General features: G+C 34.8%; 2 protein-coding genes across 4 annotated transcripts; both read right to left on the bottom strand.

Annotated features, from left to right (window-relative positions):
* Positions 1-49796: 49796 nt before the first annotated feature.
* On the bottom strand, positions 49797-53170 carry LOC133039743 (uncharacterized). Its single transcript, XM_061118679.1, has 4 exons — positions 52082-53170; positions 51669-51994; positions 51523-51589; positions 49797-49811 (listed from the first exon to the last, which is right to left on the bottom strand). Exons 1-4 carry the CDS (start codon positions 52277-52279, stop codon positions 49797-49799), a joined length of 606 nt encoding a protein of 201 aa, XP_060974662.1. The 5' UTR covers positions 52280-53170.
* Positions 53171-60360: 7190 nt separating this feature from the next.
* LOC115697359 (uncharacterized) lies at positions 60361-67725 on the bottom strand. 3 transcript variants are annotated; one of them, XM_030624332.2, is made up of 14 exons: positions 67615-67725; positions 66663-66929; positions 65558-65732; positions 65216-65299; positions 64660-64901; positions 64043-64277; positions 62633-62712; positions 62471-62555; positions 62155-62286; positions 61946-62059; positions 61781-61828; positions 61396-61480; positions 61092-61148; positions 60361-60999 (listed from the first exon to the last, which is right to left on the bottom strand). In XM_030624332.2, exons 2-14 carry the CDS (start codon positions 66875-66877, stop codon positions 60848-60850), a joined length of 1704 nt encoding a protein of 567 aa, XP_030480192.1. In that variant the 5' UTR covers positions 66878-66929; positions 67615-67725; the 3' UTR covers positions 60361-60847. The 3 variants fall into 3 exon arrangements, with proteins under 3 accessions (XP_030480192.1, XP_030480194.1, XP_030480193.1); XM_030624334.2 differs by having other exon boundaries at positions 66663-66893; positions 67615-67718; XM_030624333.2 differs by having other exon boundaries at positions 66663-66925; positions 67615-67679.
* Between the last annotated feature and the right edge of the window lie 4364 nt (positions 67726-72089).

Below are 72089 nucleotides of genomic sequence, written 5' to 3'. Positions count from 1 at the left end.
GGAGAAGAACATTGGAAGACAATCAAGTAAATATTAAGATAAAGAAGAGGAACTATATGTTAGTCTATAAGGGTGTGTTTAAAACTCTTAGACTACGCCACATCAGATTTCGAAATTTGCCTTTGTGCTAGAAAATCTTTCTGATAAGATGGTGATTACTCTAGGGGTGGAATAGTGATTTTGGAGAAGTGTAAAAACCTATCTGAAATCTCTAGGTCTACCAGAAAGGGACTGAATGTTAAAGTTGCAGGAAAGGTACTTATTCAGTCAAAGGAAAGTTCTATACATTTTTGGCACCATTCCAAATTGCCTAAACTACTAGTGTTAATTTTCGGATTAACCAAAAGTAGTTGCCAAAGGTATAGAATCCAGTATCACAAGAGAGTAGACATATAGAGAGGAATTTCACATTATCAATAATTTTGTGATTAAGGAAGAGTAATGGTGGAGAAAAGATTGTGGTCAATTCAATCTTTCAGATCCTATTACGAGGAGTTTACTACTACTACACTTGATTTGTATATCAAGGTGTTGAGATTATTTGAAACGCACTTTTTGTTTTACATTAGTGCAAGTGGGAGTTTGTTGGGTTTTATGCCCTAAATAAAACTCATTTCAATATAATCAGATTTACTTATTAATATAGATCAGAAATAACATTTAATGTTGCATGGTTCACATGATTTATTTCATGATTATATGTACATAATGTATAAATTCATCTGAAACCCTTTTCACATACTTGATCCTGTTTATTGTGTCGTCAACACATTGGAAAGTAAACATGACTATGTGAATAAAGTTTCCTAGATTTATCAGACATAGGGTTTTACTGATATGATAATCTACAACAGAGTTTACTTGCATTTGGAGAAGTGCTATGTTCTTTCCAGAGCATTGGTTAAAGTAAAGCTCAGGTTGGATGCATGGAGTATGCATCGGAAGGGACCGATATTGAACTTTGACTTAGATTTATTAAACTTACCGTAATATCTATTCAAGTGAATATCGCCTAGTTGATCCTAGATCAAATGTTCTTCATCCTGTTATGATTAGGCTCAATCTTGAAAGGTTATTCGTGTTCTTTGATTTGTTAGTTAAGCCTACTTTTAGGTCAGGGTGATACGTACATTTTGGGAACACGGTAGTGCAATTGAGTGGGAGCGCTAGCATAAACATGGAATCTATAGCTTCTATCTGGCGAATAGTAAGCAAAGGATGATCTCCTTCGAGCTTGACCAAACGAACATAAATGGTGGAGTACTCATTTCACATAAGCTGAAATATCATTTATACGGGGTCAAGTGTTTTAAGGATAAAATACATAGTAGGGTGTTACGGTAATCTAATCCCTTTACAGTGTAGATCATTCATATAGAGGATCATTGATCACATTAGGATTATAACAATGGATAACTAATGATGCGTCTATATGGTGGAACATATAGAGCATTCTATATACTGAGAGTGAAATTCTAAGTTCTATGCGTGGATTCAACGAAGAATTAATAAGTTAGTGAATTTTAGTGCTAAATTCTTGATCTACTCATTGGAAGCTCGGTTATATAGACCCATGGTCCCCGCACTAGTTGAGATAATATTGCTTGTAAGACTCATATAATTGGTTTTGATTAATCAATTGTAATTCTCAAATTAGACTATGTCTATTTGTGAAATTTTCACTAAGTAAGGGCGAAATTGTAAAGAAAGAGTTTTAGGGGCATATTTGTTAATTATGATACTTTGTATGGTTCAATTAATAAATATGATAAATGACAATATTATTTAATAATTATTTATAGTTATTAAATGGTTAGAATTGGCATTTAAATAGTTGAATTTGAAAATTGGCATTTTTGAGAAAATCAGATGCAGAACTGATAAAACTGCAAAATTGCAAAAAGTGAGGCCCAAATCCACTAGTATAGGGCCGACCACTTTTGTAGGCATTTTAAACTGATATTTTCATTATTTTAATGCCAAATAATTCAAACCTAACCCTAGTGGAATGCTATAAATAGATAGTGAAGGCTTCAGGAAAATTACACTTAAATTTTCTATTTTTCCTTCAGAGAAAAACCTGAGCCTTCTCTCTCCCTATCTTTGGCCGAACCCACTCTCTCTCTCTTCCTCATTGAGATTTCGAAATTCTTAGTGTATGAGTAGTGCCCACACACAGCAAGTGATACCTCAATCATAGTGAGGAAGATCGTGAAGAAAGACTTTCAGCAAGAAGGAGGTTTCAGCATCAAAGATTCAGAGAAAGAGATCCAGGTTCAGATATTGATAATGCTCTGCTACAGAAAGGAATCAAGGGCTAGATATCTGAACGGAAGGAGTCATTATATTCCGCTGCACCCAATGTAAGGTTTCCTAAACTTTATATATGTTTATTTCATCATTTTAGAAAGTTCATATTTAGGGTGTTAATCAACATACTTGTGAGTAGATCTAAGATCCTGGTAAAACAATTTCCAACAACAATCTCAAAATTTATACACAATCGCCACCTTCAATTCACTTAGGATTTTAGACAGTACTCATAAATTGTCCCACCTTTGCTAACGCTGGATCACTTTTAAACAAAAGATTTTGTTATTTGAATTAATTAGATCGATGCCTCCATTAACTACTCATGTCCTATATTCTACTTGGGATTACTAGGAAATTTAACTCATATTATCATTTTTTCTACCATGTCAGATGAACTACCACTAAATAACATATATGCACAGTCCATTAGATCTTCGATGTCCTCCCATTGAGAGTACAATATTTAATACCAATATAAATTGCAATTATAATGTTGCCAATAAATTCTAACTTGAGTCAGCCGAAAGACCGATACCCGAGTCCCCTTGATTCATAACTGACACTTGGACAAGACCCGTATACTTTTCTTCTTTAACATCAGTCTTTCTTAACTGTGAGAAGGTTCTTTTCAGGTAACTCACTACCCTATAGTAAAATAGGATCTGGATCTACATGGGTTCAAATGGCACCTTTTTGCATCTTAAACACTCACGATAAGGCCACCATTTCTTATTCTCACCTTGACTGCTATCCTGACCACCCTAGAACCTTTTTGTCCTATCCCATAATTGGTGGTTCATTTTAGTTTTCACTTCCTGATCTACTATTAAGTTGGCTTCATATATTCCACCACATCTAGTGGTACAACAAGAAGTGTCGGTAATACAAGGATAGACACAAGATGAGCCTATTGTTCTTTCAAATCTCGGATCTGTTTTCCCTTGTTGTCTAATCATATCTTGCATAGAAAAATTTACACGTTGCCAACATTATGGCAATAAAGAATTATCTTCCTTATTATTTGCCTCGAGCCCAGATAGCTCGCTAATCAGACTATTTCATTGCCCTTGATGCATAACTTACCACACATTTAGTCCACATCTTCTAGCTATTTAAAACTCAGACAAATATCAATATCAATATGCATATACCATACACATTTTCTTATCAAAATTATCACTATGCTACTTTTCTCAACATACTTTATAATAGCCTAAGCAGGTAATCTAATAGCAAATAATATAAATACTTACTATAACATGAGTTGATATGTCCTCGCAGCAAATCTATATATTCGACCTGTAAAGCCCGCTTAGTTAATTTGGAAATTAGCAGTTATTTATGTTAATCATGAAATTATTTATAGCTATTTAAATAATTTATTATGGATATTTATGGAATTCAGATATGCATGAGTATGTTATTAGTAGCTTTTATGTTTCGCATTTCCGGTGTCCGGTATTTTGGAACGCGGCGTTTGGCTCAGTAGAAATCACAACTTAGTATGTTAGTATTTTGGGGACGGGTTTTAGACATTGGGAATGTCGGGAATGGCCGGGAATTTTGAATGTCCCAAAAATACCCCTTTAGTGATTTTTATGTGATTTTAGATTGGAGGGGCAAAATGGTCTTTTTGCCCCAATGACTTTTTATCTTTAGTAACTTTTTATTTGAAAAAAATTAAATGTTTATGTTTATATTACTTGGCTGAAATGAGGTGTGATAAATGAAATAAAATATGATTTAAATTCTTTTTCTTTTCAAGCATTTCACACTTAGAAAAAATTCCAAAAAAAAAAACTTCAAACTCTCTCTTTCTTTCCCTTCCATTTTCGGCCAGCTTTGAGCAGCTAGGAGGGGGTGTGTTTCCTTTGATTTTGGCTGGTTTTCATCATCCTTTAAGGTCTATTGCAAGCTAGGTTGGTTCATGTCTCTTTCCTTCTTTAATTTCTTGAAAAATATGTGATTTTTGGATGAAAATGCATGTGATTTTTGAGAGATGTTACTGCTGTGTTTTGTTGTTGATTTAGGTTGTTTTAAAGCATGATTATTGTTGTTGAATGAGCTGTGTTGAAAGCATGTTAGATTGATTGTTTAAAGTTTGAGTTTTATATGCAAAAATGTGATTTTTTGAGAGAAAATGCTATGATATGTTTCTGTGTTATTGCTGGATGTTCTTGTTAGTTTGCAGAGGTATTTTTATGCTTAGTTAAGTAGAATTAACTAGGCTAGGGTGCATGTTAGTGGATTTAACCAAGTTTGAGTTCTTGAACTCAAAGCTTGGTCTTTAATGGTGAATTTTGCTTATGTGTTTTCTGGGTGAATTTGATGCCTTGGAATTGTTATTTGGGGCATATAGAACAGGTCTGGAAAGTTTGGGACCAATTGGGTTTGAATTGGTCAAGTTAGGAGATTTTTAGTTTGCTGCCTGCGAGGAACCGGAATTCGGTTGAGCATCCGGAATTCCGGATGGGGTCCTGAATTTTCCCGAGCCGGAATTCCGGTTGGGCAACCGGTCTGCCGGTTGGGGATTTTTCAGAACCCTAGTTTTCCTCGTTTTTGGGTTTTTAGGGGTATTACCATGCTTTTTATCGATAGGGAAACTTTTAGTTTCAAGTTTTAGTCCCCGGGAAGTGATTTAGCGTGTCACTTATAGCGTTGTGATTTTTATGGTTTAGGAGCCGATGTCCGTAGTTCGGCTTCGGTTCCGGTCGGGTTGGCCGGCACACACGAAATCGGAATCCGTAAGATTAGTATAACGGTATGCATATGTAGATTACATGTTTAGCGTGCATGTAGGAAGCCTGCTAGATTACATTAGATATGTATTTAGGCTTCGAACCACCCAACCCTGTCACGTCGGTACGAGTGGAGTATGACCGACGGCGGAGTATGGCCGGTTCGGCCGATCAGTGACAACCGGTTGGTGGTTCGGTGCTATTGACCTATCCCGTCGGTACGGTGGAGTATGACCGGCGGCGGAGTATGGCCGGTTCGGCCGATCGGGAGGATACTTGTCAATAGTACCGTCCCCCGAACGTTCAAAACTCGGTACCATGTTGGACATGGCGGTAGTGCTCGGTACCATGTTGGACATGGCGGATGGCGGGACTCGGTATCGTGTTGGACACGGCGATCGGTTTTATGTATGTTATTATTATGCTTTTCTTGCGAGTACGTCGACTCACGGTTTACGTTCATGTGTAGGTAAAGGCAAGGCATGGGCGATGGACCGTGACCGAGCATATGAGATTGTACATGTCGGGGCGGTTAGGCTGGAGCGTACGATCCTCGGGACAGCAGGGCTGAGATTTTGTAACTGTCGTTAGACGACTTTATTTTGATGTAAAAGTTGAATAGTTAAAACGTTTGTAAATATTTTTATAAATCGGGATCCCGAGACTTTTTGCAAAATGGTTTATAAGTTAAATGAAAAAGCAAAATTTTAATTAATCACGTTTTTCCATAAACCTCGTTGATTAGCAACGAGCTACACAGTACGTTTAAAAATCACGTAATACGCCTAAGATAGTTAGGGTGTTACAATTTGGTATCGAGCCGCGGGTTGTCTTAGAAGATCGTCACGACATGTACAATCATCATCAGCAATTAGCTCGGTTCACGGTTCAGTAAGCCTTTATTGCTTTAGTAGTTTATTTTATTCAGTTATGAAAAAGAAAAGCCTGTTAGGAAGCATGTTAGTAGCCTGATAGTAGAATAGGCGCATGTTTCATTTCTAATTTCCAAATTAAGCGGCATTAGTAAGCTCGCCTTGAATACGACCTGATATGCCAACTCTTGGTTTCGCAGGCGGTTCTAATCAGATGGACGCCAGGCGGACTACCAGGAGTCGGGGCAACTCCGTGGGGTCGAATCAGGGAGAGGGAGCTCGGTTTCCCCCACCTCCTAGGGGCCGAGGTAGAGGTCCCCGAGGGAGGGCTCGTGGTCGGGGTGTTGAGGACCCGCCACGGGCTGCCGAGCTCCCCCGGCCGATCGGGGAGCCCGGGCGGGAGTTGCGGTTTGCGGAGATGCAAGCCCGGATCGAAGAACAAGACCTCGAGATTCGAGAGGTTGAGACGGCGGGGTGCTCCTGCGGTTCCGGTGCCGGTAGTTCCGGTGGCACACCTGCTTGCCCGTGGCGAGATGGTAGTGGCGGCCCATAGATTGGAACCTTTGTATGAGCGGTTCGGAAGCAAGCACCTCCGGTATTCCTGGGAGGTCCAGATGTATCGAAAGCCGAGCGGTGGCTTACGGTGATCACGGAATTCGAACTTCATGGGTGTCACCGTGTAACGACGAGTGGTGTGCGCCACATTCCGGTTCCGGGAGGATGCCACAGTATGGTGGGACATGGTGTCTCGGATTCACGATGTCACCACCATGACACAGGAAAGGTTCCGGGAACTCTTCAACGCGAAGTACTATAATGAGGCGGTCGAAGCGCCAAGAGGAAAGAGTTCGTTCACACGACCCGGCGGGAGAACATGAGTGTCACCGAGTATACCACTCGGTTGTGGGTTGGCGAGGTTAGCCTCGGGAATTGTGCCGACCGACTTCGGCGGGGAAGGAGAAGTATACGGACGGGTTGAATCCCAAGATCGGGCATGACACGATGATGACCACGGACGACGGCACCACCTATGCTCGGATGGTGGAGAAGGCACTTTGCGAGGCGAGGGCGCGGTGGGGTGCATGTCGGAATCGGCCCGGTACTCGGTTAGTGGCGGAGCTCCTACCCCTCTGCATCGGGCTTCGGCGGGGGAGTAGTGGTTCGGCCATTGATCGGAGGAAGAGGGCACCCACTTTGCTTCCGGCGGCTCGAGCCGAACAAGAGGTTCGGGGGAACCGAACGAGAGGAGTCGTCCCGGTGGTAATGAGACCCGATTCTCCTACCCCGAGTGCCCTAGTTGCAGAGGCATCATCGGGGAGAGTGCAAGGGGCGGGGATGCTTTCATTGTGGCATGCCCGGGCACTTCAAGAGGGAATGTCCCCGGCTCGGCCGGAGGCACCGAGAGCTCCGGCGATACCCACTCCGGCCGGGGTGTTCGCTATCACGCGGGCGATGCGGATGCCGGCCCATCGGTTGTTACGGGTCGGATTTTTATTAACGACTCGCTTTATTCAGTCTTTGTTTGATTACGGGGCTACACGTTCTTATGTGGCGGCCGAGTCTTTAGTAAGTTGGGTAGACCCTTTGATAGATATGAATCGGGGTTTGGAACCACATTGTTACACAGCGGAGAATTGGTTATCTCCAATAGGTGGATTAGGTCTATGCCGATCAGGATAGATGGTAGAGAGTTAAGCGCTGATCTGATAGAGATGAGCTTAGTCGAATTTGATATTATTTTAGGAATGGATTTCCTATCTAAATATTCGGCGAGCATTGACTGCAAGAGGAAGATGGTGGTCTTCCAACCGGAAAGTGAAGAACCGTTCGTATTTGTGGGTTCGGTTCAGGGATCTCGGATCCCGGTGATCTCGGCTATGTCAGCGAGAGAATTATTGCACGGTGGATGCTTAGGGTTTCTGGCCGTGGTGGTGGACACCACTCGGCCAGACACCATTCGGCCAGAGGACATCAGAGTGGTTCGGGAATTTTTGGACGTTTTTCCCGAAGAACTTCCAGGGTTACCACCTCATCGGGAGATTGACTTCGTGATTGACTTGGCACCAGGGGTGGATCCGGTTTCTAAAGCCCCGTATAGGATGGCTCCAAATTTGAACTTAAGGAATTAAAGATTCAGCTCCAAGGGTTGCTTGACATAGGGTTCATTCGGCCCAGTGTGTCACCTTGGGGAGCCCCGGTTTTGTTCGTGAAGAAGAAGGATGGATCTATGAGGATGTGCATCGACTACAGAGAGTTGAACAAGCTGACGGTGAAGAATAAATATCCATTACCTAGGATCGATGACTTGTTCGATCAGCTTCAGGGGAAGACGGTCTTTTCTAAGATTGATCTCCGTTCGGGTTATCATCAGTTGAGGATCCGAGAGGAGGACATTCCAAAGACGGCTTTCCGCACTAGGTATGGACACTACGAGTTCCTGGTTATGTCATTCGGACTAACCAACGCTCCTGCCGCATTCATGGACCTGATGAATAGAGTATTCAAGGATTTCCTCGATATCTGTGTGATTGTGTTTATGGACGACATCCTCGTGTACTCTCAGTCAGAAGAGGAGCATGAGTTACATCTTTAGATGGTACTGCAACGACTTCGAGAACATAGACTCTACGCCAAGTTCAAGAAATGTGAGTTCTGGTTGTCTCAGGTGTCCTTCCTAGGACACATTGTGGGTAAGGACGGGATCAAGGTGGATCCCGGGAAGATCGAATCCGTCAGGGATTGGCCGAGACCGAAGACAGTGACAGAGATTAGAAGCTTCTTGGGATTAGCTGGGTACTACCGTAGGTTCGTGGAGGGGTTCTCCAAAATTTCAATGCCCCTAACCGAGCTTACAAAGAAGAATCAGCGATTTATCTGGTCAGATAAATGCGAAGCTAGTTTTCAGGAGCTGAAACAGAGGTTGATTACTGCTCCGGTGCTAGCTTTGCCTTCGGACAAGGAGAAATTCGTGGTCTATTGTGACGCATCCAAACAGGGTTTGGGGTGCGTATTGATGCAAGCCGATCGGGTTATCGCTTACGCCTCCCGTCAGTTAAAGGACTATGAACAGCGATACCCGACTCATGATTTAGAATTGGCCGCAGTGGTTTTTGCACTGAAGATTTGGCGGCATTACTTGTATGGTGAGAAGTGCGAGATCTATACCGACCATAAAAGTCTCAAGTATTTCTTTACTCAGAAAGATTTGAACATGAGACAAAGACGTTGGTTGGAATTAGTGAAGGACTATGATTGTGAGATCCTTTACCATCCCGGAAAAGCCAATGTAGTGGCCGATGCCCTGAGCAGAAAGGGTCCCGGGCAAGTGGCTAGCATGGTTCAGATCTCACCTCAGCTAGCAGAGGATATGGTTAGGTCCAGCATTGAGTTTGTGGTAGGTCAGCTTCACAACTTAACGCTGCAATACGATACGTTAGAAAGAATAAAGGTTGCTCGGACAACGGTCCGGAGTTAGTGAAGATCCGAGATGAGGTATTGGCTGGTCAAGCCAAAGACTTTTCAGTGTCAGATAGTGGGATGCTTTTGTATAAAGCCAGGGTTTGTGTCCCGAACAGTGTGGACTTGAGGAACGAGATCTTTGAGGAGGCTCATTCTACCCCGTATTCTCTGCATCCCGGCACCACCAAGATGTACCAAGATTTGAAACCGTACTTCTGGTGGAGCGGTATGAAGAAGAATTTGGTAGAATTCGTTTCGAGATGCCTCACGTGTCAGCAGATCAAGGCTGAACATCAGAGACCAGCAGGGTTGTTGCAGCCTCTAACCCTACCAGAATGGAAATGGGAGGATATTACGATGGATTTTGTGGTCGGGTTACCTAGGACCACGGGTATGTATGACTCCATCTGGGTAGTGGTGGATCGATTTACGAAATCTGCTCATTTTCTGCCGGTTAGAACAACGTTTACAGTGGATCAGTTGGCAGAGTTATATGTCAGGGAGATAGTGAGACTTCACGGGGTACCGAAATCTATAGTTTCGGACAGGGATCCGAAATTCACCTCCAAATTTTGGCAGAGTTTGCAACGGGCAATGGGTACGAAGCTAAAGTTCAGTACAGCATTCCATCCTCAGACAGATGGTCAGTCCGAAAGGACAATTCAGATATTGGAGGATATGTTGAGAGCCTGTGTTATGGACTTTGAGGGTTCATGGAGTAAATACCTACCGTTAGTGGAATTTTCATACAACAACAGTTACCAGAGTACGATAGGGATGGCACCCTACGAACTGTTGTACGGTAGGAAATGTAGATCCCCTATCCACTGGGATGAGACAGGGGAGAGGAAATACCTAGGTCCAGAATCAGTTCAACGGACCAATGAGGCAATAGAGAAGATTAAAGCTAGAATGCTTGCCTCCCAGAGCAGACAGAAGAGTTACGCAGATCCGAAACGTAGGGATGTTGAGTTCCGAGTAGGGGACCATGTGTTTTTGCGAGTATCTCCGATGAAGGGGATTAAACGTTTCGGGAAAAGAGGCAAGTTATGCCCTAGATTTACAGGACCTTTCGAGATTCTCGAGAAGATAGGTCAAGTGGCATATCGGTTAGCATTGCCTCCAGCTTTATCAGCAGTGCACAACGTATTTCATGTCTCAATGTTGAGAAAATACGTTTCAGACCCCTCTCATATTTAATACCAATATAAATTGCAATTATAATGTTGCCAATAAATTCTAACTTGAGTCAGCCGAAAGACCGATACCCGAGTCCCCTTGATTCATAACTGACACTTGGACAAGACCCGTATACTTTTCTTCTTTAACATCAGTCTTTCTTAACTGTGAGAAGGTTCTTTTCAGGTAACTCACTACCCTATAGTAAAATAGGATCTGGATCTACATGGGTTCAAATGGCACCTTTTTGCATCTTAAACACTCACGATAAGGCCACCATTTCTTATTCTCACCTTGACTGCTATCCTGACCACCCTAGAACCTTTTTGTCCTATCCCATAATTGGTGGTTCATTTTAGTTTTCACTTCCTGATCTACTATTAAGTTGGCTTCATATATTCCACCACATCTAGTGGTACAACAAGAAGTGTCGGTAATACAAGGATAGACACAAGATGAGCCTATTGTTCTTTCAAATCTCGGATCTGTTTTCCCTTGTTGTCTAATCATATCTTGCATAGAAAAATTTACACGTTGCCAACATTATGGCAATAAAGAATTATCTTCCTTATTATTTGCCTCGAGCCCAGATAGCTCGCTAATCAGACTATTTCATTGCCCTTGATGCATAACTTACCACACATTTAGTCCACATCTTCTAGCTATTTAAAACTCAGACAAATATCAATATCAATATGCATATACCATACACATTTTCTTATCAAAATTATCACTATGCTACTTTTCTCAACATACTTTATAATAGCCTAAGCAGGTAATCTAATAGCAAATAATATAAATACTTACTATAACATGAGTTGATATGTCCTCGCAGCAAATCTATATATTCGACCTGTAAAGCCCGCTTAGTTAATTTGGAAATTAGCAGTTATTTATGTTAATCATGAAATTATTTATAGCTATTTAAATAATTTATTATGGATATTTATGGAATTCAGATATGCATGAGTATGTTATTAGTAGCTTTTATGTTTCGCATTTCCGGTGTCCGGTATTTTGGAACGCGGCGTTTGGCTCAGTAGAAATCACAACTTAGTATGTTAGTATTTTGGGGACGGGTTTTAGACATTGGGAATGTCGGGAATGGCCGGGAATTTTGAATGTCCCAAAAATACCCCTTTAGTGATTTTTATGTGATTTTAGATTGGAGGGGCAAAATGGTCTTTTTGCCCCAATGACTTTTTATCTTTAGTAACTTTTTATTTGAAAAAAATTAAATGTTTATGTTTATATTACTTGGCTGAAATGAGGTGTGATAAATGAAATAAAATATGATTTAAATTCTTTTTCTTTTCAAGCATTTCACACTTAGAAAAAATTCCAAAAAAAAAAACTTCAAACTCTCTCTTTCTTTCCCTTCCATTTTCGGCCAGCTTTGAGCAGCTAGGAGGGGGTGTGTTTCCTTTGATTTTGGCTGGTTTTCATCATCCTTTAAGGTCTATTGCAAGCTAGGTTGGTTCATGTCTCTTTCCTTCTTTAATTTCTTGAAAAATATGTGATTTTTGGATGAAAATGCATGTGATTTTTGAGAGATGTTCTTCTTGTGTTTTGTTGTTGATTTAGGTTGTTTTAAAGCATGATTATTGTTGTTGAATGAGCTGTGTTGAAAGCATGTTAGATTGATTGTTTAAAGTTTGAGTTTTATATGCAAAAATGTGATTTTTTGAGAGAAAATGCTATGATATGTTTCTGTGTTATTCTTTGGATGTTCTTGTTAGTTTGCAGAGGTATTTTTATGCTTAGTTAAGTAGAATTAACTAGGCTAGGGTGCATGTTAGTGGATTTAACCAAGTTTGAGTTCTTGAACTCAAAGCTTGGTCTTTAATGGTGAATTTTGCTTATGTGTTTTCTGGGTGAATTTGATGCCTTGGAATTGTTATTTGGGGCATATAGAACAGGTCTGGAAAGTTTGGGACCAATTGGGTTTGAATTGGTCAAGTTAGGAGATTTTTAGTTTGCTGCCTGCGAGGAACCGGAATTCCAGTTGAGCATCCGGAATTCCGGATGGGGTCCTGAATTTTCCCAGAACCGGAATTCCGGTTGGGCAACCGGTCTGGGTTGGGGATTTTTCGAGAACCTAGTTTTCCTCGTTTTTGGGTTTTTAGGGGTATTACCATGCTTTTTATCGATAGGGAAACTTTTAGTTTCAAGTTTTAGTCCGGGAAGTGATTTAGCGTGTCAACTTATAGCGTTGTGATTTTTATGGTTTAGGAGCCGATGTAATCCGCCGTTCGGCTTCGGTTCCGGTCGGGTTGACGGCACACACGAAATCGGAATCCGAGTAAGATTAGTATAACAGTATGCATATGTAGATTACAGGTTTAGCGTGCCTGTAGGAAGCCTGCTAGATTACATTAGATATGTATTTAGGCTTCGAACCACCCAACCCCGTCACGTCGGTACGGTGGAGTATGACCGACGGCGGAGTATGACCGGTTCGACCGATCAGCCGACACCGGTTGGTGGTTCGGTGCTATTGACCTATCCCGTCGGTACGAGCTGGAGTATGACCGGCGGCGGAGTATGACCGGTTCGACCGATCAGGAGGATACTTGTCAATAGTACCGTCCCCTGAACGTTCAAAACTCAGTACCATGTTGGACATGGCAGTAGTGCTCAGTACCATGTTGGACATGGCAGTAGCGGGACTCAGTATCGTGTTGGACACGGCAGTCAGTTTTATGTATGTTATTATTATGCTTTTCTTGCGGGTACGTCGACTCACGGTTTACGTTCATGTGTAGGTAAAGGCAAGGTCATGGGCGATGGACCGTGACCGAGCATATGAGATTGTACATGTCGGGGCGGTTAGGCACAGGAGCGTACGATCCTCGGGACGACGGGGCGAGATTTTGTAACTGTCGTTAGACGACTTTATTTTGATGTAAAAGTTGAATAGTTAAAACGTTTGTAAATATTTTTATAAATCGGGATCCCGAGACTTTTTGCAAAATGGTTTATAAGTTTAATGAAAAAGCAAAATTTTAATTAATCACGTTTTTCCATAAACCTCGTTGATTAGCAACGAGCTGCACAGTACGTTTAAAAATCACGTAATACGCCTAAGATAGTTAGGGTGTTACACGACCAGTCTTCAGGACCTTTAAAACCATGGCTGCTCTGATACCAAGTTTTAACGCCCTAATCTATAGGGACGCCACGTGTGTGATTTTATAAACTAGTTTAATACTAATAGAATAATTAATTATTAAAAATAGTGATAATATTAAAAACCTGACTAAAATAAAACTGTAACGACCGCATACTTAAAATATAGAATTAGTAATCAATTAATATTAATTATTTGTATTATTTGATTATGTGCGTGTATCATGTCATATGGGACCTATTCTCAAGAAATAGGCATTTGATTTATAATTTATCAATTTCAGAGATTTTATTGAATTCTAGGTGTATCATAGAGGATATACATGAATTTTAGTATTTTCATGGTTTTATTTCCGATAACAGTGGAAATACGACAGACGGTCATTTTAGTCACATGGATACAATTTGTATCAATTATTTGACAAGGCATTGTTATTGAGTGTTTTAGAATATCGGGATTTATTAGGTAATGCAATTGGACTATTTTACTCTTAGAGTTTTAGAGCTTACTTAGAAAGGGCAATAGGGTAAATTTCCACCATTGATTAAGTTTGTTATTATCTTTCCTTTAGTTAGTTAATTAGAATGTTAGAGATTTGTGTTAGAAAGGGTTAAAAGAATGAGGAAGTTACTTAATTGGTGATAGGAATAGAGAGACAAACAAAAAATACAAAAAAAATCAAACTCATCTCTCTTAAACCTTCTCTCTCTCGTCTTCCATTGGAACCCAATGAACCAGACCTAATTTGTCTACCTTCTCAAGGGTTTCACAACTAGGATTTGAAAGGGATTGGATAGCAAGACAAGGTAAGCATGGTTCTTCTTCTCCTTTAGTTTAATAAAAAAAACTTAAGTTGAATATGTGAATTTGAGATGTAGGTGTTGTCTGAGTTTGAAATGATTAGGGATTAATTTTTAGGATATTTTATGGTTATTTATGACTTGTGGGATAACTTTTAGGTGGATGAGTTGAGTGTTGAGCAAGTTTGAGTTCATGAACTCGAACTTTACTTAACAATGGCAATTTGTGATTTCTTGGGTAATGCTTGTTGTTGCTTGATGAAATATGTTCATTATAGTCTATTTAGATGTTCTGGAAAGTTTTGTAGCATTTGAGTTTGATTGGAGCAAGTTGTGGGGGTTGGAAGATTGAGAATTTTCGAGCATTTCTACAGAGACAACCGGAATTCCGGTTGGTTCAGGGCTGTTCCAACCGGAATTCTGGTTGGATAGTATCGAGAAAGGCCAATTTTCATGTTTTGGCCATAACTTCTCGCTCGAATGTCCGTTTTAGACATTCTATATACCGTTTCGAAGCTTCTGACGAGCTCTACAGTATGGTATATATTTTACAGCAAAAGTATTAGTTTTTTAAAGGGTATTTCCAGTATGTAGTTTGGTAGAAAACCATAGATTCTTTTCGGGAATTAGGAAGTGTTCTGGAGAAAACACTTACCTATTTTTTTATGGAAATGTGACATAGGGCCTTCGATCAGTAGATGGTATTTCCACTCAGATTAATTGGCATTCATGAACCCAAAATTGAGGTAACATTAGCATAGAACATATTATATATGCATGTTGTGTTTGTGATTGTATATGTTTTGGGTGATATAATAGCGACACAACCATTGTGTCGGTTCGACAGTACAAGCATCATACTGGTTAAGAGTGATATTCACCCAGTGAGTATTAATTGACGCTATCATAGCGGCACAACCATTGTATCGGTTCAGCAGTACGGGCACAGTACTAGTTAAGAGTGATATCATGGCCAATTATACTCTTAGGTGCTATTGATGCTATCATGGCGGTACGAGCATAGTGTCAGTCCCGCAGTGTGATCATAGTGTTGGTAGTGGGTGATATCATGGTCAATAGCACCAACCATTAAGAATGTTCTTAATCATTTGGTAAGCCTTGTGGATAGATGTATGGGCACCTAAATACTAGTCGATATTATGTTATATGTTTCGTGCTTTTCTTACTGAGTCTGTTGACTCACAGTTGCTGCATTTTGATGTGCAGATAAAGGCTTGTCTTAAACTGATTATTAGTAGTCTGGAGCTTAGTGAAGATTGTACATATCTCAACGGTTAGACCTGGAGTGTTCTGATCTTCGGGACAACATGGGCTCATAAGCTATTATGTATTTATCTATAAAATGTAAAATAGGATCCTAGATTTTTGTAAACATGTTGTACAATTTATATTATTTTAAAAAAAAATTATTCAAATCATGATTTTTATTAAATCCTTTGATTAGCAAAGGTTGCACAGTAATTAAGAAAGCACTGTAGCAAGCCTAAATAAATAGGGTGTTACAAAAATAATAAAAACGGATATTATAACGGCATAAGAAGCGTATTCCGGGGATCCCTGTTATAAAAAGTTTTTCTAAAGAAAAATATACGATAACCATTTAAACACAAAATCAAAATACACAACAGATACAACCAGCCCAAAACAATTCCTGGCAACTCGGCACACAGGCCAGTGAGGTTAATATGTACATTGCTAGAGAAGACTGTCACCTCATGGTTGATCTAGCTTTTCTTTGCCTTTACCTGCACCACATAGCACTCGTGAGTCACAAGGACTCAGCAAGAAAAGTAATAATAACAATCATATAGCTTATTATTCTAATATTGTCATTTATACACAATAAAAACCAAACCATCACACATTGTTCATAAGATGAAATCCAAATCACTACTGGTATCTGCCATGAATAAGCATCAATGTACAGATATGTACAGATATTTGGTAATACAAAACTATTATACCAATAATAGAATTCATATTCCTTTAAACATATAAAGAATATATATATATATATGTTACCTCATAAAGTATCTTGTTAACATCACATTGCCTATTCAGGCAAGTCGATGCTTTAATCTGATAATCCTGTATTACATTGCCTAATCAGGTAAGCCCGTGCCATAGCCTGTCACACATATATCGCAAACTCCATCACCTAATCAGGTGAGCTTGTGCCAAAAACTTGTACCCATATATCATATAATTGCATCACCTAATCAAGTGAACCCATGCTATAATCTGGCACCAATATCGCATCGTCTAATCAGACGAGCCCATACCTACGCCCGGTACTTATCATATGTCACTGACGCCCGTACCTACGACAGATACACTGCCAGGAAAATTTCATCGCCTAATCAGGTGAGCTCATACCTACGCTCGGTACTCATCATATATCACTGACGCCCGTACTTACGCCTAGTACGTCGCCAGAAAAATCGCATCACCTAATCAGGCAAGCCCATATATCACATACATAATAACATCACATTATCAATATTCAACCAATCAGTCTTTTTATTATATAACAATATTAACTATATCTCAATATTAATCAATTCATAACAATACTGATTATATTACATACATCGTACTAAGCAGTACAATATACTTTTCTTACCTTTAATCCTGGTTCATACCTTTCAGCCAACCCAAGTGGAGAACATTCCCTGATGATCTCGGCTCTATGTCACAATAACGATAAACCAATAAGTGTTTATCCCAATACACTGTTTAATATTCACATAAGACAATCTAGGGTTTTCTACAGAGCCCCATGGTATAAATACAATAAAATAAATTTTATATTTTGGATCTAAAACATACAACATATCGTAGATCTCGTTGCAAGCTTTGAAACGGTATATAGAACATCCAAAATAGACACCCGCGTCAAAAGTTATGACAAAAATACGATTTCTGATCTTTTAGGAATTTCTAAAAACTAAGAAACTCGAAAATCTCAATTTTTCGCACTCACCGAAACACTACCAAAACTTATCCAAATCACTCTAAGCTTCACAGGGCGCATATATACCATAAATATTACCATCCTTGTGTAATAGAAATTAAAATCAAGCCTTTAAATGAAAAACGCTATTAACATTCAGACTAAGCTTTAAAATGTTCAAAACTCAATTTCTAACTCAAAATCACCTTAAATTCAACAAGTAAACATCGATACTAGTCCCATATGTACCAAAGAACAATTCTACGAAGTTAGAATCTCCATAACTATTCTAATTCACGAAATCTTTATATAAAACTAATTGTTTTTAGCTTAAAACGTAATTAAACCATACCTTAAGCTTTTTGTCTTCAAGGATTTGCTATCCCGCTACTACCAGAGCTTAGATCGCTAGGTTTCAGGTTGAAAATCGATGAAAATAGATATAGGGAGAGAAGGTTTTGTTGAAGGAGGGAGAATGAGGATTCGTTCGTACTGTTTCGTTTATGTTTACTATAACATATATATATTATCACTTATATATATATATTAAGTTACGTTAACTTTTTATATATAAAAAATAATATTATAATAATAATATGACAGTAATAATATAATATTAATAAAAACTTTATTATTAATAATTATCTTATTATTTCTTAGCCACTAAGAAATCTTTATTTCTAAGGTATTTGGCCAACTTCGAGTATCCTAAAATACCTCAGTATTTCTAAAATCAACTTATCCCAATAATCCCATCAATATTTCTAACTAAAACCGCCGTGACATTTTTGGCCTTCAATCGAGTCTCCAGGGTCGCCAAACATGAAAATATTTTTATTTCACAAATAACTCATATTATATCCACGTATTTCTAATAAATTTTCGTAATTTATAAATTACGCTTATTTACTCACTTATAGCAAACTTTAAATTTTATGCTGAAATAGATTAGTAGGATCATAATCCCACTTATTACCTAATTAACTCATAATGTAAGTATAAACTCTAATTATTTACCATTAGACTTATCGGGATATTACACGAAGGTTATGTGCAAAGGGAAATTTTATGGCGTCAAAGATTGAAGCAATTATGGTTGCAAGAAGGAGACAATAATAGCAAATATTTTCATGCTTCCGCAACTACAAGATGAAGAAATAATTTTGTGGCCAAACTTAAAGACCATTCTGGTGCGTGGGTTGACTGGGATAGTGGTTTGGATCAACTTATAGTTTCTTATTTCAATGAACTTTTTTTATCTTCTCAAACAGATTGGAGAGAAGTCACAAGCAGTGTGCAAACTCGTGTATCGTCACAGCAGAATGTCAAGTTATTGCTACCGGTTTCAAATGAGGAGGTTTGCAATGCTTTGTTCCAAATGCATCCGAATAAATTCCCAGGGCCCGACGGTATGACCCCTGGCTTTTTTCAGAAGTGTTGGCCGGTTGTTAAAGATGATATCATCAATACGGTCAAGACATTTTTTCATAATGGGTTTCTTCCTATAGATCTTAACAAAACCATTTTGGTCTTAATTCCTAGAAGAAGAAGCCTATGGATATGGGAGATTTAAGACCAATTACTTTATGCAATGTTGTTTACAAGATTGTGTCCAAAGTGGTTGCTAATAGACTCAAGAGTGTTATGCCGTCCATCATATCCGATACTCAAAGTGCATTTTTATAAGGCTGCTTAATTTCAGATAACATCATGATTGCCTATGATATTATGTATCATTTAAAGAGAAAACAAAGAGGGAGGGATGGTTATATGGCACTTAAACTTGATGTTAGCAAAGCGTATGATAAGCTTGAGTGGGGTTACCTCCGTGCTATGATGGTAAGGATGGGTTTTGATGGTCGTTGGATTAACTTAGTTATGCAATGTGTTTCTTCTGTTTTCTATACCATTTCACACGGGGGGAAGGAGTTGGGGCCCATTGTTGCTCAAAGAGAATTACGTCAAGGTGATCCTTTATCACCATATCTATTTATTCTTTGTGCTGAAGGTTTCTCTAGTTTGTTGCGTAGTTATGAACAAAGTGGTTTACTCACGGGATGTAAAATTGCTCGAGGTGCGCTGGTAATCTCTCATATGCTCTTTGTTGATGATAGCTATATTTACTGTAAGGCCACTGAGGAGGAAGTGTACAATGTAAAGGAGTTGTTGCGTACTTATAAGGTGGCTATGCCCACACATTTTAAGTTAATAATGAATCATAGTGTAGAAGATTGTGAAGAATTCCATCATCTGAAGGAGATCCAAGTTTAGATCTTGGCAATACTCTACGATAGAAAGGAACAAGAGTTAGAGATCTGAACGAAATGAGCCATTATATTCTGCTACCACCACTATAAGGTTTTCTACAACTTTATATGTGTTTATTTTATTGTTTTAGGAAATTCATATTTAGGATGTTAGAATCTAGTCCTATAATCAACATGATGTTAGTAAATTCTGGTAAAATAAGTTCCAACACCACATTGGTTCTTGGCCAATTGGTTAAGAGAGCACTGCCATCTTTTTGGCTAAAAAGATGGCAATGTTCACTTGTGAGGGTTATGGACCCTTGGGTGACTCTTCTCACTTGTATTTGATATATGGATGTTGGAAATACACTACACTTTGGCCAAACAAACTCCTCATTCTATGTTGTGGCCGACCACTACTACCATTTGTGCCAAAAAGGTGGCAGTGGTCGGCCAAGTGGTTTCTGCACCACTTGGTGGATTTTCTCACATGGTTTGACATGTTGTGATGAAAAAGTACTTTTGGTAAAAAATCTCACCCCCATTTGATGTGGCCGACAACTGCCACTCTTTGTGCCACAAAGATGGCAGTAGTTGGCTAGGCTTGTTCCTTGGTGAGAAATAGTCTCTTTCACTTGTGTTTCACTTCTGGGTGTTGAAGAAAAACATTTTGACAAATTTCCTTTGGTATTTAGTGAGTGGCGAGAGCTGCCATCTTCTTGTGGCAGTGCTCTCCGAAAAATTGGAGAGCACTGCCATCTTCATGTGGCAGTGGTCGCATAGGCCATGTTGCACGAGATTGTTCTACAATTTTGATTTTATGTTCAAGTCTAAGCCTTTTATGCCTAAATGAGTTAAGTCCTTATTAGTCTCCTTGTCAGATTGAGGTCTCTAGGGTGAAAATACTCGCGCAGGCCCATAAACCCTAGTTTGGGCACACTTTGGTGTGTGAGTCCCAACACCAAATAGTTGGTCAATTTTTTTGAGTCTCCTAGGGATGCCATGGGATCCTCAAGTATGATATCTTAACTCATTTGATATTTGTAAGTCTTGGTCAAAGTTGCAAGGTTGACTTTTTTATTTTTAAAAATTCGGTATAACATATATAGGTATATATACTAGGTTGATGTTATGTGCAATGCATGTATAGTTATTATTTTTCTTTTTTTTAATTAGGTTTAATTAAGTGATTTAAGTGCAATACATGTATGTTTAATTATTTTAAATTAGGTAATGTATTTTTTTTTTCATTTTTAAAATGTGGTTTGAGATTATAATCTTTGAAGATTTTTTTAGCTATTGTGGTTATATTGGTGTGCCTTTTGGATGTAATTATATATATGTATTTTATATGTAGAATAAAACCCAAGTAAGATATTGTGGTGAATCATTATGTGCCCTATTGATTATATATATATATATATATATATGTAACACCCTAACTACCTTAGGCGTATTACGTGATTTTTAAACGTACTGTGCAGCTCGTTGCTAATCAACGAGGTTTATGGAAAAACGTGATTAATTAAAATTTTGCTTTTTAATCAAACTTATAAACCATTTTACAAAAGGCTCGGGATCCCGATTTATAAAATCATTTACAAAAGTTTTCACTGTATAACTATTACATAAAATTAAAAGTCGTCTAACGACCAGTTACAAAATTCAGCCTTGCTGTCCCGAGGATCGTACGCTCCAGGCCTAACCGCCCCGACATGTACAATCTCATAAGCTCGCTCACGGTCCATCAGCTATAGCCTTGCCTTTACCTACACATGAACATAAACTGTGAGTCGACAGACTCAGTAAGAAAAGCATAATAATATCATACATAAAACTAACTGCCGTGTCCAACACGATACTGAGTCCCGCTACTGCCATGTCCAACATGGTACTGAGCCACTACTGCCATGTCCAACATGGTATTGAGTTCTGAACGTTCATAGGGACGGTACTATTGACACGTAACAACCTGATCGGTCGAACCGGTCATACTCCGCCGGGTCATACTCCGGCTGTACCGACGTGTTACTATATCCTCCCGATCGGTCGAACCGGTCATACTCATTGCTGGTCATACTCCGGCTGTACCGACGGGATACGTCAATAGCACGGAACCACCCACCAAATGTCAGCCTGATCGGTCAAACCGGTCATACTCCGGCTGCTGGTCATACTCCAGCCTGTACCGACGTGACAGGGTTGGATGGTTCGAAGCCTAAATACATAACTAATGTAATCTAGCAGGCTTCCTACATGCACGCTAAACATGTAGTCTACATATGCATACTGTTATACTAATCTTACCTGGATTCCGATTTCAGGTGTGCCGGTCAACCTGACTGGAACTGAAGCTGAGCGGCGGACATCGGCTCCTAAACCATAAAAATCACAACGCTATAAGTGACACGCTAAATCACTTCCCGGGGACTAAAACTTGGAACTAAAAGTTTCCCTATCGATAAAAAGCATGGCAATACCCCTAAAAACATAAAAACGAGGAAAACTAGGGTCCCTGAATTTTCCCCAACCGGTAGACCGGTTGCCCAACCGGAATTCCGGTTCTGGAAAATTCAGAACCCTCATCCGGAATTCCGGATGCACAACCGGAATTCCGGTTCCTCGCAGGCAGCCAACTAAAATTCTCATAACTCGACCAATTCAACCCCAATTGGTACCAAACTTTCCAGATCTGTTCTAAACACCCCAAAGAACAAATCTAAGGCCTCAAAACCACCCAGAAAACACATAGAAAATCACTAAAGGGGTATTTTTGGGAAATTCTAAATTCCCGGCCATTCCCGACATTCCCAATGTCTAAAACCCGTCCCCAAAATACTAACATACTAAGTTGTGATTTCTACTGAGCCAAACGCCGAGTTCCAAAATACCGGGCACCGGAAATGCAAAATATGAAAAACTACTGATAACATAATCATGCATTTCTGAATTCCATAAATAACAGTAATAAATTATTTAAATAGCTATAAATAATTTCATAATTAAACATAAACAACTGCTAATTTCCAAATTAACTAAGCGGGCTTTACAATATATATACACACACGTATTTTATATGTAGAATAAAACTCAAGTAAAATATCATGGTGAATTGTTATATTCTCAATTGAGTAGAATTAAACCAATAAAAGTAAAAATGTAGTTAAAAATATCTATATTATTTTAAGTATTTTAAATTTAAATTTAAATTTTCTTATTCAAATTATCTATATAATATTTTAAGTATTTTAAATTTAAATTAAAAATTATTTATATAAAATATCTACATAATTTTTATTTTTATATATATATAATAAAATCATAAAATTAATAATAATAAAAAGAATAATTAACAATTTTGCCCCCTGAACTTTTGACAATACTAATTATGCCCCCTAAAATATAAGGCTTATTAAGAATCCTCCCTGAACTTTTACATTTATAAAAATTTAATCTCTCTGTTAGGTTCCGTCTCATTAAACTGTTTAAATGCTAACGTGTCTTTGTAAATTAGTAATTTTGTCCCCTAAACTTTAACAATATCAAATCCTACCCCCTCACAATAAATGTGAGAGATTAATTTTTTCTTGTAAATCTTAAAAAAAAAAAAAATTAGATCTTAAGAAAAATCATTTTGAATGATTGAGAAAATTAAAAAAGAAATTCAATTTTTTAAACTAATTAAGCGATTTAAAAAATTATTTATGTTTTATTAAAAAATCCATTTAGATAAAAGAAATATATTAAAAATTCAATTTTTGTAAACTAAATTTTATGGGAATAAGTTTGAGTCTATTTTTTCTCTAAAAATTTAGATTTGTTTAAGTAAACATAATATTTTTTTTTAGTTTAAAATTTAGTTCAAAAAAGCTTAGCTTGATTAAATTATTTATTGGTTTTTTAATAATTTTAGTTTGATTTGTTAAGATACTTGTTCATAAATAATATAAATTTAAAAATATTTTTTAGGAATAATTTAGATTTTTTTTTATGTAAACTTAATATTTTTATAGGGTTTTTTTTAACAATTTAATAATTTTTTCAGAAATAATAGAACATTATAAATTTTAAAATTTTTTTTTTTTTTATAAAAATGAGCAAAATTTTTTATTGGTCAAAGTATAGGGAGTAAAGATACTAACTTTTAACGGTAAAAGAAATAGAATTAACAGAATGGATATAATTACGTAAATATTATATTTGATAGAGAAATTTTAATAATCCATATATTTTAGAGGGCAAGATTAAGATGGTAAAAATGTTATTTACTCAAACATTTTGTTAAATAATAGTATATTATATTAAAGTTAATATAGAAAATTAAAAAAAAAATATTTTATTATATATATTGATTGATAATAATAATAATAATAATAATAATAATAATAATAATAATAACGAAAAACACAATCCTTGGGTTTATGAGTGATTTGCATGAAAAATGGCATACTACAATACGTCTTGGGGATGGAGATTTGCAGGGATTTGGTTGCTTACAAAAACTAACCACAGTACCTAATGTCAAGCCTCAATTATGGGAATGTTCATAATTGGGTCCGGACCATATATAATATAATATAATAACATAAATGCAAAATATGTACTAACTGAATATATTTATAAGCTTCTTTTCTTTTCTAGGTAATCCAATCTTCTACTTTTCCTTTAAAAGTTTAGGGTAAAAATGAAAGTTGTCACTAAACTAAACTAACATTACAATAATAATGTTAAAACCAAATCAAAATTAAAAGATTGTTGGCCGTACCGAACGTAACGTGTAAAGATCACAACAAAAAAGGTTATCATTTAGTATAAATTTTTCTAAAAACATAATCCTTTTTTGAGTAAAGTTCATCTCTAATTACAACAACAAAAATTTACTAAATAAAAAGTAATTACTTTGAGTTTTGATTAAAAAAAAAAAAAAGTAACATATTTTAATTTTATCACTGCTATAGTTTTAGTTTACTATTACTAATACTAATAATATATCTGGTCAAATACAAAAGATATTTTTATTAAGGTACTTCCTAAATGTGCAAACAAAATATAATTTTTTTGTAGCGTCTCATTAATACTATTAGTTACAAATCTTTTTAAAAGTAATACACACAAATCTTTTTAAAAGTAATACATGCATAATTAAGTTTTTTGATAGTAAATTTTTTTTTACTAAAAAATTTTATTAGATATTTGTGTAATAGTACTGCCTGATAATTAAATTAAGATGAACACAAAATTAACTAGTAACACAGTCTAATTTGATAATTATAATAAAACCCCCCGTAAGTAAAGTAGAGATATATATATATATATATGATAAATTATGTAGACAGTATATAATTATTTAATAGCTGCAAAATTATCGCATGTTTACACATGGGCAATTAATTAGATGAAGAGAGAAGACAAGAAAAGGAAAGAGATATATATATATATTTTTGAAATGGAGGGATATATAATTAAAATGAAGGGAGTTGTATTGGGTTTTGTGCTGGGCTGAGCTTAAAATCACATGCCATATGACTTTACTTTGAATGAGAATTAAAGAAGTTGCTAAGGTTTAGGCCATCTTTATTTAGAGATCCTATGCTTGCCTGCCTTTAAGTGCATTTCAAGTTCAAGAAAACCGTAGTCTTTGCATAATTATTATTGCATTTTGCATTTGCATAGTAATACATATCCCCATTTGTATGCATATATATATATATACTAGCAAAAAGCTATCTGTATATTAAATTTATGCTAGTTTTTTTTTATGTTAGTTGAAAGTGATACAATTAAAAATTAAAGAAAAATATTATTAATTAATAAGTGAGATTATTATTATATGTATCTAAATATTATAGTTTATAATATTGTCAATTAAAAATGAATACCGAATGCAATATATTAGTATTTAAGAAAGCTTGAATATGTTCTTAAGTTAATCTAAAAGTAAATTAAAAATTGATGTTCCCATACTTAAAGAAACATTACTTAAATGAGTGTAAAATAAAAAGAAAATTAAAAATCAATCTAAATTATTGATACTTGAAGATATCATTTGTCTAAAAATTGTAAATAAGAAAACTAATGATATAGTCATTGATAGATTTCAATCTTCATTTGCTTCGATAGAGACAATAGTGTAATTTTTGTATTTTGCACTTTTCATTCTAGCCGGGTCCGTATATATCTGGATTGTCTATTTTTTCGTTGATAAATTAAATATGGTATTGTCGACAAAGCGGCGGTGTTCCTGCAAACTGTGATGTATTTTCATTTAAAATGATTAGACATGGTCTGTATAGCTTATTTAATTAAAAAAATCAACTTATGAAAGGCATGTAAAACTATTTTATTTTTTAAAAATTACACCTCTGCAGTATATTTCATTAGTTGGGCAGCAGTACACGAAAATATTTTTTCCACAATATCTGCGAACATGACAGCAGATAGGCTCATTGTATTGTCATCAAGTTCAACATATGCTATAGCACTGTAAAATGCATAATAAGATTGTTAGTATCTTTTTTTTATTTTAACTTAATTTCAATAACATCATATGTTTTTTGTAATATACCGTGGTGTAGGAAATCCTTCCTGGTCGCATGTTGACTTGTCACATATAATTTTTTCATTGCGATTGTATAAATCTATTTTTTTTATGACATGCGTCACATGACATGTAATAAAAACTTTGGACAGTATCAGTTATTTTTATTGCCGCCTCAATCCAAAAATATTTTTTCTACATCCAAATCAAATGGTATTAATAATAGTAAGATATTGAAACAAAAGTTTTATAAAGTAAATATTGTAGTAGTCTTTACCTCATTCAGTTGCAGATTTTTTGTTAACTCTGAAATTTGAATGTTAGTCACTATTTCGCTAATATATTTAATTTTGCTTCTAATTTATGAGCACGTGATCAAAAATAATGTTGTAATGTACTCTCTGATTTGTTTTTTTTTTTTTTTTTTTTGCATCTAATGCCTCAGGTTTAATTATGATAAGTTTTGGTGGGTTTTAGTAAATGTTTTTCTTTTTCTGGTTTGCATTAATAGCTAGAACATGAAGAAATTAATAAGATTGACATTCCTTTTGGTCGCAGCATGTACAAAGTAGCATAAATATAATAATGTTTCAAGTTGCTTTTATTTTTATTTAACAGAAGACGAAATTATAAATTTTATGGCTTCTTAATTATACTGTATGTGCTAAAATATAACTTTTTCTTTTAATGAGTGTTTTTATAGGAAAATGGTAATTTTAGAAGAGAAGAAGAGAAGAAGAAGAGAAAAATCGGATGTACAACAGCAAAAATCCAATCGTATTTTTTTGGATTTAATGAGATTTATTTTATTTATTTTATTATATATAAATAAAAAGTGACTCATGAATTTCTCATAAATCATTTTATTTTTAATAATAAATTATTTTATTTTTAATATAAATAAAAAATCACCCATAAATTTCTCAAAAATCAAAAATTCTGTTCTATAAGCACACTTTATATAGAATATATATATATATATATATATATATATATGAAAATTGTTTAGTGAGCTCTCACAACATTTTTTATTACTTTTTTTCATTATATAATAGATTGGTTGTATGGTAACACCAGCAAAAAAAAAAAACCTCATAAATATTTATTTCCTCCCATCTTTCACTCAATAAGATTTGGTTTTCTTTAGGTTACGTTTGGAAAACCACAATGTAATTAGATTTGTGTGTAACTGGAGGTAATTACACAATTTGGCATATTTGTCTGATCATGAAATTATACTATATATGTAATTGGAAGTCATTGAGGGGTTTTAATTACACTCTCCAATTCTCATGCCCCCATGAGAATTGAATGTAATTACACTGTGTAATTACTAAAAACTTTCCATATTAAACATTAGTCACTAAAATATTATTTTCCCATGTAATTACTAACTATTTTGCCAAATAAGATATTAGGAATTCATAGGTAATTACCACCTCATATCCAAACACACCTTGCATTTTAAATTATAGTGTAATTACTAAACTGCATAAATACCACCCTACTAATTACCCTACCTAGTAATTACACAATTACTTCTAAATAACTATCACTCTATTAGTATGTTCTTCTCTCTCCCTTCGTGAATGACTTAATAAAATAAAAGTTGCAAATTTCTACCATTGCTATTAAAATAGGGAAGAAAATATAATAGAAAAATTTGAAAATCTTGCCTATAAATCATGTACTTAGGTTGACATTTATAAGAGAAAGATAAATAAACCAATCCTAAGAAAGATTTTAAAATCTGGTGAGATAAATAAAAAATTATAAAAAAAAAAATATATTTTAAGTTAATTAGTGATGGTTATTTTGGTTTATTTTTATTGCAGATGATGATTGAGGTATGGTCAATAAAAAAAAAAAAAAAAAAAAAAAAAAAAACAGTCATAACAAAAAAAAAAATTGTGACTAAAAAAAAATTACTTGTGACTAAATATAGTATTTAGATACATACGTTACATTGTCTAATTAGGCAAGCTCAGCCTATGTCATAGCTTGGCACTATATCACCTAATCATGTGTATTTATATATCATATTGCCTAATCAGGCAAACTAATTTCACAATTTAAAATCCATTCATCATATCACCTAATCAGGTGAAGTACGTTGTATGTCACATTCATATTATTACTGTCTAATCAAACAGACGGTGATCACAAAACCTGTCATGCTATGTGGTTCATTATACTTTTCTTACCTCAAGTTCTAGTTCAGGTATGTTAGCCGACCTGCTTGGAATACGATCGATGATCCCAGGCCCTATGTCATAACAATAATAAACTAATAAGTTTTTATATCAAAGCACTACTTAACAGTTGTAAAGGACAACTTAGGGTTTTCTACCGAATCCTTAGCTCAAATATACTAAAATAAAACTTATGTTTGAGCTTTAAAACATGCAGCATATGGTAGAGCTCGTTTCAAGCTTCAAAACAGTATATAAAACGTCTAAATTGGACAACCGAGTGCAAAGTTATGGCAAGAATACGATTCCCTAGTTCTCATGACTGTCCAAAACCGGTTAACCACTTCTACCAGAACCGTTGACCGGTTGGTCAGGGGCAAAAAGTGTAATTTTTTAATTTTATGCACTCACTAAAATGCTACTGAAATCTGTTCAAACCACCCCAAACTTTATAGGGCATATATGTACTATACATACTACCATACTTACGAAATAGAATTAAAAATCGAGCCCTTAATTGGCAAACGCCACTAGTATTCGAAGTTAAGATATAAAAAGTTCCAAACTCAATTTCTAACCTAAAATCACCTTAATTTTAGCAAGAAAATATCGAAACTAGTCTCATGACTACCCGAGAACAATCCTATAAGGTTAGAACCTTCATAACTATCCTAATTCACAAAATCCCGATACAAAACCAATACTTTATAACTTAAAACGAAATTAAATCTTATCTTAAGCTTTCCCGCTCTATGAAGTTGCTGTATCGCTACTACCAGAACTTAGATTACTAGGTTTCAGGTTAAAAATTGAAGAAAATATATAAAGGGAGGGTTTCGTCGAAAGAGGTGGAAGGTTTCGTTTTGTTTTCATTTTACTACTGATAACTTATAACATATAATATATATTAAACTTATCGATTGATAAGTTTATAAAAATAATATTATGATAATAATATAATAATTAATAATATATTAATAAAAATTTCATTATTCATAATTATCTTATCATTTCTTAGCTATTAAGAAATCTTTACTTCTAGGGCGCTAAGTCAAATCTCACATACTCATAATTATCCCAATGCATATATTATCAACTTATCATAATATTCTCATCAATTCTATCAATTAAACCTCTTATGACATATCTAGCCCTCGATCGAGTCTTCAAGGTCGCTAAACCTGAAAATATTTTTAATTTATTCCACATATAGCTCATATTACTTTCACACATGCTATATAAATCTCCATAATTTATCAATTACGCTTATTTACTCACTTATAGCAAATTTAAAATTTATGTTGAACTAGATTAGTAAGATTATAATTTCACTTATTACTTAATTAACCCAAAATATAAAGATAAATCCTAATTATTTACCATTAGACTTATTAAGATATTGCACTAAATATTCACAAAATATGAAAAACTAGGGTCTTAAAACTACTAAAACTGGTAAACTAGATTCCAAAATGGTAAACCATTTTTCTAGGTTCTACTTGGGAAACCAGTTAACCATTTCTCGTAAACCCAAAGAATCTCGAATCTAGCTCAAGACTTCCCCAAATCGTACCAAGTTCTCCAAAACAGCTAATTCAACATCCATAGATATATTCCAACCAACATCAGTAATAAAAGCACATAAAAATGAAATCTACCATTAAAGAGCAAAATTTGAGCTTAAAGGCTCAAACAATGTCTAAGCTCATCAACAACCACACAACCACCTTAGAATCAGCTAAAATAATCCAAAAGTGACCACAAAATCAAGTTATAACTCAATTCAAAACTAATAGCAGCAAAAACTCAAACTTGCATGCAAACCTAGCTTTAGAACTTGGAAAGTCAATGAGAAAGAAGAAGAACAAGCTTACATTTGATCTCTAATCTTCCAAAATTCTAAGAATTCTCATCTAAAACCCCTCTATATTGCTGATAGAAATGATGAAGAAAGTTGACTTCTTTGGTTGTAGGTGGTGGCCGTACAAGGAAAGAGAAAGAGAAAGACTTAGGTTTTTCTCCAAATTTTCATTTTGAGCTTAAAGGAAATTAAACTTAAAGTAATTAACTAATATCATTAAAATCAGATATAATTATCTAAAGATAATCCCAAATAATTTCACTAAAAGAAAAAATTAAGGTAAAATTATTAATTTAACCTCTTTCTTCACCATGATGTAATCAACACACTTAGGGGTGAAAATGGTCTTAATCAATAACCTTGGATACTCCTAACATTTCAACTGTATAACTATATTGCCCTGCTATTTCTAAAGTACCAAACCATATATAAGTGACTATACAGGCCATATTGATCTGGAACTGGACCGGTTAGATGTAACACTATATTTTTACATGGAAACCTAGATAAATAGATTATGATGCACCAACTACAGGATTTTGTATAGAAAGGAGAAGAAGAAAAAAATTCCTTAGTAAAAAAGTCTCTCTATGGCTTGAAATAGTCTCCTAGAAAGTGATATTTCAAGTTTGATAAATTCATGTTGAAACAAAGGTTTACAAGGTCAAAACATGACATTGTGTCTACTATAAGGTTTTAGAAGATAATAATTTCATATGCTTGTTAATTTAAATGATATGTTAATCTCTTACAAGCACAAACATGAGGTAGACAAACTAAGGGAAATGTTGAGTATTGAATTTGATATGAAGTATCTTGAGGAAGCATTAAAGATTTAGGGCATGGAAATCAAAAGAGACAAAAAGAATTTCACTCTGAAATTGACACAAGCTTCATATGTCAAAAAGGTGGTGGAGTTATTTGAGAAGAAATAAGCCAAAGATGTGAATGCTCCCATTGGTGCACACTTCAAGCTGAGATCATTGACTAAAGAAAAAGCTAAACTAGAAGAGAAGAAAATGATTGGTGCTCCCCTACTCTAATGTTGTAGACAACATCATGTATGCCATGATTTGAACAAGGCCAAATTTTGCCTATGGTTTGACTTGAGCATTGGAAAATTGTCAATTGGCAGCTAAGGTACATGAAGGGATCTACAAACCTGCTTATTAGCTACAAAAGACAAGAGCAGGGAAATTGTGATTCGAATTTTGGTGGAGATCTTTACAAGAGAAGATCTCTAACTAGTTATATTTTTACAATTGGAGGAAATGTGGTTAGTTGAAAATCAAACTTCCAACATGTTGTTAAACTTTCAACCACTAAAGATGAATACATTGCTCTTACTGAAGTTGTTAAAGAAGCTATATGGCTAAAATGAATCATGATAGAGCTGTGTTTTGAACAAAATGAAGTGAATGTGCATTGTGATTCCGAAAGTGCAATTCGCTTATCTAAGAATTTTGTGTTTTATGAAAGGACAAAACACATCGACAAGCTTCATTTCCTAAGGTCCATTGTCAACAAAGGACTATTCAAGGTGGTGAAAATCCACATTGATATAAACTCTGGTGATCTATTGACTAAGGTGATACCAGTTAGTAAGTTTATGCTCTATTGGACTTACTTGGTATCAAGACATGATTCCTAGAGCCTCTAAGTCAAGTTCCTAAATACATCAAGGGCTACAATTGAAAAAATTAGGAACCAAGGTGGAGAATTGTGAAGTCTGGTTCTTATTTTTCAGCCTATCAAAGACATTCCCTTGGATTGCTGACATGGCATCAAGAAGTTAAAATAGTAACATGGCATTAAGCCAACTGTTTTAACTGTCCAAGACTTAAGCTAATATAATTAGTTAATTCTATTGTCCTTCTCTTCTCTCTCCCCCGCTACCAAATTAGGAGCCTATATAAACTTACCTAGAATGATCAATTACTAAGTTAAACAAATTGATGTACAAAGCTAGTTATGAAACCAGGCTGAGAGCTGGTGAATTGAGAGAATTTGTAGGTTTGTTGCTCGAATGAGATGAAACCAGATAGTGTAATCTTTGTTTGAGTGTGTAACTGTTAGGTGTGTGTCCTAAAAGTATGTAAAGATATTTATTAGTTTCACTTGAACAAATAAATACAATGGTTTATTATTATACTTAAATTGTTAAATTACTAATTGAATAATTTATGTAAATATTAAAAAATTCCATATTCATTATTGAGAATGTGATCTTGTATTACTATGAGAGAATGAAGATCACATGAATGAATAAAATAGTCAAAAATTAATTAATATTTTGAAATTCTTAAATTGGGATTGTAAGTGCATTTACTAAGTATCATGTTGGTACAAATAATCTAGATTTAAATTATCAATGTGGTTAAACATCTCGATAAAAGTATTTTATATAATACTATTATATTTGACAAGGACCGATGTGAATCAAAGTCTTTATACAAAATCCATTTACTAATAAAGGCTAGTATTCATATCTTAACAGGTGATTATTTATAGATCAGCTTAAATTCTGAGTGTTCATGAACTCCTGTTCAAGTTAATTGAATTTTTAATTTATTTGTTAAGGTCTCTCTCAAGAATAAGGCTAATGACTTTTGTTTTAGGGATTTAAGGGCAAATACCATTTTGGACCCTCTATTTTACAAAAGTTACCAATTGGACCTTGTGTTTTGTTAAATGACAAAATGGACCCTGTATTTTCTAAAATAGTACAAATAGGACCCTGAATTAATTTTTTGTCAAAATAACGTTTAATTATAATCCGATCTAAAAGTGTTATGACAAAACTGTTTACATTTTTTTGTATCTGTTCGTATTAAGCATTGTCTTCAAGTTGGTTGTATTAAAAAAAAAAAGTTGTTAAAAATTAAGCTCAGGGTCCTATTTTTACTATTTTAGAAAATACAGGGTCCATTTTGTCATTTAACAAAACACAGGGTTCAATCTGTAACTTTTGCAAAACACAGGGTCCAAAATAGTATTTACCTGAGATTTAATTACATGGATGAGTGAAAACATGAATTAACAAAAAGGAATCCAATCCTTCTTAACATATTATGTATTTTCTCTCTTAAGGGTTAATCTTAGTACTGAATGATTTTGAGCTTAAATATATAATAAGATTATAGATCAATTATTCACAGGTGAAGTAATAGTACTTGAGGAATAAAAAGTAAAGGGAAATTTCAATTTTTGCCCTTAATAATACAAGCCATATCAAAATTTATACCCTTCCTTAATTTGTACAAATTTAGTCCATTAATTACATGAACTTCCCATTTTACCCCTTTTTTTTTAAGAAAAAAAAAAAAAACTAAAATCTGAAATTGATATTTCTCTCTTTCTTCCCTCTTCCCTCTCTCTCATGCACCACTCTCTCTCTCTAGAAAAAAACTGAAAAATTTATCAAAAAATTTCCCTCTATCCGTCCCACTCTCTTTATTCCCTGTTGAATGGTTGTTTTCTCGGTGGGTGTTGGTGGAAAACCGAAGCACAACTCAATATCACTCAAGAATCTTACACCATTATAATGGGTAAGTTGTATTTTAAGCATTTTGTTTGACTTTATGTAGTTTAAAATTGTTATATGTGTGTTTATTGTTGGAACTGCTGTTTTTTGGTCTGAAATTGTTGAGATCTGGCATCCGGTTTTCGCCGAATGCAGGTTTTCCAGAGTTATCGATGATATATCGATACTATGTCGATAGTTTGTCGATGATTACAAAAGGAAAGGTCAGTGACGACCATTATCGACGTTATGTCGACATAATGTCGACATGTTGTCGACATCATGCAACCAACATGGTATTTACTATTTGTCGATATTTTGTCGACAGTTGTCGACAGAATGTCGACAACAAGCATTTTTCTTTTTTTTTTAGAAGTTGTCGATGTTTTGTCGACATGATGTCGACAAAATATCGATGCAAATAAAAAAAACCGTGAATAAAACATAAACATAACATAACATTAACATTAAATAAAGTTCATTAAAAACATAAAATAACATAAAAAAAAACATAAAAAAAAAAACAGAAAATAAAGTTCATAAAAAAAAACAAACATTAAATAAAACTCACCACAAGCCATAACATAAGAAATTATTTTTTTTTTAAATTCTTTGGCTTGTGGGTGAGCCTTGCAATACTTGCATAATGTTCCAGGCTTCACCGGTTTACCGTTAAAGATGCCTAGTTTGCAACGATGGCATCCTTCGGGGAACCCTGGTGGTGGAGCCGGCCATACACCAGTTTTGCAAAAATGAGCTTCAAGTTGCCTGAACCTGAACTCGTTCCCACATCATTCTCTTTCGAAAGCTCTTTGGGCGTCAAAAACTTTCTGCATTTCAGGAGTAACTATGCCAACATCAGGCTCCTGCTTCAGCTCTTCAGGAGCTAAGATGGGAAATTTGCCGTTCTTTCTTGGGGCCATATTTAGAACTTAAGAATAAGAGAAATTTTTAAGAGTAAGAAAGAAGTAGAAGACAAGAGCACTTATGAATAAGAAAGGGATTTGCTTTTATAGAGCAGTAAACATGTTGGGAATGTATGAAAATTTAATGGTCATTAAATGTGTAACTGTACAGGGAAAACGCATGAAATGGTGTATTTGTCGACTGAATGTCGATACTATGTCGACATGATGTCGACAACATGCCAATTTAGTGTCACTGCTAACACATTTGTCGATGCCATGTCGACGTCATGTCGACATGTTGTCGATAGGACACGTGTCTGACATGAAACGTATCAGTTGGGAAGGGTTGTTGGGAACGTAGGTAAAATTTATTAACATTAAATGTGGAACCGTTGTTAATTGTCGATTGAATGTCGATGGTATGTCGATATTATGTCGATGGCGAGCATGCTTGGTGTGGTTGTCGACTGTATGTCGATAGTATGTCGACACAATGTCGACAATCAGTGCCCTTATTTCTGCTGTTGTGATTATCGACATTATGTCTATTGATATCGATGGGATGTCGATTTTTATTTTTTTTTTGGGTGTTTTTTCCTTTACTCACCTTGTTTTTTTTGGTTTGCAATTGCAGGAGACAAAGTGTTCCTTGTTGTATCGTACGATGGTGTTTGGTTATGTGAGAATTATAATTGGATCTACAAAGCAAATAGCAGCTTGACGTTGACAGTTACAACCTAGACAACCCTACAAGAACTGCGACAAATTTTATATGAAGAGTTGGAAGTTGATCCGGTAGCGTATGATTTAAAGTTGGAGATTTGTTCCTTGTACATGAAGGGAAAAATGGTTGCGCCAGAGGTTATTAAGAGAGAACGCCAACTGAGAACGTTTTTAGAGATGAGGGCAACAATGTCAAATACAGAGTTTATGCCATTATTCGTGACCAAGGTGAGAAAAGTTGGGAATTCGGAGCCTACGCCGCCTACTAATCCTCTCTCGGAGTGTGGTAGGGTCTTACGTTCCCGAAACAGATGTTGGGATTGGTGTGAATGAGGAGGTTCCGGCCAATTTAGAGGTTCCGACCAATTTAGAGGTTCCGACCAATGTAGGGCAAGAACAAGAAGCGACAGGATTTCATCAGTTTGAAGAGTTCGATACACCCTTCTACAATAACGATCCTATTGTAGATTTGAATATGGACGATGAACATGATTTAGCAGTCGATGAACCCGTAGCGGGACCATTGTTGAGGTTAGAGTGTGTACCGAGTAACCAAGGTACACAGCGAGAACGACAACCTCGTAGTGAAAATCGCACTACACCTGGAACTAGCGATAGTCGACCGGGCGGGCGAAGAACATGCTCGTCATGCAACGTTCTCAACGTTCTCCTCTTTTGAAGTTTGTACCAAGTTCAAAGCTCCCATGTGGACAAAGGAAGATATAATGGAAAATCATGAGCTAACTACTTGTTTACAAAGTAAGGAAGCAGGGGTGATAGAGCTTGGTAATTTTTATGAAAACAAGGAAGAACTGAGACAAGTAGTGGGTAGGTTTGCACTTAATAACAATTTCGAGTGGATGGTGAAGAAGTCATCCCCTGATGTGTTGTACGTTACATGCAAGGCTCCAGATTGTAAATGGAGATTGAGGGGGAGGAAGAAGATGCATTCTGACAACTTTGAGGTCACTGTATTTCACAATGAACACACATGTAACTTGAATGCGAGACGTTCAGATCACCGTCAAGCAGCACCATGGGTAGTTGGCCACCTTATTAAGGGGAAGTACACCCAAGACGGAACTAAGTACAAGGCTAAAGACATACAGAGGGACATGTTTGACAACTACGGTATCAGTATGAGTTATGTGAAGGCGTGGAGGTGCAGGGAGATGGGACTTACGTATGCTAGGGGTACGCCTGAGTTTTCATACATGAAGCTTCCTGGGTACTTGTACATGCCGGGAACGAAGAATCCAGGTACCATTACTGACTTGTACTTAGAGGATGAGCGGTTCAAGTACTGTTTTATATCACTCGGTGCATGTAGAAGGGGCTTTTCTTTTTGTCGTCCTGTTTTGAGTATCGATGGCACCTTCTTGAAGACGAAGTACGGCGGTATAATGTTAGTTGCTGTGGCATACGATGCAAACAACCAATTGTTGCCGGTTGCTTATGGTATCGTTGACAGTGAGAATAACGACTCCTGGACGTATTTCTTACAGAAGTTGAGGGTAGCAATTGGCGTGGTTGAGAACTTAGTGTTTGTGTCATATACGCATCAAAGCATTGATCATGCTGTTGAACTCGTTTTTCCCGAAGCAGTCCACTGTGCATGCTATCACCACATTGTTATGAACGTGAACGCAAAATTCAAGACTGATGCTTTTCACAACCAAATATATAATGTTGCTTACGCATGGTCGAAGACTGAATGCGATAGAGAGTTCGAGAAGCTTAGAAAGATGAATCCGGCCATTGCTGCATATGTGGAGAGTATAGGGTTTAAGAAGTGGGCTCACCCTTATTGTTTGGGCGATAGATACAACATCATGACGAGCAACGCTGCTGAAAGCTTCAATAGTGTCACAGAAGAGTTCAGGAAATATCCAATAACTACTTTGGTTGAATTTATCAGGTTCACACTCCAATCGTGGTTCGCTGATCGCCTCGAAAATGCTGACAAATGTGCGACCCCTTTGGCCACGCTCTTCGAAAAAAACTTGGCAAAAATTCATGAAAATGCAAGGTACAGGCGCGTCCAACGAAATGGAGCCAATTTGTATAACATTGGTAGGGGACCTAACGGTGAAAGAGGTGGTGATGTGAATCTAGTTGAAAGAACATGCACCTGCGGCGTGTTCACGTTATTGAAACTCCCTTGCCTTCATGCATGTGCCGCGGCATTTAAAACGAACACAAGTATGTACACGCTTTGCTCACCTTATTATTCAAAAGAAACGTGGAGGAAGATTTACGATGATACCATCAATCTTGCTGGTGACGAGGATGATTGAGTTCTCCCAGAACACATCAAGAATATGAAAGTTGGGGTACCTGTGGAAAAGAAGCCTGTAGGTCGTCCAAGAAAAAGCAACGCTGGAAGAAGACGGGAGAACCGTTTCCCGTCTGGTGATAAAAAAGGTTCTGTACCACGAAACCGCAACGCCGTGGCGATTCGAGGCCACAACAGAGCAACATGCAAAGCCCGCATCTGAGGCGTCTTGTACGTATTCGTTGGGAAATTTGATATATTGTAATGATGCATATTTTGTCATAGTTATTTTTGTTGAGGTTGAATATTTTTCAAATATTTTAATTATTTTTAGGTTTAATAGTTATTTTTGTTGAATAATATTGACAATTTATATTTGAAACCACGAATAATTATCAAAATTTGAACGAAAAGAAAATCTATATATACATAACTGTAATGTTAATTACACAAAATATACAATGTCCCAATAATTACACATATAATCAGCCGACATTTTGGTAAAATAAATCGACACACCACCGTTGACGAAACATATGTTGGGTTTTATGCCCTAAATAAAACTCATTTCATATAATCAGATTTACTCATTAATAAAGATCAGAAATAACATTTTATGTTGCATGGTTCACATGATTTATTTCATGATTATATGTATATAATGTATGAATTCTTTTTAAGTCCAGAACATATGAGTTGGTTAAAGATTATAGTGTTGTCAGCACAGTGGAATATAATCTTTATTATATGTTCAAAAGTAGATTCCCTGATTTGTCAGAACACTGGATTTAGACTGACATGGTATAATCAGCGATAGGTATTCTTACACCTTGGAAAAGTGTTATGTCCTTTCCAGGACATTGGCAAAGTTTACCAGTATCGGATGCATGGAGTATGCATTGGAATGGACCGATATTGAACTTTGAATTAGATTTTGAAACTTACCGTAAATATCTATTCAATTCAATATCATAAGTTGATCCTAGATCACATGATCGAAATCCTGATATGGTTAGGCTCAATTTCAAGAGTATTATTCGTGTTCTTTGATTTGTTAGTTAAGCCTAATCTTTAGTCTGGGCAATACGTACATTTTGGGAACACGGTAGTACAATTGAGTGGGGGAGCGCTAACATAAATATGGAATCTATAGCTTCTATTTGGCAAATAGAAGTAAAGGATGATTTCCTTCGAGCTTAACCAAACGAAGATAAATGGTGGAGATCTCATTTCACTTAGGTGAAATATCATTTATACAGGGTTAAGTGTTTTAAGGATAAAATACATTGTAGGGTGTTACGGTAATTTAATCCCTATACAGTGTAAATCATCTATATAGAGGATCATTGATCACATTAGGGTTATAACAATGGATAACTAATGACGTGTCTATATCGTGGAACATATAGAGCGTTTCTATATGACTGAGAGTGCAATTCCAAGTTCTAAGTGTGGATTCAATGAGGAATTAATAAGTTAGGGAATTTACTTGGTAAATTCGGTTCGACTTATTGGAAGCTCGGTTATATAGACCCATGGTCCCCATACTAGTTGAGGCCATACTGCTTGTAAGACTCAGTTAATTGATTTTAATTAATCAATTATAATTCTAAAAGTTAGATTATGTCTACTTTATGAATTCTCACAGTTTTAAGGATGAAATCGTAGAGAAAAGGGTTTCTAGGTTTAATTATTAATTAAGAGACTTTGCATGTCTAATTAATAATTATTTTAAATGACAATATTATTTAATAATCTATTTTAGTTATTAAATAATTAGTTTTGGCATTTAAATGATTAGAATTGGAAAAATGGCATTTTTGGAGAAATAGAAATAAAATTGAGGAAACTGCAAAATCCAAGTGAGGCCCATTTCCCTCTATGGCCGAGCACTCCCTTTGTGTTTCCCAATTATTATTTTTATTTTTTAATTTCCATGTAATTGCTAATCAAAGCCTAGCTATAATAGGAAAGTGGTGGATCACACTAAATAAGGCAGTTAATTGATTACACAGTAATTAAGGAAACTGTTTTATTTGGAAAGTTGTGCTCTCCCTTTTCCCTATATAAAGCAACCTTGCTCTCTTCTCTTGTATGGATGAAAAGCCACGAAATTAAGAGAGAAAAATAGAGAGAAATTTCGAAATCCTTGTGAGATGAGTAGTGCCCACACACATCAAGTGGTATCTCAATCATAGTATGGAAGACTATGGAATTTCTGCATCAAAGAAGGAGAAAAGAAGATCCAGGTTCAGATCTTGGTGATGCTCTGCTACAGAAAGGAATCAAGGGCTAGAGATCTGAACGGAAGGAGTCATATTATTCCGCTGCACCCACTGTAAGGTTTTCTAACTTTATATGTGTTTATTTTCATTGTTTTAGAATTCATATTAGGTTGTTAATCCAACATACTTGTTAGTAAATCTAGATCCTGGTAAAATAATTTCCAACAACTGGCACCAGAGCCATGGTAATGATTTACTTTCATGTAATATGAATTAAAACGATGATTGCATGTTTCTGTGTTGATTTGGATGGCTTCATGTTGGTTTATGTGTTGTATGATGAATGTTGATGTTGTACAGTTTCGTTTTCCATGAAAAATATTTTTTCAATTTTTGAAAATATTTTATTTGGATTCCTTGTGAAAAATTAAGCAATTTTGTTTTTTACGGAACTCGATTCCGATAAAAATTGAGAAAGATATGAATTTTGGAAGTTTGGAAATCATGGTTGCTGCATGCAGCCTATCCTGGCAGTTCCCTACACATTGCGAATTTTTGAGGTTTTTTCCCCAAAAATCCAATTTTTCCATGGGATTGTTTCCCAAAATTCATTTTTCCAATTTTAAATATTTCTAAATTGAAATGTTTCCAATTTTAAATATTTTCAATTTGGAATTTTTCCAATTTTAAATATTTCTATTTTGGATTGTTTCCAATTTTTAAATATTTCCTATTATGGTCAGATTTAAAAATTTGTTAACTTCTACCTCAGATCACCGACCGTTGTGTCTGTTCTCTGATGGTCTGGGGGAGAAGACCCGAAGAAGCTTTAAGTTTGAAGAAGCCTGGACTAGGGATGATCGCAGCAAACTGGTGGTTGATTCTGCGTGGAATTCGGTTATCTTCCCTTGGGCTCCTGCTAGGATCTTCAAGAAAATTGGGGCGACTCGAGTAGCCCTTATGCATTGGAATAGATCCCAGTTTGGTAAACTGGACACCCTCATTCGGGACCTGGAACGTAAACTTGACCTTATTCAGAGTTCGCCCGTGGGTTCTAGGCAGTGGGAAACTGAAAGAAATTTGCGCGCTTCCCTTAACGAAGCCCGTATGAGGAAGGAGGTGTATTGGAAGCAGCGAGCCAGGGTCTCTTGGCTAAAGGAAGGGGATAAGTGTTCAAAATTTTTCTTCCTATCCGCTTCCATAAAAGGGCGAAGGAATGCCATTGACAGCATCCTGAATAAAGACAATGTGTGGATTTCGAAAAGGGAGCTTGTTGGGGCTGAATTTTTGGAGTTCTTCCAAGGCATCTTCTCCGGATCGGACACTGGAATGGCGCCTAATTGCAACAAATTAGTCCGAGAAGGTTTGTCTTCGGAAGACCAGGCTGATCTTATTAGAAGACCCTCTCTTCAGGAAGTTAGAACTACTTTGTTTGCTATGAGTAGTAACAAAGCCCCGGGCCCGGATGGGATGTCTGTTCTTTTCTTTAAACACTACTGGGATTCTGTTGGGGCTGACTTCTGCGAAGCGGTTGCCGACTTTTTCCAAACAGGTCGTATGCATAAAGGTGTTAATACTACAAATATTATCCTGATTCCTAAGGTTCAAAATCCGAAGAGACCTAACCACTTTCGCCCTATATCTCTCTGTAATGTGGTGTATAAGGTTATATCCAAGATCATTGCCAATCGGATCAAACCACTTTTACCTAAGTTTATCTGCCCCACCCAAGCTGCTTTCGTTCCTGGAAGGAATATTCAAGATAATAACGTGATAGCCCAGGAAATTATCCATTCCTTCAATAGGAAGAAAGGTAGAAAGGGTTTTTTGCCATAAAGATTGACCTAATGAAGGCGTATGATAGATTGAGTTGGGGATTCATAGATCATGTCTTGTCCTGCTTTAACGTCTCCCTTGAGTTTCGGCATTGGGTCTCCCAGTGCATTACTACTACCTCTCTCAACATTTGTCTTAATGGGGGCCCTGTTGGCAAGATTACCCCCTCATGCGGCCTCCGGCAAGGTGACCCCTTATCTCCCTATCTCTTTATCTGGGCGGCTGAAATTCTATCTCGGATTCTGGAAAATGCCCAAAATTTGGGGATTATTAAGGGGATCAGGCTGAGTAGGGGGGGCCCTCTTCTTTCTCACATCTTTTTTGCTGATGATCTCATTCTAGTTGGAAAAGCCAATGTGGAGGAGGCCAAGGGGTTCTGGGACTGTTTGGAGAAATTCTGCTCTTGGTCAGGACAAAAAGTGAATAAATTGAAGTCCTCTATTTTCTTTAGTAAGAATACTCCTAATAATATGAAACAGAGGATAAGGGAGCTGTTGGGGTTAAGTTCGCCAGAGGGTAATGTTAATTATTTAGGGCTTCCTCTCTTCAGAGCAAAACACAAGGATGCAGATTTCAACTTTATTCTGGATAACCTGACCACCACTGCATGGTTGGAAAGCCAAAACTCTTTCAAAAGCGGGGCGTGCAACTCTTATCAAATCGGTGGGTTTAGCTCTTCCTTTGTATGCTATGCAAACTACCAAACTTTCTAATCGACTGGCCAGGAAGATTGACGGAATGGTGCGTGACTTCTGGTGGGGTTCTGAAAAGGGTAATAGAGGAATTCACCTTAAAGCTTGGGACAAACTCTGTATCCCCAAGTCTCTGGGGGGTCTGGGCTTCCGTAAATCCAAAGAAATGAACCAAGCCTTCCTCGCTAAGTGGGGGTGGCAGCTTCTGACTGGGAACCAGTCTTTATGTTGTCGTATCCTTGAGGCCAAATATCTTAAAGGAAGGTCTTTTCTAGATTGTGCTCCGAAAGCCTCGGACTCCTGGTTCTGGAAGAATGTTACTAAGTCAAGAGACGTCATTCGTAAGGGGGCTTGTAAACGTGTGGGTGATGGCCAGGATACAAACATTTGGTTGGATCCTTGGATTGCGCATCTAAAGGGGTTCACCCCCCATCCAAGTGGGCGGGACATGATTAGAGAGACTAAGGTAGCTGAGCTCTTGTTACAAAATGGTGGATGGAACTTCCAGCTGCTCCACCAGTTGTTTAATCGAGAAACGATCTCTGGTATCCTCAGTGAAGGTGTCCCTATTGGCCGGGGTAAGGATAGCTGGGTCTGGACCTTAGAAAATAATGGTAGGTTCACCTGCAAATCTGCCTATTTGGCCCAAACCATGGATAATTCCGTCCTTCCAGAGGTTGCTCCCTCTTTGTGGAACAAGCTTTGGAATAGTAAAATCCCAGAAAGACTCAAAGTCCTTTGGTGGTGCATTCTGTCTAAGGCTCTCCCAGTTCGTTCTGTGTTAGGTAGAACGTTCCCTGTTGAGGACGAGAGCTGCCCCCTGTGCGGAGCAGAAAGTGAAACTTTGGAGCATTTATTTCTCTCTTGTAATGTTGCCTTCCACCTATGGCGATCTTCTCCTTGGGGTATTTTCCCCATCTGTGATACGGGTATAAGAATGTGGGATTGGGTTAAGTTCTTATGGGAGCTCAAAAACAAAGGCATTAATGAACAGAAAATCTTTTTATATGCTTCGCTCACCATTGACACCATCTGGCGGACAAGAAATGAAAAGGTACATAATAATAGTCCGGTAGATATCTTTAAATGTATTGACGCTGTTCGTTTTTCTTTTGCAGATCATCATGCTTACTTGCTCCCTTGTCCAACCCGATGCCTGACGGATTCATGGAGTCCACCCCCACAGGATTGGTTGAAGCTCAACTGTGACGTTAGGGTGGGGATGGATAGCATGTGCGCTGCAGTGGTTGCAAGGGATCACGTCGGCAAGGTGATCTGGGTATCTACAAAAAGGCTTGATTTTTCTAGTGCTCTCTGTGGAGAAGCGGCGGCCTGCTGTTTGGCCTTAGAGGAGGCAAAAGCTCGCGGTATTCAGTACCTTATAGTGGAGAGTGATTCGAGGGTGGTAATCGACGTCCTTAATGGGAAGGAGTCCCGTTGGGAGATTGATAACTACGCCTCATTTTGTAAAACCATCTCCACCTCTTTTATTGATTGTAATTTTCATTTCGTTCGTAGACAGTGTAATTTTATGGCCCATAATGTGGCTAACTGGGCTTTTTCCAATCAGAGGTTTGGCTCTGTGCCGATTTCCTCTTTGCCTGAAATTATATGTTGTAATGACCGGGAGGTCTAACTTTTCCTAATCTAATATAAGTACGCTTTTCTTCAAAAAAAAAAAAAAGTTCTTTAATATTTATTTATTATTTAATTATAAGATTAGATATTTTGATATTTAAGATATTTTAAATTAAAAGATAACTTTGTCTTTTTATTTAAAATATTATATTAAAATTATCTTATATGGCAAATTAAATAATTAATAAATTTGAAATTAACATAGATATTTTTATAGATATACTTATCATAATGTTTTCAAATTCAAATATTTGTTATTTTGTTAAATATTTAATTATTTATAAATTATAAGTATAAAAATGATATTTTTTCTATATATCATTTTTTTCCTTATTAGAAATTTATAAATCATATCTTAAATATTTAAATAACATATATATTTTTGTAGAGATTTGAATATTGCTTAATTTGAGATATTTTGACATATAATTATGGTAATTATTATTTAACCAAATCTATTTTAAAATTGGTTTATTTTATTAAATTATAAGATCTGAAAGTGATATTGGAGATTCTTTCCTTTTATATCATTGATCTTATTAGATATTTAATTTAATTTGATTCAAATAAACCTAGATATTTTAAAATTAGTTTCCTTCATTTGGTTAGTTTAAGAATAATAATTTAATTATATTAATATCTTGATTCACATCTGTTACATGGACAATGTTTGTTTATTTATATTGTTTATTCAAAACTTTTTAACAAACCTATTATTTATCTGATCTAAATTGCTATGATTAACTTGGTGACAGATCCAATGATCTGATTTTAATCATAGTCCAATTGACGATAGATCTTATAAATAATTTGTAACAGGTAAATTTTGTACTTCTTTCATCTGTGTAAACCTAGTAACATGATAGGGTCCATCCAAATCATTTGACCTGTGTGAGCCTATATGTTTGCTTTTGGGCTTAGATGCATATAGGGAGCCCATTTAAGTTTTTACTAAGTAAATGGACTAGGTTGCTAAAATAAATTTTGACATAAGGAAATTTATTTAGGCCCAATTAGATTTGGGCTTATTCAATGAATAACAATTGTTTATTTTAAGGTTAAATTCCTCTCTTTTGGGCCTTGTGTGAGAGTTGGGGGCCATAGAAGTGGGTACGACATACTGAACCCAGCTCCCCCTCACATGAACTACCCCAATTGTGAAGGCCCATTTGCCTTATTTAAATAATTGTATTAGGTTAATTATATTAGTCTAACCTAATTAAAATTGAATTAGCAACATAATTAACTTTTAAAATATATGAAATTTATTTTTCATTGTAATATTTTAAAGTTAATTTTAGAAAAACACTTAGTCAATGATATATTCTAGATAGTTATTTCTAGTACTAGTTATTATTTCTAATATTAAATAGGAAAATATCATTGATTGTGAAATTAATTGTCTCATAATTAATTTTGGTACAATCTAAGTTTAGAATATTTTCCTAGTATTAAACTAGAATTAATAATTAAGTTTCCTCTTTACTTAATTATTTATTTCTTAAATTTAATACATTTAATTAAATTGAAAATTTCAATATCTAAGTTGATTTTCATCATGATACTTTAATATTGTTATTTTCATGTTATTTAATTAAAGTTGAAAATTATTTTAAGTTTGGAATCTTATTTCAGGATAACTTAAGTTTGAATAATTTTCAGAATATATTTTATTTTATTTTATTAATCATTTCCCAAAATTTCGAAATTACATTTCTTTAATGTAGAAATTTCGAATTTTATTTGAAAAATAGATTAAAGTTGAAAATTATTTATTTAATTTTGGACCAACTTAAATCAGTGACTTTTTCATTTGATGGTTAATTAAAATAAATGAACTAAAATATATTATAATTAGAAATTGGATTAATTAGTCTATGAAAAGTCTAGATAGATATTATCTGTTTTGCTTGAAGTATTTTTCTAGTGTATTTAATTAAATAGAAAATTAATATTTAAGTTGATTTTTTAATCATGATACTTAAATATTTGAAATTTTTCTTAGATATTTAATTAAATAGGAAAATTATAATTTTTGTTGAAAATTAATTTTTAATTAATTTTGCGACAACATAAAATTAGAGTAATTTTCGAGGATTTATTTTATTTTATTTTAAAGCATTTTCGAAAATGCAATATATATTTATAGAAAATTAAATTTGAGTTGTAAATTAATCCAAATTAATTTTGAAACAACTTAAATTGAATAATTTTCTAAATATTTATGGAAATTATTACTAAGATGGAAATAATTCACGTTATTTATCTATCTAAGTATAATTTATAAATATTAAATTAAAATTTATATTTAGAATTTTTCATTCTAAATTGGAAATTTTAATTAAATAAATATATATTTAAAATAAATAGATTAAAATAAATATTAGAAGAAAATACAACCCTTCATTAAATAATGAGCTTTATTGTAAGGATATTCGATCTCCATTGTTGGTTTTACATAGCTATTGTTTTAGTGAGTAATCCTCCCTAATGGAGGAACGTTCATTAGCAAGTTAGCACCGTTTAATCTCGAAAGATAAGTAATCTTGTAAGTTTTTTATATAGCTTATGATCACCCTAATGGTGGCGACTATATAAGATAGAATAGCCTTGACTCTCGCCTAAACGGGACAACGCGGATTCACATCTTGATCGAATAAAAGGTTGCTAGAATGTTGATCATTTTAGATGAGCTGACAACTCTATTCAATGAATGGTAGCTTTGACTCTCGCCTAAACGGGACACTGATATCAGTTTGTTGAAAACCTTGGAAATTATTTAGGATTGTATGTTTTAGTATTTTCACTTGTCATTCCTACTTGCTATGTGCTTCATAATTTCTGAATTGTGTATGAATTTGTATTGAACCATGTTATTTTCTGTTATTAAATTGTAGTTTAATTTCGAATCTTCATTGTTGGTCTAACTTGATTTGTTTTTCTAATGAGATAAATCCCTAATGGATTTTCACCATTAGACTAACATAATAGTGTTAGATATCGAAAGATAAATATTGTAAATGCAACATCTAGTTGTTCATCAATTGATGACACTTTAGACTAGTGTTTTACAATATGAAACAAGAAGATTGTATAAATAAGATTACTTTGACTCTCGCTAATCGGAGCATCGTTGGATTCTTATTTAAAACGAAATTATCCTAATTCCTCTTAGCTTATTCATTTCGAATTAGCTTAATGACATATCATTGGATGAATGGTCTATAAATCATATAAAGTCTTATTTTCTCTTAAGAAATTAGATGACGCATATGCTTATATTCCCAGAATTCTATCCCTAAATGATATAAATCCTCAATCTTAGATATCTCCTACTTGTATAGGCAAATCATAGAGTTAGATTAGTAGTGGTGGTCCAAGAGAGAATTACTAATTATACAGTTACACTTTCACAAGTGTTTCATAACCATTTTCTATCAATGGATTCAAACTGTATGAGTTCAGTATTTTGTGACCAGAATCCACTTGCACTATTCTAAGAACTCTTTGATGTAACTAAAGTAAGTCATAAAAAGATACAACCACATTTTATAAATCTATGGAATTTGTATCTTGTTCATAGTGGTTTTGACAAGATCATTCTCTGCAAAGAGTTAATATGCCTATATCCACTGAAAGTAATTTCATCTCATTCTTAGATGGATGTATATTCAGGGGTGGATATGAGTTTTCGTTGTATTCTTAAAACGATCACTCTAGATTTTACCTTACGCAAAAGAAATTTGAAATGTTTGAAAAATTTCATGAATTTCTAGCAATGGTAAGTGGTTAAAGATCTTGCGAACTGATAGGGGTGGAGAAAAAGTTAGTAGATATGCAGTTCAAAGATCATTAATTTGATTTTGAATAATATCCAAACTTACCTCCCTAGAAATTCGAGTTGCAGATTGATGATTAGTTACTAGTCGTTGCCTAAATCCTTCTATGGAAATAAAATTTCAGAATGATGCAATGGTTGTATACTTAATGTAAATCATTACTAGATTCATGGATGACCTAATCAATATCTTAAGAAAAGCTAGAACTGTTAACCATGGTTTATTAGTTGTTCTAAGTGATTAGGGTTGGACCATCCCATTGTCAATAGATAAGAAAGTGTTTGTTCAAACAAATACTACTTTTCTAAGATAATGACTAAGTCTGAAAATAAAGTAGCAAATAAAGGAGATATTTTTTTCTTGATTCCATAAGTGTTCTATCATCTTATTCGTTACAAGATGATCCCACTACCTCTGTTGTCTTAACACAACTGAAGAGGTCTATATCATTTAGTTTTCTTAGACATAGTTCACGGTACCTTGTCGTAGTGGGAGAGTTTCTAGGAACTCACTCTTCTTATGACTTGGAAGACAATAGTGATTAAAATCCATTGTGAGTTTAAACAAGTAATGGATTGTCAAGATAAGAAACTAAAAAGAAAGCCAAGAGAACTATGGTTTGATCCATTCACATGGAGTAACCTAAAGTTTTCTATTACAAGGACATGAAAGGAAATTTTCGTTCATAAGTCTATTCAATGGACTTAACAAAACTTCCTGTTCCTAGTATTGTAGGTTTGAGTTTATCTAAACCTATGGCTTGTGGTATACCTGGTAATTACTTACTCTAATGCAAGCAACTTACTTTAGTAAGATGCTGAAGCATTTTCTTTCCAATGGCAATCTATAGAAGCTTCACAACTTCTTAGATATAGATTTTATTTATCTAAGGAAAAGTCTCAACTATTCCAGAGAAGATAAAGCCATGAAAGAATTTCTTAAAACAGTGAGAGGTCTCAGATATGTTTTTGTATGTCTTAGACCAGACACCTGCTGTTGAGTGGGAGTAATGAGTAAGTATCAGATTAATCCAGGAGAAGAACATTGGAAGACAATCAAGTAAATTTTAAGATTAAGAAGAGGAACTATATGTTAGTCAATAAGGGTGGTTTTGAAACTCTTAGACTACACCACATCAGATTTCAAGACTTGCCTTTGTGCTAGAAAGTCTGCTGATGAGATGGTGATTACTTTGGGGGTGGAGTAGTGGTTTTGGAGAAGTGTAAAAACCTATATGAAATCTCTTGGTCTACCAGAAAGGGACTGAATGTTGAAAGTTGCAGGAAAGATACTTTTTCAGTCTAAGGAAAGTTCTATACATTTGTGGCAGTGTTCCAACTTGCCTTAACTACTAGGGTTACTTCCTGTATAACAAAAGAGTAGTTGCCCAAAAGTATAGAATCCAGTATCCCAAATGAGTAGACATATAGAGAGGAATTTCACATTATCAAGGATTTTGTGATTAAGGAAGAGTAATGGTGGAGAAGAGGTTGTGTTTAATTCAACCTGTCAGATCCCATTACGAGGAGTATACTACTATTACACTTGATTGGTATATCAAGGTGTTAATGATTATTTGAAATGCACTTTTTGTTTTATATTAGTGCAAGTGGGAGTTTGTTGGGTTTTATGCCCTAAATAAAACTCATTTCATATAATCAGATTTACTCATTAATAAAGATCAGAAATAACATTTTATGTTGCATGGTTCACATGATTTATTTCATGATTATATGTATATAATGTATGAATTCTTTTTAAGTCCAGAACATATGAGTTGGTTAAAGATTATAGTGTTGTCAGCACAGTGGAATATAATCTTTATTATATGTTCAAAAGTAGATTCCCTGATTTGTCGAACAACCGGATTTAGACTGACATGGTATAATCAGCGATAGGTATTCTTACACCTTGGAAAAGTGTTATGTCCTTTCCAGGACATTGGCAAAGTTTACCAGTATCGGATGCATGGAGTATGCATTGGAATGGACCGATATTGAACTTTGAATTAGATTTTGAAACTTACCGTAAATATCTATTCAATTCAATATCATAAGTTGATCCTAGATCACATGATCGAAATCCTGATATGGTTAGGCTCAATTTCAAGAGTATTATTCGTGTTCTTTGATTTGTTAGTTAAGCCTAATCTTTAGTCTGGGCAATACGTACATTTTGGGAACACGGTAGTACAATTGAGTGGGGGAGCGCTAACATAAATATGGAATCTATAGCTTCTATTTGGCAAATAGAAGTAAAGGATGATTTCCTTCGAGCTTAACCAAACGAAGATAAATGGTGGAGATCTCATTTCACTTAGGTGAAATATCATTTATACAGGGTTAAGTGTTTTAAGGATAAAATACATTGTAGGGTGTTACGGTAATTTAATCCCTGTACAGTGTAAATCATCTATATAGAGGATCATTGATCACATTAGGGTTATAACAATGGATAACTAATAACGTGTCTATATCGTGGAACATATAGAGCGTTTCTATATGACTGAGAGTGCAATTCCAAGTTCTAAGTGTGGATTCAATGAGGAATTAATAAGTTAGGGAATTTACTTAGTAAATTCGGTTCGACTTATTGGAAGCTCGGTTATATAGACCCATGGTCCCCATACTAGTTGAGACCATACTGCTTGTAAGACTCAGTTAATTGATTTTAATTAATCAATTATAATTCTAAAAGTTAGATTATGTCTACTTTATGAATTCTCACAGTTTTAAGGATGAAATCGTAGAGAAAAGGGTTTCTAGGTTTAATTATTAATTAAGAGACTTTGCATGTCTAATTAATAATTATTTTAAATGACAATATTATTTAATAATCTATTTTAGTTATTAAATAATTAGTTTTGGCATTTAAATGATTAGAATTGGAAAAATGGCATTTTTGGAGAAATAGAAATAAAATTGAGGAAACTGCAAAATCCAAGTGAGGCCCATTTCCCTCTATGGCCGAGCACTCCCTTTGTGTTTCCCAATTATTATTTTTATTTTTTAATTTCCATGTAATTGCTAATCAAAGCCTAGCTATAATAGGAAAGTGGTGGATCACACTAAATAAGGCAGTTAATTGATTACACAGTAATTAAGGAAACTGTTTTATTTGGAAAGTTGTGCTCTCCCTTTTCCCTATATAAAGCAACCTTGCTCTCTTCTCTTGTATGGATGAAAAGCCACGAAATTAAGAGAGAAAAATAGAGAGAAATTTCGAAATCCTTGTGAGATGAGTAGTGCCCACACACATCAAGTGGTATCTCAATCATAGTATGGAAGACTATGGAATTTCTGCATCAAAGAAGGAGAAAAGAAGATCCAGGTTCAGATCTTGGTGATGCTCTGCTACAGAAAGGAATCAAGGGCTAGAGATCTGAACGGAAGGAGTCATATTATTCCGCTGCACCCACTGTAAGGTTTTCTAACTTTATATGTGTTTATTTTCATTGTTTTAGAATTCATATTAGGTTGTTAATCCAACATACTTGTTAGTAAATCTAGATCCTGGTAAAATAATTTCCAACAACATAGCTATCCGGTCTGGCATCACATCGGTCAATCCACGCTGCATCATGAGATGCTCCACATACTCAATGCAATAGACGCCACAATCACCACTAAATGCAAAATAAAATGTAAAGTCAGTCTAACGTAAAACATATTTTAATACTATAGTACTTTTTTATCGCTATGTACCTGGTTGCTGACTTCGGAACTAAGTCGTGAGTGGCTCGAGTCGCGTGCATTTTTGGAAGCACCGTGATGTCACAGTTAGCTAACGCCATGATCTGGTTGTTATGTGGAAATTCCCCGGTTGCAAGGATTAGCGAGGGCAGCAGTTCTGCCCAAACCTTCAGGATGGGTTCCAAGGCGGTCCAATGACAGACGCTGGAATCACAGTCGTAGACATTAATTTTCCACAGCTCTATGTCGACTTCAACTGTGACCCAGTGCCTTGCCTCGGGAAGGTTCAGAACGAAGTAAATAAACTCGTTACCCCTCCATCTCTCAAAGACTTGGGACTGTAATTACAGAGAACAACGAAACAATTAAGAAACCATAATAATCTTCCCAAACAATTAACATTTAAAATCTTACTAAAACAATACCTTATGAGCCCCTCTGCAGTAGTCCAGGATATAATCCTCCCATCTAAAGTTTTTCCTCGGACCCTTGTGGCTCGTCCATGCACTGCTCATCATGGCGGTCACGAATGTGGAGAGAATGATACCCTTCTGAGAAAATGTCAGTGGATAGTCGGTGTGTCGCCTCCTCAGCATATGCATTGCTGCATCTATATGTTGCATATAAAGGGAAATGTCAGTTAGACAAAAAAATATATTAATTGCACATAAAGTTGTAAAGTGAAGTAATATTATAAAATACTTTACTTACGTCATCTGTAAGCCATTCCTTTGGTGTGAGCATTATCCAAAAGAATCCTGGACCGTAATCACCACTTCTCAAATCCCGAAGTCGGTGGTTCGGAATGAGTCCAACACACCACTTTCGGAAAGTGGTTAACAATTTCTCATCCAGTGGCTCCAGGGGATCAAAAGTCGAAGATGGCCTATGTCTCCTCTTCATCTCCGTATAGTCACCGAACCATACAGGAGGCTTTCTCTTCCTCTTCCGACTCTTAACCACTGCAGGTTGTGCCTCTATGGACAGAATCTCACCCTGCGACTCGGTGTCATGTACATGGATAAGAGGTTGTGCCTCGATCGGAGTCTCTGGAGCTCCCTCATAAGGGTCGTAATCGTCGGGGAAGACCTCATCCTCTTCTACTGGGGGTGAAGCAGCTGGTGGTGGGGTAGATGGATCTGCTGGGGCCTCCGGTGCTGAAGCCGTCGTTGGCGGACGATTCAACATGGCCAATATGTGTCTGAGCTGCTCCATAATTACGTTCTGACCACCCTTCAGCTCTACATGGCTGGTCTCGTATGCCTTCTTCAGCTCGACATGAGCAGCATACAGACCCTGAGTGTCAGCCTCGATCCTATCCAACCGAGCCACTAAATCAGTGTACTCGGCACCCCAAACGCCTGATGAAGATGGTGCACTGGGCTGAGGTTCTGAACCAGTGGCCTGAAAAAATATATATCAAAAAAATACGGTAAGCATACGATAATTCCACAATGTAACAAATATCACAAAACAAAAACAATAAAAAATAAAGACATAAAAAAAAGTTCCAAAAATTGGTACACGAGTGTACGTTTCTGAGTGTCCGGGACCCGAGTCTACGGTACGACTACCTGCCTCAGCCTCTGTGTCATCCACAACATCATCAACCAGGTTCTCCACACCATCGTAAGATATGGTCCTCACAAATGCCTCCTCCTCTGTCCGTGGAAGTAGCCCCTTGACCACTTCAAGATTCTGTGTATGGTTCAAAAAATATCAAAATAAAACCATTTAGCATTTATTACAAGCATTTATGTTAAATAATTATTCTGAACATAAGTGAAAATCATACCCGTCTAGAAAATAATGCGCTGACGTCTTTCTTCCCAATATCGCCTTTGCTCGTCCAGCTAAGCATCCTGGGGAACCGAATCCCGTGGTTCGTGCCATACCTCTTCCCAACCTCCAAAATGGCCTCGTACGTCCAATATTGTACTGCAGGTGCGAAGCCATATGCTGTGTATTTGCACTCGTGCTGAACATCCGAACTCAGCTTCTTCTCGTAGTTGGCCTTCTGTTTCAACATGTCTTTCTGAAGCGAGTGCATGAGTCTGGCGAATGAGTGCTTCCCCCAAGGAATCCGGAAGAAGAACTCGAGGTCTTCCACATATCTAAGTATGTGAGGCATAATCAGCGCGTTTGCCTCGCGGCCCAGAAGCACTGACTCCACAAACAAGCACAAGCCGAGCTTGTACAAGTCTTCCGGGTTCTGGCAGTTTGTGAACTGAAGTTGGAGTGCTTCTGTCTTCACACTATCAGACCGGTTGAAATATCTGTTGATCAATCGGTCTAACCCCGAGCGCGCGACCTGCGCAGCCTTCTCCTCTTCTGTTGGCCCCGAGGAGAAGTCCAAACCCGTAATGAGTACAAACTCCAGCACCCCGAATCGGACCTCCTTCCGACCAACATAAAACCTCATCCTCAACTCCTCCTGAGCATCCACTTTCATTTTGTGGAGCATCAGCTGGTGAAATAACACCGAGGAGAATGTCAGTGGTACGGCATTCCAGAAGCTCCTGAAACGGCTTTCCTTCTTCGTGTTATTAAGGTTGAACTCCTCAAACCGAGCTTTGATTTTTGCAAAAATTCCAGTGCCCCTATATGTGACGCGGCCAGTAAAATGCTCGGGTGCTGGAATAATGAGTCTGGGAGCCATCTGAAAAATCAAAGACCAAACAATTAAATGTCAAAAAAGTTAAGAAATGTCGACATAACATTGACATCATGTCGACATTGTCAAACATTCAACACTGGTCGACAAATTGTCGACATACAATCGACATGCTATCGACATTATTATAAAAGCAGTGACAAACGATCAACATCGACAACTTATCGACATACAGTCGACAAATTGTCGACATTCTAACAGTAAACTACCAACAGAATCAACTGGAATTTATAATCGACAACTTATCGACATACAGTCGACAAATTGTCGACATTCTAACAGTAAACTACCAACAGAATCAACTGGGATTTATAATCGACAAACTATCGACATACAGTCGACAAATTGTCGACATTCTAACAGTAAACTACCAAAAGAATGAACTGCAACTTATTATCGACAAACTATCGACATACAGTCGACAAATTGTCGACATTATAGGGCAAAACTACATAACATCAAACAAAGGTAAACCATCGACAAGTTGTCGACATTACGTCGACAACCTGTCGACAACAATGTTCAAACACATAACCAGATACCTATACATATCGACATCCTACCGACATCCTATCGACATTTCATCGATAACTATGTAAAAACACAGAAAACACCATTGAAACATATCCAACACATACAACATGCAAGTATTGACATCTAAATTCACATATACAATCTAAAACACACAAAATCTGAAGCACATACACAAATTCGCATTGAAATTTCTAAAATTTAAACAGAAAAAAACTTACCTTTTCGTGGTTCAGTGGTTCAGTTCAGTTCAGTTCAGTGCTTCGTCGTCGTCGTGGTCCTGGATCGTCGTCGTCGTGGTTCGTGAGGGGTTGTGGGTTCGTGCTCGTGAGGAGAACAGAGAGAGAGAGAGAGAGAGAGAGAGAGAGAGAGAGGGAACGTCTGGTTTGTGGGTTCGTGAGTCTGGGAGCGGGTTGTGGGTTCGTGAGGGGTTGTGGGTTGTGGGTTCGTGCTCGTGAGGAGAACAGAGAGAGAGAGAGAGAGAGAGAGAGAGAGAGAGAGAGAGAGAGAGAGAGAGAGGGAACGTCTGAGAGAGGGAAATGTGGGGGGGGGGGTTCGTGATCGTGAAGAGAGAGAGAGAGAGGGAGCGTCAGAAAGAGAGAGGGAACGTCTGAGAGAGGGAAAGTTTAATTTAGGGGGTATTTTAGGAATCTTTTAAAATTAGAGGAATAAATTTGTACAAATTATAAAGGGGTATAAATTTTGATATAGGTTATATTATTAAGGGCAAATAATGAAATTTAGAAGGGTACAATGGTAAATTCTTCCATTCTAATTTATGACCAATTTATTGGAGGATTGAACTATTGTAAGATGATTATATCGATGGAAAACATAAAAAATATTTCTGTAAAAGTATATCTATAACATAAAGAGATCAAATTTGAATTCATAGTAGAGGAATATCATAATTATAAATTAACTAATATAATTAAAGAGTTTAACTATTTAGTTTAAATTTATTGGAGCTTAATGTTATAGCTTCGTATAATCCTTGAGACATCTCAATCAGAATCTGACAAAGATTAATACAAGTAGTAGGCGAAAGGGATTTATATGATTAGTAAAATATATTACTATGCAGTATGCATAATTATTGGACAATTATAAGTATTTAATTAATTGAAATACATAAATATAATGAATTATAAATTAATTTATTTTTGATATGTTTAGTATTTAATTTATTGAAAAATTGAGAAATCAGAAGACACATATGTCTTCCTAATCCTAGGTATATACATATGCATGTAATACACTGCACAAACACGGTGTGTTACAGAAATATAACTCCTTAAAAAGGAAAATTTAATTTAACAATTTAATTATTAAATATGAAGTTAAATAATGGCTTATTGTAATATACGATTAAAATATTATTTAATATATAAATATATTCTCTCATTTTAAGGTTTAATTAATATATTAATTTACTTATATCTATTTTATATAAAGTGTACTTATATAACAGAATTCTTACTTTATGAGAAATTCATAGTTCACTTTTTATTTATATATAATAAAATAAATTCCATTAAATTCAAAAAAAAATACGATTAGGTTCCATTAAATCTAAAATAAATACGATTAGGTTTTTGCTGTTGTACATCTACGATTAGGTTTTTTAAATATACTTATGTTATTTAGTTGAATTTTATTCTAAATAAGAATTTACTACTATTTATATATATATATTATATTATATATATACTGCTAAAAAAAATTTCTATTTGTTTTTTTTTTTTAGCTCGATCAGGTTATAATTGTTTCTCTCCACATTTATTCAGAATTTTGGATTTATGGGAAATTATTGGGTGACTTTTTTTTTAAATAAAAAAAATAACAAATTATTAGATTTGCCACGTAAAAGGTCAGCATCCTACATTTAGAATTAGTTAAATTTTAAATATTATTTTAATTTAAATTTGAATATTTTGATAGCATTTTCATTAGTTCCGAAGATAAATTTAGGACGAATAATAATTTTTTTTAATTACTATTACAAATATAATAGTAATTTTTATTTTTATTTAAATCACTACTATTTCAATGATTATCACTACATTGAATATTATTAATTTTAAAATTATGATATTAAAAAAAACTAAAAACTAAAATAAAATTAGCATACGTGACTTGACACGTAACATCTATCTAGTATAAGTATATATATAAATAAAATAAGATCAATGAAAAACATACGATATTTTTTCACACCCTAAAATCCTATTTGCATAGTATTTTTTTAGAGCAAATATTAGATTTCCAAATTTATCAAATCTCTTGTGTTGAACATATTTGATAAATAAAAATTCTTGTTGCCTTCTATTACGAGCCCACACTCGTCTTCGGGTTGTGAAACTATCGAGGAAGATCTTGGTGTGAGATCTCAAAGATTGCCATATGAAAAGATAGCATAGGAGCAAGGAAGGACTTCAAGTTTAATTTCTTTCCTTCTGTCTTCTTGTTCAATTTATACACATGTGTAGAAGTAGATCTGATCTATTAGGTATTTTTCTACTGCGTATTTCTATGATTTGATCATTAAAAAAACCAACAGTAACCTTGTTCAAAAACTTAGTGGATTGATTCTCAGGCCTTGCCAACCCTTGGAGTAAGACTATCTAACATTGAGATCTGATCTGAACTAAGTAATTTTGGTCTTCATTGTTTTATTTTTTTCCTTTGCTTTTGATCATTAACTGTTTGTGTTTTTGTTTATCTTTGAATCTTTGTTTTGTATTGCTTGATTTTTCTTTGTTTGAAGCCCTCACGGATTAATTCTTGGGTACTTTCTCAAAAAATCTCATACCAATAAAAATATTGTTTATTCTTATATACCCATGATCTTTTTTATGTCTAAACAATATAAAACTTTGGTTACTCACCCAACACTATCTAATCCATCGATCACGACTCCTTATATGAGGGTACATAATACTACTTTATTTTTAGCAAAATGATTAAATTAAATGTAGATTTTGATATGTATTCGTTAAGAAAATAGAACTTGATATGTATTCGTTATGAAAATTGGTACTAGTACAAACTAAAACTAAGTAAATGGGAGAATATGTCGTGTAAAAAAATGTGAACAAAAAAAAAAAAAACAGAGAGATAATGTCCTCAAAATGAAGTGGGGGTGTGACGATAGAGTTTTCTTTCTTAAATAGTTAGGATTGGTTAATTTTCGGCCCATGTACTTGAGTTTTCCTACATTTCAGGCCCAACACTGTCTTTGGTGTTATTCATTATAGTGAGAGGACGCAAGAGATTTGGTGCATGTATATACATGTTTTGTGTTAGTCTCTTTCCTTCTCTATTTCTTTCTTATTATTTTAATTGATTTGATACATTTGGATTCTTCAACATGTCTATACCTAAATTTATCAATTTATATGCAATAACAAAAAGGAATTTCAAATTATTTCACCAAATATATTTTGCACGAGTTACTTATGTAGTACTCTTTTTTTTTTTTTTTGTAATCGGTGTATTACTATTGACTTTGTTCCTCATTTTTCATGTTTCTTAATGGAATATTCTCCAATTTCTTTGTATAAATGTAGTAAACACAAAAAGGGCATTATTTTGATTATGAATCCATGAGCCAATAAGGACCAAAGGCAAGCAGAGACATATATTATGAAGCTAATGTTTGGTGCACTTCTAACCCCACCACCACCCATGAAATCCAAAACTTACAGATTCTCTTGTGCTCCCCTCCAAAATGACTATTCCAATTTCCATGCAAGTGGAAAAATAACTTGCAAAATACATACAAGATTCTTGTATTAATTAGGGACTAAGTTTGAATGAATTATATATAAATGCTATCTTACGTTTTATAAATTTAGCTACGAATAAAGTGTAGTAGAGAAAGAGAAAGAGAAAGAGACTATTGGAAGTGGCATTTGGCGTCATTGTGCAATGAGATTTTGTATGTGGTGTTTATTTTTTATTTTTCTTTCCAAGGATAGTTAATTATAGAGTCCTTTTCTGTCTCCTACTATGGATCTCTATCTCTGCATCCCCACACAAAGTGGCTCTAATTCAATCTCTACTCTTAGCTGTCTTTTAGTTATACATAGGCATAACCCAACAAAAGCAATGCACACCCCAATATTTTTCACTCCCACTACAAAACAAACCTTCCATATTTTTTTTTCTTTCTAAAAAGCCCTACTGCCTTGCATTATACAATCAATATCATTGTTCTTAGAAACACTTTTCATTTTTCATTCCTAATTAATATAATTATTACATCAGTAAATTATACAAATAATATTATGTATTCATAATGAGACTTGATTTCAAACATAAATTAATCCAGAATTCTGTAACATGACATGTTCAGATTATTTTAAAAAAAAAATCCACTAATTTTATTGTCTTATATTGTCATTTTAGACATTCTTTTCACTTTTGGGGTCTTTTAATTTAGAATGAACTAAAAGATCTTATGAATGTTTTTTTCATCGAAATAAATATTAAGGCTTTTGCTCGGAGTTGAGATTTTAGTAGGAAAAAAAAAAGAGGAAAGAATGAAAGAAAAGGCATAGAAAATTCATGTTTGCCGAGGAGTGGAAAAAGTGAGTTATTTTTTGTTCTGAACAATTACTGTAGTAGCTAATTCTCTTGCTAAATTTACATTTATAACTACTGTTAATACAACCTGGTGGCTTGGATATCGAATTTGTATCATGATAGGGGTGGCAAAAAAAAGTTTCGACACGACATACGAATATGAACACGACACGAATGTTACAGACTAAGATCAAAAAAATCAAACACGGGTCGACACGATTTGATATGAAATAAAAACAAATCAAATACAACACGATTCACTTACCACGAATTTGGAGAACAATAAAGAAAGAAAAACTTTGGAGAGAACAATAAAGAGAAGCAGAAAAAGTTGTATGTTTGTTAGGAAAGAAAATAGTGTGGAAGAGAAAAATGAGTGAACTCTACCAAATTTCTTCCTTCTAAACTTCGAGGAAAAAATGAGAAGAAAAATTCCATAACATAATAAAAATTCAAATTACTTATTTAACCTTACTTTTGATAAAAAAAAATAATTTATATAATTTTATTAAATTGTAATTTTACTGTTATCATTCTTTCCTTCCATAACTTATTTTCTTTTCATTCTTCTCTATCTTCTATGCTTCACTACTTTCCTTCTACTTTTCTTTCCATTCAACCAAACATTCAAAAAATCTCCAAACGCAAAAAAGTGATCTCCTTACCACTTTCAAATTGTAGGAGTTCATTAGTTTGTGGCTAACAAAAGGCTCATGTAGCACATTGTGCTACCTTATGATAGAATTGAATCTTTAGAATTGGAAAAATCTTTTGTTTGACATGTTTCGAATATAGTTTTTTTTAGTTAAGTGTTAAGAGTTTATATAATTTCAATTCAAACTCAGTCAAATCAGTTTAAAATTTTCAATTTAACTCGTTAAAGGGAGAATCCAGTTGATAAACTGGAAATTATAACAATAAACATATTAGAAAGAAAAAAAAAACAAACAGCTTGAGAGTTTATACACTTTCTCATCAATAACATATGAAAAAGAGGATTTTTAAACTCATCACAATATGTTTCAAAACACCAACCAACCCCACCCCTACCCCCCAAAAAAGAAAATGTTACTTCATATGATTATAAACAAAACTTTACATGTCACTATTAAGGAGAATTAATGTGAGTTACTTCTAAATTCTAACCAAATGCCTAAATATCCACATAGTGTGACTTGCGGCCACTTCGATTTTTCGACAACACTGATGTAAATCAATTTATACTGATTGATTCCAAAGCCCCACCAAGCATATCTGCTATAACTTACAAGAGACTAAGAACAAGGAGCTTCAACTACTGGGGTTTAGGGTGCTAGTATATGAAAAATACCTTCTATAATTCCTGCAACTGTATAAGCTTCCCTAAAGACCAGACTGTGTTTGATGAACATGACGACTGTCATCTTTGGTGAGGTATCAGTTGGTGCTGTTTGGATCTCATTGGTATAGAATGGTGTGATGGCTCAGAGCTACCTGAAACTCCTATTTGTGTTGTAGGTATATGATTGGAGAAGGTTCCCTGAACATGCTGGTCAGGAGGATCTGGTGTCTCTGACAAAATCATATAGTAAAAGGAAGTTATCAGAATGCAAACAGACTATTAAGTTCGAAATCTATCTAAGCCCCCTAAAATGGGTGCATACCAAACAATGTCTTGATAGATGGTCTCTTTGGTTTGTTGCTCTTTTTCTTCAGTTCAGCTGCAGAGATCAATAATTATGGAATCAAAAAGGGAATACATTTCAAGCAGAATAACCAATCACTCCCGTGCGTGAGAAATAGATCTGTTAGAGCTTAAGGAACGGGAATGCATAGATCAAATATTCAAACAAACAGAACTATCAGTGGAGGGTGTCACAAGGAAGTGGTTGTAAAAAGTACCAAGGCTATATTTCTTTTTATAAGCCATTTATCTTAACCATAATATTATCACTAATTGGTACGTACCTACGCCAGGTATATGGTTCTCATTGACAATCTCAAAATTCTTGTATGTGTAGCCAACAAAATTGGTATCCTTAGAAGGAAGCATCTGAAAGAAACAATAACGATATAATCCATTAATTCTGAGACATTAAAATTTTTCAGTTTCAACACACCATAAAAGAGAACCTATATATACATGTGTGTATGTCTGGTATGTCTAAAAACAGCAAATTTAGGACATATCCAGATATAAGCACACTCACACAAATAGTTGTAAGCCAGAAATATATAACAAAGGTGGCTAGACAGAGGAGAACCCTGACACCGAAAGAGACATTCAGGCTGAAAAGCTAACATTTTTCTGACAAGGAGTATCAATAGAGCATATTAAAACTAAAAGACTTGCCTTTCTCCATGGACCTGATTTTGATGGAGGTTGTGCGGGATTGCCCGACTGCATATGGTTAAGATCAAAGATAACATTAACAGCAGAAAAGAGCAATAAATATAAAGATGGTATCTAACTCGCATGTTAAGAAATTTCAGTATAAAGAAACCATTATTTCCAAACCTCTTCAAACTTCTCAAAGTTTTGAGTATCTAACTCGCCTTTGACCTCTGGTATAAAAGCAGCTTCCATCTGATACACTCTATCCCACTGCAATCCTTCAAACCATGGGTGTGCCTATAACATAAAGAGATTCTTCTCAGCTTTGTTCAGATGAATAAACCAATGCTTACATGAATATAAGAAAACAATGATAGTCCATGGTGGCCAACTTTAATTTCATGAGCTCCTTTGGTCCCCAGCCTATGCTCAACGTTGCAAAGGAGCTTGCAAATTAAATCTTTAGCCTCTGCAGACAGCTTTACTTCTTCTGGGAATTTCAAATGAGTTCTCCAGTTTACAATCTGCATAGCACGAACTGACCATTTGTTTGATAAGAATATACAAAGCAGATGTTAGCATGAGAGACCCCATGATAGTGCTTAAGGTGATGAAAAACAAAACTCTTTACATGTATATTATGGAACTTTTTTGCAGTACTTATATACCACATTTTATATATAAAAAACAGTAAACATTCATGTTTACCTTCCTGCATGTTGACATCGGTTCTTCAGAATAAAAAGGTGGGAATCCTACAAGCATCTCATACATGATTGCTCCAAGAGACCACCTGAGATACATATCTTTTTACATATATGTAACACAAGACAAAACTATATTCCATAAAAAGGAAAAAGAAATAACTACCAGTCGCACTCCATCCCATATCCTCTCTTTAGTAGTACTTCTGGGGCAATGTAATCAGGAGTTCCAACAGTCGAGTAGGCCTACATAAGCATATGGGAGTCTATTATTAACAGCTGAATAATCACAATGAATTTTGGAAATAGAATAAACAGATAATTACATTGATAAAAGTAAACTCCTTACTAAATTATCCAAGATTATAAAAGCAAAAAAACGACAGAGGCTTTGTCTCTTTAATAGTAAACCAACACTGCTGCAGAAAGATCCATTTTAAATACAAGTAGAAGTATCTATACTAGCTTTAAAATAGCTTTATTGTAAATCTATTGTGGAACTTTTAATCTAACAAAACCTGAGTCAAAAATTATGTATTCACAATAAAAATGTATAACTGAATCAAATACACATTTTTTCAAAAAATCCAAAATCTATGGAGTTTGTACAGTTGGGTACTAAAGCCTGGGGAAGACGTAAAATTTTAAAAAGCATTAAACTCAAAATTATTGAGCAGTGTGCTGGTACTAAACGATTCAACATCAGATCAAGTAAGAGCATATCAGTAAGTTAGCAACTCCTTCATAGAACCACCATATATCTTTATTCAATTCTGAGATTATACAATAGAAATTGGAAGAAGTGTATGCTCGATTCCTTAAATAATAGACTGAGAATCTACTCGAAAATTTCGAGCATGAAGATAAATATGGGGCAAAAGTGTTAATCATCTAGGTAGTAATCTTGATGAGTATCATTACAGTCTGGAAAATTTGTTTGGATGTTTCAGTGGAGAGTTGGCCCATAAAATATTGGGGCTTGGCTCCACTAGAAAGTAACCTACATTGATCACACTTCTAGGATCCAATGTTAGATTCCTTGATTCTGAAACTGGAAAGATAGAAGACGGCATATGTTTCTTATTGTCAGCAATTAACCCTAATACAATTGATTTAGTCAGCCCTTCCAACATATTTCCTTTCCCATTTTTGGATTCTTAAGAATGTAGAGAAGGAGATGAAGAGTATGAGGAACCTTTTTGGAGAAGGAAGTGATCGTAATGGTAAATGGGAGGTTGTTTGTAAGCCTAAAATGTTTGGTGGGCTCCATAAGGAGTTTGGAGGGGTAACGTAAATATTATGAATCAAAACAAAGCTTTACTCATGAAATGATTATGCCGTTTTTACTCAAAGAAATTCTTTCATGCATAAAGTTATTAAAAAGAAACTATAACCTCTCTAAGAATAGATGATTTACTTGCCTGTTCTCATAATGCTATTATAGCTGATTTGCAAGAAATAATTACGAGGGAGAAATGGTTGTCTTTCTTAGATAATACCTTATCATCTTCTATCAATATTCAGTCTATCATTTCTGAATTAAAAAAATCTAGTTAAGTTGAAAAAACAAACATACCAGCATACGCCTGTTTTTTTGCCAGTGTAATAACTGTTCTTGCTGAGTTCGTTTTGGTGTTGTAGGCATCTTAGAATAATTATCATTGTTCGATACAGATTTTCCCCTCCCAACTCCTTGATCATGCTCACTGAGATTTGGAAAACTACTACAATGCAATGGCTTACACAATCCAAAATCTGAAAGCTTCATGTGGCCGTAACGGTCAAGAAGCAAATTGTCAGGTTTTATATCCCTATAAAGGAGAAAAATCAAATTGTGGTTTCTCAAATAAGTCCATGCAAATATTTCTAGTTTAAAACACAAGACACGGTAAAGAAGAAAAAATTATGAACGCAAAGTGAAAGCCCACTCATAAAAAAGAATACCAGATAAGACTACAAAATGGATGAACTTAGTGAAATTTAAGTTGAAAGACTAATGTTACAAAAGATATTAATGATATCTGGAACACTAGATCATAAGTTAACTAGATGGCGATTCATTACAGCCTAAAGATATTGATAAGATGTGTTCTACTACACTGTTATGCCATAGGATGTTATGTTCGCAAACAAGTTTGGTAATCCAGAGCTGGGTAAGAAGATATTATTAAACAATGCAAAATTAAATAAAACCTGTGAATGTAGCTGTGCTTGTGAATGGACTCAATGGCAAGAACTGTCTCCCCTACATAAAACCTTGCTTCATCTTCATTCAAAGTATCTTTACGCATTAATAATGTCATCATGTCACCCCCAGAAAGGTATTCCATTATAAGATATAAAAATTCATCATCTTGAAAGGAGCAGTAGAGCTTGACAATGTATGCACTATCAACCTCGGCGAGAAGATTTCTTTCAGCTTTGACATGTTCCACCTTTCATATGCAATAGAAGGGAAAAAATAGTAAAAATAAGAACTGTATGTATTACCTTATAAACAAAGGTTGATAGAAAACTGCAATAATTGAAGGATATTCCAAAACATAAATTTACCAAAGACAAGTGAGTCTTTTCTGAAAGGAATTCTAATGGCATGAGATGGTAAGTCAGGTGAAAAAACAAGTATGATAATAAATAATTACTTACATCATTTTCTTTAAATTTGAAAATCAACTGAATGTGGCTTTTGATAAAATTATATAGAAATGGCTAACCAACAGTAATCGAGACTAAAAGCTATAAAAAGTACCTGACCTCTCCGTAGCATCTCAGATTTCTTGAGCTTTTTCATGGCATAGACATGGCCAGTAGATTTTTCTCTGCAAAGTCTCACCTATATTTTTGCAGAAAGTATGTTTAGACTATGTATGACAAGCATTGGCGACTTAAAGGACAAGAGAGTGTTTGCAAAGTGTTCTAATTTCCTAACTAGGTAAAAGAAATTAGAGACAACACTGAAGCTCCAACATAACATATCCCTTCAGGTTGAGTTTCATTTGATCTTGGCAACAGAATTCAGAATAATCAATGGGAGAATGTAAATTAAAAAAATTTATCACAACAAAAATTATCTACAGATGCAGAAATTAACCTCCCCAAATGCTCCCCGTCCAATGATTGTCAAGAGTTGAAAGTCATCAACACCCATTTTATGTCTTTGAAGGCGCATGTACTCAGTCTCCTTCTTTTCTAGATATTTGAGAATATTCATTTGCTCTTCCTCAGAAACATCAGCATCGGCAAGTCGCCTCTCCAAGACCCACCGTCTATATTTGATAGAAGTTAAAATGAAAACCAATAATATGGGAGAACTTCAATAAGCAATGTTGTAAGAAAACACAGCAAATTCTAGGGAATATGCAGTACATTAGGCAACAAAAGAAAAATAAATTGATAGCATGTACACTATTAAACAACATAGCCAAGGCAGCATATAAGCTCTTGTAAAATGTAAGAAAATCACAGTTTTAGACACAACAAAATTACAGCAACAAAATTACAGCAACAGCCTCTCCAAAAGTGTTAGTTGAAGTTAATAGTGGGCTCATTACATACTCTTTTTTAAAATGATCTCTCGTGCATGTAAATACTTGATGCAAGATTCAGGTGCACATCGAAAAGTAACAAACAACAGCTTTAATAAGAAAAATTTTCACAAGCACCTATTGTACTATTTTAATGATAGATTTATGCTAATTAAATGTACGCTTGTCAACAATTTAAGAAAAATGAGGAGGCATCTAGAAAGTAGTAATATTTTTACTTTAGGCATGTCCAAAAGCCATGAAAAAGAGTATCGTTGTATCTTAATTCCTTTAATAATTTTTAGAAAACACCAGGATATCAGAAATTTTTAGTAGTGCTGCACAATATCTTTTTTATCAGTATCTCATAACCGGAGTCATCAAAACTTACGAAAAAACTAGGAAAAAAACTAAATACATCTTGCAGTTAGTAACAATACAATCTTAAAAAAATATTACAATCCAAACTGTAGTTACCACAAAACAGCATGAGTTTTTATAGTCACACATAAAACACAAAAAGAATGTTATATGAAGAGAAACCCATGGAACAGCTCCAGCAGCCAACACAATACTTGCATATACATCACAATCATCTCCAAGCCAGATAATTTGCATATATGAATGGTTAAAAAAAATGAGAAAAATAGTGCTTTAATTTGACACACCTACCTCTCTTTCCTATCTTGCAAACACTTCATTTGAGATTTGTAATGATTCTCTATATACTGCTTAGCTGCTTCAACTTTTTGTTTTGTTACATTTGAAGGTGCATCATCAATAGGAGGCTTGTTCGCATCTTTTAAATTATCTGCACCCTTCTTTTTTGTTGGCACAGGCTTTGATCTAGGCTGAAATTTCTGAAACCAACTTCGTGCTGAATCCATGACTATGATTTAAGCCCTTAAACACAAATGAGCATATTCTTCGTGACTCTATCTAAAAAGATTCATTGATTAATGTACATCCAAAATCCAGACACTAACAAGTAAATGCCAATATAAAACACTAGAGAAAAAATAAAAATTTACATCATGAAATAGTATAATTCACAATAAAATTGCCAACTAACTCAATCCCATAAACCTCGGAAACAAAATCACTTCAAATGACCCAATTTATGAAGGGGAAACAAAATTAAAAGTCACCATGAAAGATTAATTCTCTCTTGTGAACATAATTCATAATTATCCACAGAGCAAGATTATGAAAATAAATAATAACATTCTTTTTTCCAAACTATTGTATCCGATTATAGAATATACCTGCAACCATTATACAGCTCTAACACACAAAAATCTGATGAAACTTTGCTTTTAGACCAAAATTGTTCATATGAAAGCTAACAAAACCTCAAAAACTAAATCTTCCATTAAACCCAAGCTCTTAACTTAAAGTACATGAAAAATCCAAATAAATAAATAAGAACTTGAAAATCACATAATTCATGGCACTACAAGAATTTGAAGCTTTTGACTTCTGAAAAAAATTCACTGTACAATCCAATCAATTTACAAACTAAAAGAAATTGTAAATGGTGATGATCAGTAACACTATACAATCAAATTAAATAAGAATATTGAAAAAGAAAAAGAAGAGTAATTGCGAGAGATCGAATCAGTACCTAAGTCTCTTGTTGGTGATTAACCAGAGCACTTTCTCTGCAACTTCCTTTTACTACTCTCAAACCAAAAAAATAATAATAATAATATATTTTTCTTATTAGGTGGGAATCTAAATTACGTAAGTATCCTTATACTTCACTGATTTGCAGTAGACTAATGAAGGGTATTTTGGGTATAAACAGAATTCTTCTTTTATCATTAAGCATCGTGCATGTCACGACGATGTTGACGTGGAAGTTGCCGTCCCGTTAAGGCGTCCTTACCGGTTAGTTGACGGGTATTGGAGGTTTCCTCTAGTAGTGGTTACTTTACCATTTTATTTCTTTTTATTTTTATTTTGAAAGGAGTTACTTACAATAGTTGCAAGAAATAAAAAAAAATGTTCATAATAGAATACATACCATATTCATTTAATAAAAAAAATTTTAATGCCTCGTTTAGATTTTGAATTTTAAGATAGAAAAAATTGAAATCCAAAATTTTATTTCCAATTCATACTCACCCTTCCATACCACTTCTCGGTAGGGGTCCACATCGGGTGGGTTTTAACGAGTTTTGGATTTTTTGGTTCGGATTGGGACGAGCTCGGGTGGGCTTGGGTCGGGTTTTGTGTTAAGCTAAGTATTTTTTTAAATAAAAATATATCTTTTTTTTAACAAAAAACTACAAAATAATACAATTATACAATATATTATTATTATATATGCAAATTACATAAACTAACACATTAACAATTCAACACACACTCATAAATTCACAATTAAAAAAAAGACATATATATAATATAATTATATAATATATACATAAAAAAATAATTAATAAATAAATAAATAAAATACTAGCCGGGTTACTGGTAAATTTTAGGTTTTGAGTTTTCAAAAATTTTAAACCCAAACCAAGCTCGATAAAGAACTGGGTTACACCTAAACTCAATCTACTGAAATTGAAACCCATTTTTTTGAGGTGTTGAGCCAGGTGGATTTTGGGTTTCGAGTATAAATGTGCACCCCTACTCGTAGGTAAAGATTTTATTTTCTTATGTTTGAATTGAATAAATTAAGAAGTCTACGTTAAAAAATTTAAAATTTGATTTCTAAAAAAAAAAAAAATTGAGAATTGTTATAAATAATATATGTACTAAATATAACCTATTAATTGTTATTAATTACAATAAATATTCTTTCTTTTAGTTTTTGAATATATGACTCATACATTAATTGTATAGATAAAAAATTGAAAAAATTTCATTCACTTTTTATTTTTTTTTTCTTTTTTTTATTGTCTATGTTAGATTATTTATAATAGTTTTATAACGTTCTTGAGTTGTTTCAAGGTCACGATGCACTATATATAAAAAAAAATATTCATCTGATTGAAATAATTTCATGAACTCTTTTAATTTTTTTTCTTTGTTATCTATATGTATTATGTGTGTATATATTTTTATTCTCACAAATATATTCTTGAATCATATATTGTAGGGGTGTTCATCAAACCGCTCACACCGCACAAACCACCTACACTGCACCACACTGCATAAAAAATGCAGTTTGAAATTCTTTGAGGTGTGGTTGTAGTTTGAATTTTCACCAATACAGTGCGGTTTTGAATTTAATAATTACGATTTAAATTGCACTGCAATATATATTATAAAATTACCGATTTTCATAATATGATTTTTATTCTTTTTTACAAAAGAATAAAGATATGTAATATATGTGTATATTACATTATTTTTTAGAAACAAATCAATATAACGACTTGATGATTAGTATACATGTTATGATGTTAAAATTTTAATAAGACATATTTTTTTTGTATTATTAAAACTTTATTAGATTGATTTTAAATTTTATTATAATGTTTGATGATGATAGTGTAAATAACTCAAACCGCACCGCACCACATCGTATTTTTGTGGTGTGGTTTTTGCGGTCTTAAAATCTCGCAGTGTAGTTGCAGTTTGAGAAATTACAAAAATCGCATATGAAGTTTGGTTTGAACCCAAAAAAAAAAATACATGCCCACACCACTGCACAGGGAACACCCCTAATATATTGTTGACGCTAAAAAATGGCCAATGCTCGTGTTATACCCGAAATTTGGCTGCCATCTCAATGGAGGACACGTGTCAAGATAAAAGGAATGTGAATCAATGCAATTGCTTCTTATGGAATAACTCATTAATTACGTAAGTATCAGAGTATATTTGTAACCTGCTGACTATAAGGTCTTAGGCAAGGAATCAATGTACAAACTAACACTTAGTATATTAGCGAGAAACCATATGTCGTTGAATGCGAATAGCGAGGCACCAAAGAAAGCGACACGTATCAATCGTGAAAGTCCTTAGCGTACAATGTACAGTGTAAAAGTCGGATCGGCTCAAGAATAAGTAAGTGAGGTGCCAGTCTCGTTATGGGAAGAATTCGTATAACTTCATCCTGTTAGCATTAGCGAGGCTTACAATCTTGGCGAGCCAGAAGATAACATTCAAATGAGCCTCGAAGAATTCTTTGTAAATAAGAACCGCGATCGACACCAGACATACATCGTCGACCTCGGAAGGAAGAATGGCCCCAGCTCGCTATTGAGATCACTAGAACCAAGTTTCTATCGAGACATCTCCAGATATAACAACTAAAGACGTGTTTAATACACGATTGTTTTGACCCAGTAAAAGCGGGAAAATCACAAATATATGATTTTCAAATCATAAACCGCATTTACACTACGTGATATGTAATCAAATCCTACAATTTTAGGTATGATTGCTGTAAACATATTACAGTCAACTTTGTAATTAATTGTCCACTATGTAATTATAAATAGTGGCAGACAAGATCAAAAAATAGACAAAAAAACTTAGACAGAGGGGCCCTGAGAAAAACAATCAAAAATCTGAATAAGATTGACTCGTGCACTATGCAGAATTTTAACTGCAAAACCACGTAAAAAACCCTGTGTTCATATGTTTATTCTTACAGCTTTTATTTTTTCTGTGTGGAATCACTACCGTGTTGGCTTTTATGCCCTAAATAAAACTCATTTCAATATAATCAGATTTACTTATTAATAAAGATCAGAAATAACATTTAATGTTGCATGGTTCACATGATTTATTTCATGATTATATATACATAATGTATGAATTCTATTTAAGTCCAGAACATATGAATTTGTTAATGATTATAGTGTTGTCAGCACAGTGGAATATAATCTTAATTATGTGTTCGAAAGTTTATTCCCTGATTTGTCAGAACACTGGTATTAGACTAGCATGGTATAATCAGCGATAGGTATTCTTACACCTTGGATAAGTGTTATGTCCTTTCCAGGGCATTGGCAAAGTTTACCAGTATCGGATGTATGGAGTATACATCGGAAGGGACCGATATTGAAATTTTAGTAGATATATTAAAATTTACCGTAATATCTATTCAATTCAATATCACTCGTGGATCCTAGATCAAATGATCTTATTCCTGATATGGTTAGGTTCAATCTCAAGAGTATTATACATGTTCTTTTGATTCGTTAGTTAAGCCTACATTTGGGTCAGGGTGATACATACATTTTGGGAACATCATAATATAATTGAGTGGGAGCGCTAACATAAATATGGAGTCTATAACTTTTATAGGAATTTAGAAGTGAAACGATGATATCCTTCGAGCTTGGCTAAACAGAGATAAATGGTTGAGATCTCATTTCACTTCGCTGAAATATCATTTATACGGAGCTAAGTGTTTTAAGGATAAAATACATGGAAGGTGTAACGATAACTTAGTGCCTATTCAATGTAGATCATCTATTAAAGGGTCATTGATCAAATTAGGATTATAACAATGGATAACTAATGACGTATCTATATCGTGGAACATATAGAGCGTTCTATATGACTGAGAGTGCAATTCCAAGTTCTACGTCTGGATTCAATAAGGAATTAATAAGTTAGGGAATTTACTTGGTAAATTCGGTTCGACTTATTGGAAGCTCGGTTTATATAGGCCCATGGTCCCCATACTAGCTGAGACCATACTGCTTGTAAGACTCAGTTAATTGATTTTAATTAATCAATTATAATTCTAAAGTTAGACTATGTCTACTTTATGAATTTTCACTAAGCAAGGGCGAAATTGTACAGAAAAGAGATTCTAGGTTTATTTATTAATTAAGAGACTTTATATGTCTAATTAATAAATATATTAACTGACAATATTATTTGATAATTAATTTTTAGTTATTAAATAATTAGAATTGACATTTAAATGTTTGAATTTGAAAATTGGCATTTTTGAGAAAATGAGATGCAGAAATGATAAAACAGCAAAATTGCAAAAGTGAGGCCCATTATCCACTAATATGGCCGACCACTCTTATAGGCTTTTATCATTTATTTTTTTTATTATTTTAATGCCAAATAATTCTAACTTAAACCTAGGTAGTGATGGCTTCAGGAAAATGATAATGC

This window comes from Cannabis sativa, chromosome 7 (genome assembly GCF_029168945.1).
Source record: "Cannabis sativa cultivar Pink pepper isolate KNU-18-1 chromosome 7, ASM2916894v1, whole genome shotgun sequence".
NCBI classification, from domain to species: domain Eukaryota; kingdom Viridiplantae; phylum Streptophyta; class Magnoliopsida; order Rosales; family Cannabaceae; genus Cannabis; species Cannabis sativa.
This window is presented reverse-complemented; position numbering and strand designations above follow the sequence as displayed.

Bases quoted from the DNA above. Each gene is read 5' to 3' on its own strand.
- LOC133039743 (XM_061118679.1), bottom strand. From the start codon at position 52,279: ATGCAACATATAGATGCAGCAATGCATATGCTGAGGAGGCGACACACC. The intron at 51,995-52,081 runs GTATTGTTTTAG...CTGTAATTACAG, and splicing joins ACTGCAGAGGGGCTCATAAG to TCCCAAGTCTTTGAGAGATG. The intron at 51,590-51,668 runs GTACATAGCGAT...TTTTGCATTTAG, and splicing joins GTTCCGAAGTCAGCAACCAG to TGGTGATTGTGGCGTCTATT.
- LOC115697359 (XM_030624332.2), bottom strand. From the start codon at position 66,877: ATGGATTCAGCACGAAGTTGGTTTCAGAAATTTCAGCCTAGATCAAAG. The intron at 62,287-62,470 runs GTAAACATGAAT...CGTGCTATGCAG, and splicing joins CGATGTCAACATGCAGGAAG to ATTGTAAACTGGAGAACTCA. The intron at 61,149-61,395 runs GTACGTACCAAT...TGATCTCTGCAG, and splicing joins GAACCATATACCTGGCGTAG to CTGAACTGAAGAAAAAGAGC.